At 44.2% G+C, this 67,330-nt stretch overlaps 1 protein-coding gene across 1 annotated transcript; it reads left to right on the plus strand.

The window, feature by feature from the left end:
- The first annotated feature begins 13,388 nt into the window (after positions 1 to 13,388).
- On the plus strand, positions 13,389 to 53,044 carry LOC307118544 (short transient receptor potential channel 4-like). The gene is made up of 10 exons (XM_079804193.1): positions 13,389 to 13,808; positions 18,087 to 18,605; positions 28,542 to 28,932; positions 29,018 to 29,157; positions 30,212 to 30,561; positions 30,657 to 30,852; positions 31,040 to 31,234; positions 37,084 to 37,125; positions 48,698 to 48,787; positions 49,942 to 53,044. The coding sequence occupies exons 1-10, from the start codon at positions 13,431 to 13,433 to the stop codon at positions 50,476 to 50,478; spliced, it is 2,838 nt and encodes a 945-aa protein (XP_079660319.1). The 5' UTR covers positions 13,389 to 13,430; the 3' UTR covers positions 50,479 to 53,044.
- The last annotated feature ends 14,286 nt before the right edge of the window (positions 53,045 to 67,330 follow it).

The following is a 67,330-nucleotide window of genomic DNA, read 5'->3' on the forward strand; positions in this document are numbered from 1 at the left end:
CAGAAAAATAATGCAACAGAATTTGATTCAGCCATATAGCCGTTCATTTCAATTATCATACAGTGACAATGTGGGCATTAGAACAGTAATTAGATCAGTAATTTATTTTATATGGTTCATTTAGTTTAATAAGTAGATTTATTTGGATATTTAGTTGAAAAATGTAGTGTCCCCAACTGAGCAAGCCAAGCCAGATGCGACAGTGGCAAGAAAACCAAAACCCCATCAGGTGACCTAATGGAGAAAAATAAACCTTGGGAGAAACCAGGCTCAGGGTTGCCAGTTGTCTTCTGGCCAATTAACAAACAGTGTATGATTTTTATTCTGGAAACTTTACAGGTCAGAGGTCAAATAGATTGGAATATTCGAAAGATCGGTGGCAGCACGCCGGAGACAGGTTTATTGAGGATGACATTTAATTGAAAAAGTGTTGTATGTGTATGCCATAGTAAAGAGTTGTGTTTTTAGTCTAGATTTAAACTGACAGAGCGTGTCTGCTTCCCGTACAATGTTAGGAAGACTGTTCCAGAGCTTAGGTCCTAAATAGGAAAAGGATCGACCGCCTGCAGTTGATTTCTATGTTATCAACTGGCCAGAGTTTTGAGACCGCAGTAGACGTGATGGAGTATAATGTGTTAAGAGCTCACTCAAGTACTGGGGAGCTAAACCATTTAGTGCTTTGTAAGTAATAAATACATTTTGGACCAGCTGGAGTTTTTTTATTAAGCGAGCAGGGCAACCACCCAGTAGAGCATTACAATAATCTAGCCTTTAGGTCATGAACACATGAACGCACGTTGTTCAGCATTTTGCATTGAGAGCATGTGCCGTAATTTAGATATATTTTTAAGATGGAAGAATGCAGTTTTACAGATGCTAGAAACGTGGCTTTCAAACGAAAGATTGGTATCAAAGAGCAGACCCAGGTTCCTCACTGACGACGAGGACTTGACAGAGCAGCCATCAAGTGTTAGACAGTATTCTAGGTTATTACTTTTGGAGCTTTTTTGTCCAATAATTACAAATTAATTTTTTTCTGAATTGAGTTGCAGGAAATTACTGGTCATCCAATGTTTTATATCAGCTATGCATTCCGTTAATCTTGTGAATTGGTAAGTTTCGTCAGGGCGTGAAGAAATATAGAGCTGAGTACCGTCAGCATAACAATGAAAACTAACGCCATGCTTCCTAATGATATCTCCCAGTGGTAGCTTGTACAGGGTGAAGAGCAACGGTCCTAGCACTGAGCCCTGCGGTACTCCATACTGAACTTCCTCACAAGATACCATTTCTTTCTAAAAAGGAACATAATTGTGAAGACACTGCCTTTTCAAGTATTTTTGACAGAAAGGGTAGATTTGAGATTGGCCTGTAATTGACTAATTCAGTGGTTTTATAACAGCCAACTTAAAAGTTTTCGGTACATATCCTAATGACAAAGATGAATTGATGATATTAAGAAGAGGATCTATGACCTCTGGTAGCATCTCTTTTAATAGGCTAGTCGGTACAGGGTCGATCATACATGTTGTTGATTTTGATGATTTAACGAGTTTAGCCAATTCTTCTCCTATAGCAGTGAATGAGTGTAATTTTTCCTCAGTGACACTATAATGCTCTGTCTGATGTGATACTGTAGTAGACGGCTGCATGGTTAAAATTTTCTTCCTAATATTATCGATCTTACATGTAAAGAAGTTCATAAAGTCATTACTGCTGTGCTGTTTACAAACATCAGAAGTTGAAGCTTTTTTGTTGGTTAATTTAGCTACTGTATCGAATAAATACCAAGGGTTGTGTTTATTTTCTTCCAAGAGAGTCGAGAAATAAGCAGATCTAGCAGTATTTACGGCCTTTCTGTATGCGATCATGCGCTCTTTCCACAAATTAAGAAAGACCTCAAGTTTTGTTTTCTTCCAGCTGCGCTCCATTTTTCTGGCTGCTGTTTTAAGGGCCCGGGTGTGCTCGTTGTACCACGGCATTGGACTATTTTCTTTAATCTTCTTTAAGCGCAGGGGAGCAACTGTGTCTAAAGTACTATAAAAGAGAGAGTCAATAGTTTCTGTTGCAACATCGAGTTCTTCTAAGCTATCTGAGGTGCTGAGGAGATGATACCGATGAGGAAGATTATTTAAAAAGCAATATTTAGTGGCGGCAGGGATTGTCCTGCCATTTTTTAAGCGAGGGGGCGGCTTTGCAACCTTAGCTAAATTAAGTATACATGATAGGTAATGATCTGAGATGTCATTGCTCTGCTGCACAATTTCAACGGTATCAACATTTATTCCATTTGACAATATTAGGTCTAATGTATGATTATGGCGGGGTCCTGACACGTGTTGCCCAACTCCAATAGAGTTTAGAATGTCTTTAAATGCTAATCCCAATGCTTCTTTTTCGTTGTCTAGATGGATATTAAAATCACCAACAATTAGTAATTTATCTACGGCCAGTACTAACTCTGATAGAAAATCAGCAAATTCTTTGATAAAGTCTGTATTGTGCCCTGGCGGCCTGTTCCTCAAACCATTCCTGAACCACTTTTGCTTGGTGGCAGGGTGCATTATCCTGCTGAAGAGGCCACAGCCACCAGGGAATACCGTTTCTATGAAAGGGTGTACATGGTCTGCAACAATGCTTAGGTAGGTGGTACATGTCAAAGTAACATCCACATGGATGGCAGAACCCATTGTTTCCCAGCAGAACATTGCCCAAAGCATCACACTGCCTCCCCCGGCTTGCCTTTTTCCTCATAGTGCATCCTGCTCCCATGTGTTCCCCAGGTAAGAGACAGACCAGGCCACCTTCTTCCATTTCTCTGTGGACTGGTTCTTATGCTCACGTGCCCACTGTTGGTGCTTTCGGCTGTGCACAAAGGTCAGCATGGGTACCCTGACTGGTCTGCGGCTATGCAGCCCCATACACAACAAACTGTTTCAATCAGAACTAGCATTAACTTCTTGAGCAATTTCAGCCACAATAGCTCGTCTGTTTGATCAGAGCACACGGGCCAGCCATCACAATTTGACCCTTGTCAAATTTGCTCAAATCCTTACTCTTGCCCATTTTTCCTGCTTCTAACATATCAACTTTGAGGACAAAATGTTCACTTGCTGCCTAATATATCCCACCCACTAACAGGTGCCGTGATGAAAAGATAATCAGTGTTTTTCACGTCACCTGTAAGTTGTCATAATGTTAAGCCTGATCGGTGTATCTTTATAGGCCAACCCGGAAGTGAGCATCATCATGGTCCCTTTTGTGACGTTATGCCGCTTTGACTGTCGAGAAGAAGTCTGCTGTGGAGCTCACACCAGTTAAACTTATTTCAATATTGTCTTAATACTATACCGTGATAAAAGCTGCAACATGAAAATTTGATACTGTCCCATGCCTATGCTGTTAATATGAAATACATACAAATACTCAGTCACGTTGTTAAAATACCTAAGTTAGAGTTGGGGTAGGTTAAGAGGATAGAATATCTGTAGAATACTGTATTTGTACAGTATAAAAATCATTAATTCTATCCCCATAAAACATGGCAACCTAGTGTGTGTACAGGGATATGTGGTTTATGAGGACACAAATGTGTATAAGGGCATGGGTATTACAACGTAAACATGGTTCATGAGGACAAACAAAAAAACATTCTAAACTGTGTTTAAAAAAAAAAAAGATTAAAAAAATATCAAAAGTTTTGTGTGATGGGTAGGTTTAGGGTGTAATGTAGGGGGATAGAATATACGGTTTGTACAGTATAAAAATCATTATGTCTATGGAGAGTCCCCGTTAACCACATATTCAAGAATGTGTGTGTGTGCTTAATGTATTTTTAAATATTTTAAAGAACTCTTAATACTAATGTAATTAATGTCCAACAAAGGCCGGATTAAAGCACTTAATTAATGGCATTTTCTGATTTTCCGTGACCTAATCTAAAATGAGAAATATTTATGGTTAATAAGTTGATAACAAAGCATTATCTAACTCTTTACATGAGCTAATTAAACGATAACACTTATACTTTGTAAAAACTTTATAAGCAGGGTTGAGGGAAGTTAATTTTAAAAGTACCGCTTTTTATGGAAAGTAATGCATTATGTTACTTTGGGCTGGTCTTACTGGTTTGTATTTTAATAACAAAAAAAAAGTTATATTCTTGGCAAATGTAAAGGCTCTTTCACACCAAACGTGGAAATCAGTACAATAGTGTCACAAGCACGCCAGGCTCCACCCTCTCCCAGACACAACGTGCACCTTCACCAGAATACTGATTACACGCACCTGCACGTCATCATCACAGCAATCACCACCTGCACTTAAGCCCCACGCATTCACTCAGTCACTGTCCGGTCTCGTTTGCACATGCTCACGCTACTGCTTGCTTCCACGGACTTACCTGTATTACCTACCTGTTCTCCCAGTCTCCTGAGTGTCTCTTGGCTCCTTGTCTCCATCGCTCCATCGTCCTGTTCACCCAGTCACCTGAAATCAGACGTACAGTATTACCCATTGACTTTACCATTCCGCTGGACTTACTTTCTCCTGTTACTCACCTCATCTGCTCACATCTTGGTTCTGTTTAATAAACTCTGTTTACCCCTGCCATCAGTTCTCCGTGTCACCTCTGTTGTAACAGAAGACCGGACCAACACTGCACAGCATCAGGATGAGCACCCCGGATCCCTTCAAGGAGCTCGTTGACGCTGTTCGGCGAGTTCTTCCCTCCAGCACACCTGCACCTTCACCAGCGAGCACTTCCGGAAACAACACCACCGCTTCTTCGCCCCCCGAGTGTGCCAGTCCATGGCCAGACCGGCGCCCTTCTCTGTTTCGGCAGAGGAATTCAACGGATTTCTGCTTCAATGTTCGCTGGTCCTGGAGATGCAGCCGCACCTGTACCCACACGATCGCGCCAAGGTGGCGTTCATCACTTCGCAGCTATCTGGTAAAGCTCTCCGTTGGGCGGAATCTCTGTGGTCCAATGACAGTCCTGTGATTCAGACCCTCTCCGGTTTCATCGCACACTTCAAAGAAGTTTTTGGAAAACCCTCCTGTGACTCGTCTATCGGTGAGCAGCTCTATCATTTGAAACAAGGATCACTGTCATTAAATGAGTATGCCCTACAGTTTCGAACCCTCGCTGCTGCCAGTGGTTGGAACGAGCAATCCCTGATAACGACCTACCGACAGGGTCTGGATCCTCGGGTGCGGCTGCGGCTGCATCTCGCTGCATACGAGGATACCATCGGGCTTGAACGATTCATCCAACTCTCCATCCGCTTCGCCACTCGTATGCAGACGTTTATCGAAAAACACCAGGGCCAGCAGTCATTCTCTCCTTTCCTCCGCCGACCAGATGGTGTCAGCCCTCCAGAACCAGCCCACGAGGCTATGCAGCTGGAGAATTCCCGACTGACAGCGGCAGAGGCGGCTGACCCAAAGTCTGTGTCTGTATTGTGGTATTCCCGGGCAGAACATCTCCGAATTCCCCGTCCGTCCTCCACGTCCCATGGTGAGTGCTATCATTCCTTCCCTAAGTAAAATGCAACCACTCACCACTACTGTAGATCTTACTGCTGCCGGTATGTCCCTTCCAGTTACTGCCCTCCTCGACTCTGGATCAGCCGGCAACTTCATCTAGGGCACCCTCTGCCGCCAGCTCAAGCTCCACACGACTGCTACTCCGACCATCTACAAGATCCAATCGATAACAGGAAAGCTCCTCAGTCGGAGACAGGTCAGTCGCTCCGTGGGCCCCATCGGCATTCAAGTGGGAATCCTCCATATGGAACGTCAACATCTGCTGGTTCTGGAGGAATCCACCACTGACATCATCCTAGGGCGCCGATGGTTGGAGCAGCACAACCCCGTCATCTCCTTGAAGAAATGAGAAGTCCTGAAACGGGGCGACAGCTGTTTCCCGGACTGCTTCCCTTCTCCACCGGTACGTCAATCTCCTCGTCCCCAAGATCTCCCAGTCTGCGCCACGTCAATCGAGAGTCCGGTAGAGAGACGTTTGATGAATGTTCCTTCATGCTACGCCCCCTTCAGCAACGTCTTTTGTCCCCAACGGGCTTCCAAGCTGCCTCCCCATCGGCCATGGGACTGTGCCATCGATCTGCTGCAAGGTGAGCAAGTGCCCAGAGGAAAAATCTACCCCCTCTCACTCCCGGAGGAGAAGGCCATGGAGGACTACATCAAGGAGGCGCTGGAGGGGAGGTGGAAGCCATCCGGTCCTGGCCAACCCCCTCCACAGTCAAAGACCTCCAAAGATTCCTCTGCTTCGCCAATTTCTATCGTCGTTTCATCCAACAGTTCCATCTCCAGTCCACTCACAAGTCTCCTTCGAAACAAACCCAAGTCTCTTTCCTGGACCCCATCCGCCACTGAAGCCTTCCAAACCCTCAAGACCGCCTTCACCACCGCTCCCCTCCTTGTCCACCCCGATACAGAGCTGCCCTTCGTCGTGGAGGTGGATGCCTCAACCACCGGAGTGGGAGCGGTCCTTTCTCAGCAGCAGGGGAACCCCAGTCGTCTCCATCCATGTGCCTTCTTCTCCCGCAAGCTCACCCGGTGGAGATTAACTACGACATCGGCAACCGCGAACTCCTCGCCATCAAACTAGCACTGGAGGAGTGGAGGCACTGGCTAGAGGGCGCTAAACACCCCTTTCTAGTACTAACCGACCATAAGAACCTGGGTTACCTCCGAGGGGCCAAACGCCTGAACCCCCGCCAAGCTAGATGGGCATTATTCTTCACACAATTCCATTTCAACATCTCCTATCAACCTGGCGCCAAGAACATCAAGGCGGACGCCCTTTCCTGCATTCCGCCCTTTCCTGGACGCCCTTTTCCTAGCCCCGAAGAAAGACCCGAAGAGACTGAGCCCATTATCCCTACCCAACTGTTCGTCGGTCCCATCACCTGGTCTGAAGAAACCCTCCCCTCTGCCAATGCCTCCACCAGCGTTCCACCAGGTTGCCCCCCAGGCTTGCAGTTTGTCTCCCGTTCATGACCCACTCCTCTCATCCACTCCTCCCACACGTCACTGGGTAATGGCCACCCCGGGTCGATAAAACCCTCTCACTGCTACGTCAATGCTTCTGGTGGCCGCATATGACTTCGGATGTCAGAAGGTATGTGCAGGGATGTAGGGAATGTACCATGTCCAAGAGTCCACGTCATCTGCCTGCTGGAAAACTCCATCCTCTGCCCGTTCCCAACTGCCCCTGGTCACACCTAGGAGTGGATTTCAACACGGATCTCCCTGTCTCGGATAATTGTACCTGTGTCCTCGTAGTGGTTGATCGTTTCTTGAAGTCCTGCCGTCTTCTCCCACTACGAGGATTACCCACTGCCATGGAAACCACAGAGTTATTGTTCAATCACATCTTCCGCTATTTTGGTATCCCTGAAGACATTGTATCGGACAGGGGTCCTCAGTTCATATCCAAGGTATGGAAGGCCTTTTTCTCCCTCCTAGGTGTGACCGTCAGCCTCTCTTCAGGGTACCATCCTCAATCGAACAGGTAGACGGAACGCAAGATTCAGGAGATTGGCCGTTTCCTCCGTACCTTCTGTCACGGCCACCAGGACTCCTGGAACCAGTTCCTTGGATGGGCCGAGTACGCACAGAAATCACTCCGTCAGCCTACCACCGGCCTCGAATGACACTGTTATGCTGATTGAATTACGGCTGATGAGACAGGAATGTTTGGGGTGTGTCCCTATTTTGAATGTCTCCTCCCCTGCTGTACAATCCCTCCCCCTGAAATGTAGATAAATCGCATTATTTTGTACTGTTAAATCAGACTGTTTTTGGACGACCTGCAGCACAGAGAGTTCTCATTAAAAGAATAACTTCTGTTTGACCCCGACGTCTCCTGGTCTACACTTCTGAGTTTTCCTACACTTTAGAAGATAAAAGTTCACAACAGATGGTGCCGTGATCCGAATAGAGTTCCAGCTTCCTCACCTGAAATCCAGATTGAAACTTCAAGCTCAAAGATCTGCCTACGTTCCAGACTGGAATCCAGAGTGAAACTTCCAGCTGAACAAAGATTTCCAGACCGAATGTTTCTCTTAACCAAGGGTTGTGGTGAGTGCTGCTCTATCCAAAAGAACCTTAAAGACCAGTACAAATTTGTTTTCCTCTGCGCTGCCAGGGAAGAGTTATCAGACAGCTGTAGGGTTTGGTTAACTAAGTTATCCTCTAAAAAGTTTGTTTAGACATGAAAGTTATCCTCTGTTTTCAGGCAGAAGAGATTAGCCTCACAAGCTAATAATTGTTCTGTTTTTAAATAGGAGGGAAGATTAGCATTTAGTTAATATTTGTGTTACCCTCTAAAAAAAGTTTGTTTTTAGAGATGAGTCATCCTCTGTTTCAAGCAGGGTTTTTTTCAAGTTGTTTGCCTCTTCATAGAGAAGATTAGCACTAAGTGCTAATAATTGTTTTGCCTCTGTTTTTAGGCAGGGAAGATTAACATTTAGTTAATATTTGTGTTGTCCTCTGTTTTGCCAAAGAAAGTTAACAATAGTTTAGCTGTGTTAACAAGTTTGTTGATCCGAAAAGTCAGTGTTTGTGAGTGTGTGATAACAAAGAAATGATCAGAGAAGTCAGTGTTTATGAGTGTGTGGTAACAAAGAAATTCAAAAATGTTTAGAAAGAATGCTAGACTGACCCCCACAACTGAAAAGGTGGTCTCGCAGCTCCTTTGTGGACAGACAGTGATTTCAAATCACAGTTAGGAGTGCAGATGAATTTAATTGTCACAGAGAAAGTTAGACAAAAACTTACTCAGAAATATGAGATCCATCCAGACAAGAATTGGTCGATTGATGAATGTAAAAAAGTTTTAGGAGCATGTATTCGCAAGAACAATGTGAAAGGCATTATTTGTTGTCACAGAGAATTTGGTTTAGCGCTAGCTAGACAACAGTCTCAGCATATCTCAGAGCTTGAGAAACAGAACAAAGAACTCTGTGCTAGAGTAGCTTCTTTGACTAAGAAATTGAACCGCAACAAAGCTGCAGAAAAAAACTGATGTGAATGAAGCTAGTCAGCCTGATAACGTTTATCCTGACTTGCAAGCTTTCTTTGAAACAGATGTAGCCATTCAATCAGTATCTGATGTGCCTGTTGATTCAGTGAAATTTAGCATCACAGCCCCGAACATTGTTTTACAGCGTGCACCAGTCACAAACCCATCCTCATGTATGATGTCAGCAATGACTGAAGTTTTGTTAGAGGATGAAATGATTCATGATTGTGTTACGCTTACATACGCAGCTACAAGTGAAATATCAGAAACTCCCATTGAGAATGCAGAATTGGAGTTGTTTGTTGATGGTTCAGCTCAAGTAATTGAAGGTAACAGACGAGCAGGTTATGCAGTTACTTCCACCACTGAAGTGGTGGCTTCAGGTCGTCTTCCAGATCATTTTTCAGCTCAAGCAGCAGAACTAGTAGCCTTAACTAGAGCATGCAAGCTAGCGTCAGGATCGGTTGCAAATATCTACACTGATTCCAGGTATGCTTTTGGGGTAATACATGATTTTGGTGTCATTTGGCAAAGTAGACAGTTTCTAACTTCTGCTGGATCCCCCATAAAGCATGCTGGATTAGTAAAAGATCTAATGTTTGCCATGAAACTTCCAAAGAAATTAGCGGTGATCAAAGTGAAAGCACATCTCACAACTAATACTTTGGAAGCTAAAGGTAATAGTCTTGCTGATGTAGCTGCTAAACAAGCTTGTTCCTATGCAACTGTACAAGTGTGTTCAGGTAGTGCAGCACAGAAGACAATTTTGCCTCCTGAATCAATCATTGATGTGTCACACTATAAAGTTGTTTCCCCACCAACAGGGATAGGATAGGACACGGATCAGTGAGGAGCCCTGGAAAGAACTGAATGCAATAAGCATTCGGGGGCTAACTCTGCGGTGAAGACTTCCTTATAAGCCTTTCCCCATCCACTAGTCCATCCTTTCCTCATTGTTCTTTAGGTGTCCCATGAATTAAGAAATAGGGAAAGAAGGAACAACAATAGCAGAATCAGATTGTACAACCCTAATGTTTGCAGTCTTTACAAATACTCTTTTGCTGTTGTTCTCTTTTGTTTTGTGTTTTCTTAACTCTGTGCAGATACCACTTGACGGTTATCCTGAGAACCATATGTACTGACCTACACACCTGCATATGAAAACCCAACCTCCAGGAAACAACTAGACCAACTGCAGAGACTACAACCAACACAGAAGAAAAAAAAATACACAACGCAGAGACACATCTACGGGAACTTCAGTCATCCAGCAATATGATCAAGATTGCCTTAATACTAACCATCATGGACATAGCGCAAAGTGTAGACCCCAGAAACAACATATTCTTAGAGCTGATGAATATGTCAAGAAATGCTGTGTTTGCTGGAAAGAACGTTTGCATGCCACATGCACCTTCAGTAGGAGCCGTAATCCCTTGGGTTGCACACCCTATCTCCAAATGTGACACGTGTATCTTATTCGATCATCATACCAGTTGATTATTCAACAAGGATACATGTCACAATGTAACCATGCCTCCAGTTTCTCAGTGTTGCATTCCTGAACTTCCATCCTGCAACCTAACTTCAGCTACTCCCATCATGACAGATCTACTCCTGCCAATGATGTTCCACTAGTGCATAGAAAATTATGCTCCAGCATCGACTACACTGGGTGAAATTCCTTGTGAACGTTGCAGTTTTGTGATTAAAAGAGGAACAGATGAGTCCCATGTGTACGTCACTACTACAGAAATGAAACAGGAAAAAGTTTTAAACGAGTGTTTCTCCAGGAACCCATCCCTACCGAAATGTTTTGCAATAAATCAGTTGTGTATGATTCCTCCACCAACTGGTACTTTTTGGTTATGTGGAACTGCTGTCTACAGCATCCTACCTAGCCAATTCAACGGCAGGTGCACCCTGGTGTATGTTCTGCCAGCTATCAGAGAAAATACACACTCCACCCCAAGCTCTCCACAGTTACATAATTCAGCTCCTTCTACCAACAAAGATGGCTGCATTCCAGGACTCACTTGTGTTCAAACGTGGTGGTCAAGAACCCTTGGAGCCTTAATCCCATCATATGGTGTTATGCAGGCTCTCGATCAAATCAGAAGCCTGTCGAATTCTGTACAGAAATTGGCTAGCAATACGGCTTTGGCCCTGGGTAACATCACAGCCACTCTAGCTTCACACAAGATAATGATCTTACAGAACCGAGTGGCCTTGGATTACATTCTTGCAACGCAAGGGGGAGCCTGCACCTTTATCGGACCTGAATGCTGCACTGGGTTAATGGATCCAACAGAGAATTTGAACAAAATCCAACAAAACATTCTTGATCTTTCAACAAAATTACACCAGATGACTGAAGACAATTCTTCATGGTTCGGAAACTTGATTGGTAAACCCTGGCTGGGGATTAAAGAGATAGCAATTCTGCTGTTGTTTCTCCTACTGGCATTCTACGTATGCGTCCACAGTATCAAGTGTTTCATTCAACAAATGACTCACACCTCGCACGAGAACATGACTGGTCCAACCATAAAAAGAATATTACCCGTAATGAACTACACGGACCCTAGTGGCATGTGTGTTTCTCTGTCAGTATGTCATTCGTCACTACAGACAATCAAAACAGAGCAAGTGATATGTGCCTGTAACTTTTTCCAAGTTACATGACTAGACGATGGGGCTTATGCTAAAAAACATAAGCTATAGAATGGACTGATGAAGGTTTAAAATTGTAATATGAGAGTTATTAGAACTCCCAAAGGGGGGATTGTTGGATTACAAATTTAAGAAAGTACATTGTATTTAGCATTTAAGGTATCTATATTTGTGTTTTACATTTTGAAGTAAACTTGAGGAAATTCTAAGGAGATTACGTCAGACCGTGTAAGTGTTTGAGACATTAATATTTTGTCTTTATGCACTTCCTGACTATTTACCATGACAAGCTTAGAGCATTACTGCTTGAGTGATTGGATTAGCATCTATGCATTTGAATGACACTGTTATGCTGATTGAATTACGGCTCATAATGAAAATCTGACATGTTTTTTAAGAAATAATTTTCTCATAATGTACAAATTGTTATTACATAATGAACAAAAGATTGTATGACATTTTAAGAAAATTATTACATGATGAACATTTTATTATGATAATGTAATACTTATTATTTATGTGCAGTTATTACATTATGAATTGCTAGACATCTTTATGGACCTTGCTTTGTGCACTGGTGCGCAGTTGGGCTTGGCCCCTTAGTTCCTGTGAAAGCAACTCGATACCTTCGAAAATGTATCATTAATGTTAATCAATAAAATGACTGCTGGGAACCTGTTGACATATCCAAATCGTTTATCAGGCATCTCGTATTCAAATGTTGTCAAGATATTTTCACGTTTTATTCTACAACATGAAATACATCAGTATTAATACCCCCTTGTGATTTCTTTTAAGCTTCACTTGTCTTGAAAAGGTAGTCTAAACGTATCTACTCACTAGTCTGTTTTAACAGCCTCACTGTGTTTATAATCATGCTCTTGCAAACTATTCTAACTATTCTGCAAGCCAGAAGCTTAGAGTTAATGGCATTGATGTCATACGAAAGTGGTGTAGTTCATTTATATTCTAAATCTTGTGACTGTATTAGGCTTCAAAATTCATAAACACAGTGAGGCTGTTAAAACAGACAAGTGAGTAGATACGTTTAGACTGCCTTTTCAAGACAAGTGAAGCTTAAAAAAATCACAAGGGGGTATTTTTACTGATGTATTTCATGTTGTAGAATAAAACGTGAAAATATCTTGAGCTTGTATTAACCACACTCTATTATTATCTACTCTGATCCAAATGAGAGGGCAGTTTTTCAGATATCATTTGTGCGGTGAGAGAAAGCAAAACTGATCCCAACATTTGAATACGAGATGCCTGATAAACGGTTTGGATATGTCAACAGGTTCCCAGCAATCGTTTTATTGATTAACATTAATGATACATTTTGAAGGTATCGAGTTCCTTATAAACATCAGTCTATGGTATTCATTTATGGCATAATTTATAGTATGTGCTTTCTAAACTCCATTAAGAGCTTATATCTGAAGTTTTCACTGTCGCCTTCAACAAAACGCCTAAATCTAATAACCTCCTCATAACCTCAGAGTCAATAGAAAACCACACAAATGAGGGCTGAGTGTCATGCTAATGGGATGTTGGGTGTGGAGATGATGGTTAACAAAGCTTAAAGCCATTTCCTCTGTAATGCATGATTCCTACTCTCATTTACCAGCATCTCTTCATTGTCTATACTGGTTCTATCTGTTTCCATCTCTCTCCATGCCTAGTCGTCTTACATGAAGGCATAGCAGCAATGTCACAGCTCTACCTTTCCAGAACGGATAACTTCTTGAACAGGGACCGAATCCCGCTGCGGATAGTTCGAGCTGAGTCGGAGCTGTCACCGCTGGAGAAGGCCTACCTGTGCGCTGTGGAGAAAGGGGACTATGTCAGCGTCAAACAATCGCTGATAGAAGCCGAGATCTACTTCAAAATCAACATCAACTGCATCGACCCTCTGGGACGGACGGCTCTGTTAATTGCCCTTGAGAATGAGAACCTGGAAATCGTCCAGTTGCTGCTCAGCTTTGGCGTGTATGTGGGAGATGCGCTCTTACACGCCATACGAAAGGAGGTGGTGGGGGCTGTGGAGTTGCTTCTGAACCATAAAAAGCCCAGCAGGGGCATGCAGGTAAGATGGCAATTGCTTACTAATTTATTTCAGAGTTTCCATTCCGAAATGATTTGATGTCTCTCCTACTGTAGCATCTCTTGAGTCCTCCTTACACATGCAGGAATTCCCAGTTGCCTTGGTAATCCTTTCTTTTGTGAAGCGACTGTAAATGTGCAGATTATGTCCAAACTGTTTCAGACATTTCAAATAGTTTTCCAGACCATGTCGCAGTGATACCTGGAACCCGGCGATGCACTAATCCTCTCAGAAAAGGGTTGTTTTTTCCCTGTAGACATGGCTGTTTAATTAAAAGTTTTGAAAGTAGAATTAGTTTTAATAGTATTAGTAGTCCTTTTACATAAAGATGGCTTGCATTATCCTTCTCACTGTATTGCAGCTGATCGCCACACACTGTAGCAAATTGTGGGAAAGCACAGAATTGAATCATGCATTTGTTGTACCCCTGAAAAGGGTAGAATATTAGAATCACAGAAAACTCGCGCTGTTTCTCCACTGCAAGCTTTATGTAGAATCTTTTGTAATAATTGACATTGAACAGTTTTTTCAAATTAACCTCATACTGACATCTTTCTTAAAATACATTCAACAATTTGTACCGTACACATATTTAATTAAACGAGTACACTTCTTTATAATAGGCTATTTGAAAACCATAACACAATACAAAGTATACACGAAATACAATAAAGCATTTTTAAGGCATTTTACAATTAGCTGAGGATCAACTCTTTTAAATCTTTCTCTTTTTAGTCATAGATGCATATTAACTATATGGGGACCCACTTTATTTTAGGTGGCCTTAATTACTATGTACTAACATTTTAATTAATAATTTGATACAATGTACTTATTGTGTACATATATGTTTTTACATTGTACTTACATTTAAAAAAATACCTGCATGTAATTATGTCTGTAATTAATTTCTGTGCTTACATTTGTAGTTACACTGTTGACACTTTCCTTACACCCAACCCTACCCTTAAACTTACCCATACCACCACACCTGTCCCTAACCCTACCCGTATCCCACCTCAATATCAGCAAAAGGTTTTTTGCAATACAGTTTGAACACAGTACATTGTTCTTATTTTTTGATGTAAGTACATAGTACTTAGGGCCACCTAATATAAAGTGGGGTCCTATATGGCAAATCAGTCCTAAGCACGTAAATGTACTATTTCAGCTAGTTATTTTATCTGAAAATACATCTGACCTTCTCAATTCACTTTTCATTCCCCATATTTTCACTTTTGTTCAGCAAGTCAACAGATTACACATTAAATACACAAATATATCCAAAATAATACGAAATATCGAACATACTCAAGCCTCGCACCATTATATAGGCCTAACTCCATTTCCAATTTGCTCACCAACGAGTCCTGAGCTTGCGCATTTCTGAACTAACTAACGTTAATCGTTTCAACATTTCAAACAAACAATCAATATAATACTGCATACTCTTAAGCATATATTATAACATCATTTAAAAGTATTTTATAGTTCATACCAGAAAAGGGGAGAATATAAACCACTAGCGGCAGCAAATCTAATTTGCAGCCAGGGTCATCTAGCAACTCTCCGTTCGCTTGCGAGCTGGATAAACCAAACTCTGGTCAGGCCAATCACATTGTGTATAGAGTCGGTGGGTGGGCTTAACATAATGACGGCAGAGTTGCGGCAGTTCCGCGTGCTTCTTGTAAACAAAGAAGATGGCAAACAGCGGTCTTTCGAATCGGCTTTGGCCGCGACTCTGGAAGACTTGGAGTTAAGCTTTTCTTTGAGAAAAGAACAAAGAACGCCACTGAAGTCATTTTTAAGAAAGGAAGATGTGTTCGGAGTTTTGTCGACCGGATACGGTGAAAGTTTAATCTATCAACTAGCTCCGCTTCACCTTCTTCATTGCTCTGGTTGGTTGTAGCGCTATCCTTTTGCGTGCAGAGGGAATTTGAAAGACAACCGTTTATTCCGCCCCTCGGATTGAGCCCTGCCAATGGTGAGTTCCCAGACCCAACATCTTGATGTGGGTCTGGCTTGTCAGGCTAGGAGAATATTAGAATCACAGATAACTTGCACTGTTTCTCCACTGCAAGCTTTATGTAGAATGGAAAAATCCCGCAAGCTCTCCCCCTAGTGTTCGCGCAGACCAGAGCAATCAATCGTCTAACTTATCATTTTATTACAGTGTACACAGAATTATGCATTTTTAAAATACACATGTTCATTTTTAATCTGTCACACATTGAGCAACTCAAAGGCTTTGTTCAGACAGGCAGCAAAAAAGATGTTTCTTTTGGTGTATCCCACTCAAATGCATTTTTTCATGTAGTCTAAACAGCAAAACAAAAACAAATTAAATTTTAATTAATCTGATCCAGATCACATTTGTAGGAGGTTTGCAACCCAATTAAAATTGGATTTTTTTAAAACTTGTTTAAAAAGCTTGGATTTCAAATGTATGCATCATGATACAACATGTATGTAGTGTCATACACGATGCACAATAGTGTCCAAATTCACTCATTTCCCCTCAATTTTACCCTGTGTATTTAACTGTGGCTAACTATGTTATACGGAAATCATCTCATGAGTATGAGTTAACAGTAATATAATAATACCGCTAAAAAAATGTATTTATTAATTATTACAGATACAGCTACACTGCCATTCAAAAGTTTGGGGTCAGTACGATTTTTAATTTTTTAAAGAAATGAATACTTTTATTCAGCAAGGACGCATTTTGAAATTGATCAAAAGTGACAGTAAAGACATTTATTCAACTTTCCCTTGAGCTTTTGATATATAAAAGGTCATGATAATATAAGAAAATCCTGTAAGTTTCAGAGCTGAAAACTTCCTTGTTAGTCAAAGAAAAGCTTTTATAGACACCAGGCCCAGCAAACGACAGGTTTTTCAAAGTGGGGATCTATGACGTCAAAGGGAGGCAAGCACCGCCTCAGCAGAAGAAGATCAATGCCTACTTCATCCCCTGTTTAGCCCCACCCACCGATTTGCGCATGTAACATAGGCCTAGTGTTAAACCTTCGAGCTACAAAGCAATAAACATGCTGTTGAGGTTTACAAAATATTGTGCAGTGACTGGGTTCAACAGTAATGCAACATGTAAGTAACTGTGTTCATTCTAATGCCTGATCTGAAATGTGATGATTCATGTAGTCAGTAAGTGTCAGTAAATCAGACCAGTGACTAAATATCAACTTGCGTTGTTTTTCTTAGTGGGATGAAAATAATCTGTTATTTAACGGTGATTAAATTCTATAAAGAAAGCGATCAAAGAAAGCTCCCTTTAAAATCATTTGAGCAGCACGCGCTGGAGCAGTCAATCAAACAGCGAGAGTTTATCAGTGACTCAACGAATCTCTTAACTATATCACGTTTTCACTGTTAAGTGAAGATGAAAGCATTCGATTAGTTAACCATGGGAGCTGTAATTGTAAAAACCAGCTAAAAGAGGGAGTAATACTATTTCAAATGCAAAGACGTTAGCCAATCACAGCAGTGGGTGTTTACACTGAACTCTCACAGCGGACACGCCCCTTAAAACTGAGTGTTCGGTGAAGAAGGCTAAAATGCCTTTTATTTATAAATTATGACATTGTTTGATGTAAAAAGCATTCTAACATTATAAGTGCACCCCAGGAGAAAAAAAAAAACGCAGTTCATGACCCCTTTAAGTAACTACATGTACTCACTATAGGGTTAGGATTAGGGTTAGTTGCATGTAATTATGCATAATTTATCATTATTACTATAATAACTGCATGTAACATATGTAATTAAATTAAATTTTATTTTACAGTGTCCTTGTTACATATGTTACATGAGTTACACTTTATTTTAAGGTGTCATTGTTACAGTGTAATTATACTTAAGTACTGAGTAATATTAATTAACTACGTGTACTTACTGTTAGGTAGGGTAGGATTAGGGTTTGGTTGAGGGTTAGTTGCATGTAATTATGCATAATTTACTGTTATTACTATGGTAAGTATATGTAACATGTAACAAGGACACTGTAGAATAAAGTGTTACCGTTACGTGTAGTAATAACAGCAAATTATGCATAATTACATGCAGCTAACACTCAACCAAACCCTAATTCTACCCTAACCATATACATAGTTAATAAATATTACTCAGTACTTAAAAATATAATTACATTGTAACAATGACACCTTAAAATAAAGTGTTACCAAAAATGTCTTTTTGCATTGGACAGTGCTGGATAGCCCTGATTTCTCTCTTTTCTAGGTGCCTCCTATCCTGTTGGATAAACAGTTCTCCGATTTTACCCCTGACATAACGCCCATTATTTTGGCTGCGCACACCAACAACTATGAGATCATCAAGATGCTGGTTCAGAAGGGGGTGTCCGTGCCCCAGCCCCACCAGGTGCGTTGCAACTGCATGGAATGCGTGTCCGGCTCAGACGTGGACAGCCTGAGACATTCCCGATCCCGTCTCAACATCTACCGGGCCCTGGCCAGTCCCTCGCTAGTCGCCATCTCCTGTGAGGACCCCTTCCTAACGGCCTTTCAGCTCAGCTGGGAGCTCCAGGAGCTCAGCAAGGTGGAGAATGAATTCAAGTCAGAGTACGAAGAGCTTTCCCAGCAGTGCAAGCAGTTCGCCAAAGATCTGCTCGATCAAACGCGCAGCTCCAGAGAGCTCGAGCTGATTCTGAACTACAAGGATGATATAAAACTCCTGGAGGATGAAGGGAATAATGATCTAGCCAGGCTGAAACTGGCTATCAAGTACCATCAGAAAGAGGTGAGATATTTGCTCTAAAAATGTCAGCAATGGTCCTGTGACAACAAGAAAGCAATCCTCAAATGCTGCTAGATCACTAGCAGAAGCGCAAAATAATCACTCCAGATTGGAACAGCACTCAAGCGTATTACAAAGGTTCACAGGTGTTCAGCTGTTTCTTTCAGTAGTCAGGGATTATATTTAGATGGCTGCCCTGTTGATTTAGCAATGTGGTGTATTTTACACATTGTGGATCATTTCAGGTGGTGTTGTGCGTATTTGCGTCTCTTTTAAGCTGAGCAGAATATTTTCACCTCTAGATGGTAGGTTGTGTTTTTATTTCCTCTAGAGCAGGGCTGGGAAACTCTGGCCCTCAAAATCCACTTCACTGTAGAATGAAGCTGCAAACCTGATCAAACAAACTTGCTTGTAGCTTTCTAGTAATCCTGAAGACCTTGATTGGCTTGTACAGGTGTGTTTGATTAGGACTGGAGCTAAACTCTGATGGAAAGTGCATCTCGAGGGCCAGAGTTGCCCACACCAGAGGGATTTCACAGAGTGGCTGCAACATTTTGTGGATCTATGTTGCCCCCCTCTGTCCAGATTAAACATTACAAACTCTTTCTGTTTAACCCCTAGAAGTCTGAGTTGTTTGGGCCCTTTAGAAGTTTTGACATGCTCTTACATTTGTGCTTTTTTCAGTTGCTTATAAACACATTAATGGCAAAACTGTATTCAGCACAAACTGGGCTACCATAAGTTGTGAACAACATGTATGTCACGTGTTTAGTCCATTTTGCTTGTGTTTTGATTTGTCACATGTTCCTTTGTTCTTTTTCCTGCCATTTCTGTTTCCATGATTACCCTCATTAGTTAATTTGTCCCAGCTGTGTCTTTGTGTCTTTGTCTAGTCATCGTTATGTATACCTGTTATGTTATGTTGGAGTGTTTCCCTGCATTGCCTGTTTTGGTTTCTAAGAAGCATTATTAAAGTTTGCATTCAGAGCTTTGGAGTCTTCAGTCTGTTCCTGTGTACCCCAACCCGTGACAGTAAGTACATGCTTGTATTTTTGAGAGAAAAATGTTTAAGCATGTTTTTTGAAAAAAAAATGGTTTTAAAATTAAGGTCTCAAAACACACAATAGATATGTGTCCACAAGACGTTTGACTAATGGGTGTTGTTGGCTAAAGTTTTTGCTTTAACCCCTTAACTGTCACCGTTCCGCAGGCAGGAAGCCTGGCGCTCTTTTTTTTGATCGCCTTTTTTCGTATCATATATTTTAGTAATTATCATAAATTAGGTATAATTTGAAAGCTTACAAACTCAAAATTTATCCTGTGAAAACCATTTTGAAATCAGATGTTGCGTTACCATGGAAACGGTACTCTAAATTCTTCTAGCGGGCTCCTTCCCTAGTGGGTGGCGTCATGTTTCGTATTACAAAATGTATTTGAACTACTTTATAATCAAAATCTTTTCTAATCTTGACAAAACACATATCTCAAGTCTCAAGGTTCCATATTTGGTGATTGTTTTGTGATGGAAGTGATATTTGGACAGAAATTTACAGGAAACTGCATCAAAAAAACAATCAATGGAATGTGGATGACACCCGGTGGCTATTTTTGGTATTGCGCCTAAACAAAATCTCATGGGGACTTCAATTTTTGTGATATCAACTTCAAATTTGGAACACAACTTGGTTAGACATATGGCTTTGATGTGAGAATCATTGAGCCAACTTATTCACATAAAACAATATATTCATTTACAATTTGTAAGTCACTTTTTCTTTACAAAGGCAGTATGCGAGGAGGCGTGAAAGATAATGAATAATGCTGGGTATCACATTTAGAGGACAAAATAACGCTTAATAGCCCGCATAATGACCTGCATAATGAATGAGCTTCAGGTATGTGACTGAGAGAGCAAAAGGACAAAGGAAATATATTTTGTAGTTTATTTAGAATGTAGTCAACAAAGGCCTATTATATTTTAAATGATCAAAAGATTTGACACTGCAAAAAATGCTCTTCTTATTTAGTTGAACATTTTACTTATCTAGTAAATGCATCTTGATTTAAGAATGTTATTAAGATATTTAGACTAGAAACAAGACAAAAATTACTAAGAGCATTTTTTTGCAGTGTACTATTTTTTATGTTTTTGAAAGTAGTCTCATGCTAAAAAATGTAACAATAAATAATTAAAATTAAGATACAATTTATACAAAACGAAATTCACTTTAAAGATAGCAATTCACTTTATACAAAACAAAAAAAATTCACCTTCTACAAAACAAAACTCCAGAATCATTTCTGACAAACTTTGATAGAGTTTGGCTATAAATATTTAAACATCAATATGAAGCAAAATACATTTGACTGGAACTATATTTATAGCATCCGAGCAGACATTTGCAAATAAAAGCTTTATTGATGTGACACATAGCTCTTTTACAATAAACACGTTATAATCTGTCCAAAACAGGCCAAATAAATCTTGTCTAAACAGTCTTGTGTCTATGACATTTTATGTTGCTGCAGGATTCATATTTAAACTGTCTTTTTGCGTTTAATATTCACAGATGCTAACAGAATAAACTTAGCCTACCTTGCAATCAGCGGCTGAATCCGTTGCTCTAAGAAATGAACAGCTTTTCATGATCGGTGAATTATTCCAGGATTATTCCTCAACGCGTCTCAAAACGATGTAGCTGAAGTGTAGCGCTTCACTTGATGTGTTTGTTTGAGTTGTTGTGTGGGCGTTGATGCATGATCGCTTCAGTATTTAAATTGCACGCTCCATGGGTGTGGTCGCATTAGCGGATAATGAAGAGGCTCGCGAACGACTGACACCTCTCTCTTTTCAAACAGATTACATAACCACAGAATATTTGTTTTCGATTTGGTTTACATTATTTAAAACCTGACATTTCAGCGTTTCTTTAGACATATGTCTCATGTTTGTGAGACAAGTGTTCACTATGCTAGAGTTCCTTTTCTGAAGACTATCTGAATGAAGGTCTTTGACAGAGAGGCTGCAGATTGTGCATGATGTTTGTTTTCTTTATTTAGCAAAAAGCACAATATTTTGTTTTTATTGTGACTGTACACAAAACAAAAATAGAAACTTAACAGACTATAATGATGTATAATACTTGCCTGAATGATAAAAAAGTTATTTGAGTCTCTTTGGCACTGATAAGAAAAAAAGCAAGTCGATGGCGCCGGTGCGACCGCCGACTCGAGGGGGTTAAAAGGTTTCTATGTGTTGATATACACTCACCTAAAGGATTATTAGGAACACCTGTTCAATTTCTCATTAATGCAATTATCTAATCAACCAATCACATGGCAGTTGCTTCAATGCATTTAGGGGTGTGGTCCTGGTCAAGACTATCTCCTGAACTCCAAACTGAATGTCAGAATGGAAAAGAAAGGTGATTTAAGCAATTTTGAGCGTGGCATGGTTGTTGGTGCCAGACGGGCCGGTCTGAGTATTTCACAATCTGCTCAGTTACTGGGATTTTCACGCACAACCATTTCTAGGGTTTACAAAGAATGGTGTGAAAAGGGAAAACCAGTATGGGGCAGTCCTGTGGGCGAAAATGCCTTGTTGATGCTAGAGGTCAGAGGAGAATGAGCCGACTGATTCAAGCTGATAGAAGAGCAACTTTGACTGAAATAACCACTCGTTACAACCGAGGTATGCAGCAAAGCATTTGTGAAGCCACAACACGCACAACCTTGAGGCGGATGGGCTACAACAGCAGAAGACCCCACCGGGTACCACTCATCTCCACTACAAATAGGAAAAAGAGGCTACAATTTGCACGAGCTTGCCAAAATTGGACAGTTGAAGACTGGAAAAATGTTGCCTGGTCTGATGAGTCTTGATTTCTGTTGAGACTTTCAGATGGTAGAGTCAGAATTTGGCGTAAACAGAATGAGAACATGGATCCATCATGCCTTGTTACCACTGTGCAGGCTGGTTGTGGTGGTGTAATGGTGTGGGGGATGTTTCCTTGGCACACTTTAGGCCCCTTAGTGCCAATTGGGCATCGTTTAAATGCCACGGCCTACCTGAGCATTGTTTCTGACCATGTCCATCCCTTTATGACCACCATGTACCCATCCTCTGATGGCCACTTCCAGCAGGATAATACACTATGTCACAAAGCTCGAATCATTTCAAATTGGTTTCTTGAACATGACAATGAGTTCACTGTACTAAAATGACCAGATCTCAACCCAATAGAGCATCTTTGGGATGTGGTGGAACGGGAGTTTCATGCCCTGGATGTGCATCCCACAAATCTCCATCAACTGCAAGATGCTATCCTATCTATCAATATGGGCCAACATTTCTAAAGAATGCTTTCAGCACCTTGTTGAATCAATGCCACGTAGAATTAAGGCAGTTCTGAAGGCGAAAGGGGGTCAAACACAGTATTAGTATGGTGTTCCTAATAATCCTTTAGGTGAGTGTATATGTCTTCTTGCAAGATTTTACTTTTTCATGCATACTGTTTGTACAGTACTGTATGTATGTGATTACTTAAACATGACTGAAAATGGAGAAGTGATGCTTACAAGCAGTGGAAAATTGTGCCCTTTATTCACATGTAGTATTGTCACAATTCACCAGTGTGAGTGCCCATGATTACCACCAGAGGGCACTCCCTCCCGGACTGTCACTCCATCAAGGACTACATTTCCCTTAACTCTCTGCCCGGACTCATCCCCGATTATATCCACCTGCGTCTCATTTCCCTGTTTAGCTCACCATAATATAAGCCTGGTTATCTCAATCATTCATTGCAAAGTCTTGTTTAGTGTAACAACTGCAATTCTGAGCGTGCTCCCTGGTTTCTTGTTTGTCTGTTCTTGGATTACTCTTTTGCCCTGCCTTGTTGTGTTTGTTTGTTTGGACTGCCTGCCTGTGTTTTGACCTTGCCTGAACTTTTGACTACGGTTGTGGATTACCCTTTCAATAAAGCTGCATTTGGATCTTCTACCTGTGTCTCTCGGAGCAGTATGTTACAAGTACTGTAATTTTACAGAAGCACAGCAGAATATTACTTTTCTTTTGCTGTATCATTGACATTCCTTGATGAAGTGAATGGCTTTGACTGTAGCTTGGGTGTATCGGCAGTCCTAGATCCCCTTGCTGATTGCCTCAGTAATGGATTTGAGGACCTGGTCATACCTCCATCGATACCGGCCCTTGTACATCGTCCTCTCCCTCATGCAGACATTTTTCTTACTTTCTTTGTGTTGCTCTATATTGTTCTTTTTTCACACAAGATAAGCCCAAAGAGGCCCTCTTTTACTGTATACCATATGGTCATGTGACTGAAAGAATATCAACACCTGAACAATTCACCTTCAGGGTGGACGGGGTAAGACCAGCGGAGAAGCGATCTTGGAGGAACTCTAGCACTGAAGCCACTGGGCAGTTAACTGGATCCGACTCACGCTCTCTACATCAAGTGGAAAATACATTCCACTTGAGGCTGTACAGTCTCCTGGTAGAAGGAGCCCTGGAGCTGAGTAAGGTCTCGACCACTTCTGCTGACAGGCCCGCCTCTAGGTACCGAGCCCCCTCAGGGGCCAGACCAAGAGGCTCCATAACTCTGGCCGGGGGTGAAATATTGTGCCCCCTACCTGAGAGAGCAGATCCCTCCTCAGAGGAACCTGCCACGGAGAGCCGTCTAGCAGAGCTATGATGTCCGAGAACCATACTCGAGTGGGCCACCGGGGTGCTACTAAGAGCAGACTGATGCCCTCCTGGCGGACCGCTCCAGAACTCCTGGGAGCAGAGCGATCGGGGGAATGCGTATAGACGCAGCCTCGGCCACGTCTGCATCATGGCGTCCAGCCCTAACGGAGCTGGATGCTTGAGAGAGAACCACAGTGGACAGTGGGATGTCTCTCGAGACGCGAACAGGTCCACTTCCACTGGGCCAAATCTCTCGCACATGGCCTCCACCACCTCTGGGTGGAGTCGCCACTCCCCGGGCCTCAGCCCCTGCCTCGACAGGATGTCTGCTCCCTGATTTTGGTCCCCGGGAATGTACATCGCCCTGAGGGACGATAACTTCCCCTGGGACCACAGGAGGATTTGATGCGCCTGTCTGCATAGAGGGTGCGACCTCAAACCCCCCTGGTGATTGAGATATACGCGACAACCGAAGTGTTGTCTGAGCGTATCAGGACATGGTGGCCGCGGAGGTCCGGGTAAAAGCTCCTCAGAGCTTTGTAGACCGCCAGCATCTCCAGGCAGTTGATGTGCCATGAAGAAATGCCGGGTCTCCCACAGACCTCTCGCAAAACGGCCTTCCATGACCGCGCCCCAACCAGTGAGGGAAGCATCTGTTGAAGCGGCTCTCCGGCAACATGATGCTCCCAGCACTGGTCCTTGGGACAGGAACCAAGGTTTCCGCCATATGACGAGGGAACGAAGGCATTTGCGCGTTACCCTGATCATATGAAACGGATTTCCCCTCGGGGAAAACCCCCTGGCCCTCAGCCACCACTGTAGGGGTCTCATGTGCAGCAGGTCAAAAGGTATCACCTTGGACGCTGCTGCCCTGAGCCCCAGCAGTCTCTGAAACTGCTTCACAGTGAGGCTGCGGCCCGGCTTCACTCAGGAGACCATCGATGAGGGAACGTAGTCCGCTGGGAGGGCGTCAACACGCTCTTCTTCGTGTTGAGTCTCAGCCCCAAGCATCTGATGTGGGCCAGAACGACATCTCGATGCCGAACCGCCACCGCGAGGGGAGAGTGCCAGGCCGAAGGGAAGAACCCGATATTGGTACGCTTCGCCCCCGAAAGCGAACCTCAGGAACTTCCTGTGACATGGAAGGATGGAAATATGGAAGTATGCGTCCTTTAGATCTATCGTGACGAACCAGTCCTCGGACTGGATCTGACTTACGATGGCTGGTATTATGAACATCTTGAACCTGAATCTCCTCAGAGACCGATTCAAGAGCCTGAGATCTATAATCGGACGCAACCCACCATCCTTCTTTGGAACTATGAAGTACCGGCTGTAGAACCCGGAGTCCCTGTCCGCCAAAGGAACCCGCTCTATGGCTTCCTTGGCTGACAGGGCTTGTACTTCTTGTTCCATAACCCGAACCTGCTCTGGGCCGACCACAGTCCGGACCACCCCGTTGAAACTCGGGGGAGGAGAACCGAACTGCAGCCTGTAACCCAGCTCTACAGTCTGCAGGACCCATGTAGATACACTCGGAAGGCATGACCATGCGCCAAGATAATCTACTAAGGGAACCAGCCTCCCGAGGCTGGCCTCGGGTGTCAACCGAAACTCGTTCCCGACCCCCCTGAAGCGGCTAACCGGCAGGGAGCGGTCGAGAACGATTTTCGGTGGGCGCACACGTTCGCTGCCCAGTCGCAAGTCCCTTTGGAGGCGACGAAGGCAGCGTGTGTGCACGGGAAATCAGTGAGGCCCGAAGCATCTTTGACAGCGGGAACACAGCACTGATTTCCCGAGAGCTCCTGGGGGAAAACGACCTCGGTCGCTCCTACCCGGGAGAGGGGGCTGGCCAGCAGGGGCCTCATCTAAGGGAGCAGCTCGACAGGGCCGCAACACTAGGGCGGACACTGCACCTAGCAACCGCCTGAAACTGATGTGTCCCGCAGGCCACCAGGCGGCGAGAACGACATCAACTTCAGGAGGGCTCCCTCTTAGATGAATATCCAGACAGGTCAAACACGCTTGGGTGACAGATCGATTAAAGTATCTAACTTATCAAAGTCAGATAACATGACACTCAATTCCTCAGAATTAAATGCCATCCTAATCACCCAACCCGTGCAACCTAGTCTGAATAATATGCTGAATAAAAAATACATCTAACTCCTCACGTTAGATAATACTTTAATTTAATTCCTCAGAATTAAATGCAGCCATAATATGGTCCGAATGATAGGCTGAATATCTAACTCCTCAAAGTCAGATCATATATTATTTAATTCCTCAGAATTAAATACAGCCCTAATCATCAGACGATACTGTTTTATTGTATTTATATGGGTCGTAACCACACGTTGCCTCAGCAACGTGGCTTGAGCCGTTATAATACAATTGGCTTTCATCCCTCGGGAAAAAAGTCAAACAGGCGCGAGGCTGAAACACCCGAAAAGCGCACGGCAGTATGCGTCGAGATATTTCTCAATGAAAACAGCCAGCACCCTCAGGTGCTGACCGCATGCCTCGCACCCAACAGTATCACACTTTCACCATATCACGTTGTATCACTTTACTAGCAGACTCGAACCTACGCGCTGCCTTTTTTTTTTTTTTTTTTTTTTTTTTTGGCAACGCGAGATTGAATCTTGCACTAGGAAATGGCGAGCCTCGATACGGAGCACGTCTAATTCCTCAGAATCAGACAGCTCACGCATCAGGTCCTCCACCCCGGGGGAAGAAGCCGCAGCGCGGGCTTCCACACGGGGAAGGAGAACAATGGAACTGTCAAACAGGGAAGGAGAAGATGCCTCAGCATCCTCTCAAGTTCCCCTGACAGCCCATCTGCGAGTCCCATGATTGATCAACCGTGCTGTCTTTTTTTTTTTTTTCGACAGACACGGGACCAGCCACGGGGTTCGCGAGCCCTGCTTGTGAACAACGTTGATAGACAAACAACATCAAATAAGACTGACAAAACACAGAGCGCTTCGCTGAAAAGCAAAAAAGCTAGTGTGTGTTTGCATCAGCTTCCTTTTGTATCTTCCGGGTATGCCGTCATCTACTACATCACGACGCAACACCAATCAGATTGGCTTGATTTCATTCATGCTTCAGATGCGTAACGCTGTGGGCGTTCCCCAGAGTGTCGTCACTCGACGACGCAGTGCGAGTTCCCTCGAAGGGGAACAGCTGTTTACCTTGACTTTAGCCTATAAGGTTAGGTTTAGAACATGGTGTTATCTGTTCTGACAAACAGTGTTAAAGACTTGGTAAATTTGGCAGTATAATCCATTGTTTTGGTCTTGGTTGAGCTTGTGTGTAAAAAGTTCAAGCATTTTAAATTTGAGTTAACTGTATGCATGTTGTGTAAAAGAAACAATACATGTTTATAGCCTACACAGACAGAAGTTGTGCTAACTGCGTTCAGAGTTTAGGTATTTTAGGTACTTTTCTTGAAGAGTAAAGTATTTGAAAAAAATGTCATAGCGATTGTAAAAAACTGTAAGTACCATTTGACATCACAAAAAGAAAATCACATATATCTATGTTTAATTCACACAAGAGTCAGTGTTTGGATTGCTGCGTTGCATGTGTAGCCCAGATGGTTTCAGAAAAGGTGCAGAAAAGATATAGGGATTTAAACCAGATATGATGAGAACCAGAGAGAGCAGCCTGAGAGAAAAGAACAGTGTGTTACTGTAAGCCGTTTTGTGACTTTTATGTTTGCTCTTTTTTTAAATGGCACTTGTTTCTCATTAGAACATGGCTCCGTTATTTTTGTTTTCCCACAGAGAGCATTTATTTTGCAACTTCAAAAAATGACAGTCTCCATGCATGATAGAAGGCAGAAAATGATTTTGCTTCACAGCACATTCCAGAAAATGCAAGCAAATCATTAAATTAAAGTTCAGACAGAATCTCAGCAACTCTATACATTACTGTATGAAGAGTTCAGATGCAAAAGCCTCTAAAAGCCACTTCGGTCAACAATGAGATAACGATACTGAGTGAATGCTCTCCGCATATATTATATGTTCATAAAATACTTTTACTTCAAACCCACTAAATCACAGCCTCAGCCCATTCAGAAGTACCAGTTCTTAGGCAGAAACCTATAGAAGCCTGACAAAAATGCTTATTTTAAAGAAAAACGTCAGACGGACTTAGAGGCTTTTGCATCTTTAATTAATTCAATTAGTTAATTTAATCTCTTTTCATTATTCTGTGGTTAGTTTGTAGCACAGCCAAACTGTCAGCAGCTGCTCGCATCCCGCTGGTACGATGACATCCCAGGCTGGAGACGCCGCCACTGGGCCAGCAAGTCTGTCACCTGTATGTTCATCGGATTCCTCTTCCCCTTCTTTTCGCTATTCTACTTGATCGCCCCCAAGAGCCACTACGGCCTCTTCATCCGAAAACCCTTCATCAAGTTTATATGCCACACTGCTTCTTATCTGACCTTCCTCTTTCTCCTGCTGTTGGCCTCCCAACGTGTGGACCACGACGACGACCACTACCACAACCAAAACAACAGTTATAATACCACCACCACCGATATGCTAGTCTCACACTCAAAGCCTACTGCTACCTCTGTGGAATGGATGATCCTACCCTGGATTTTAGGTAATGTGTGAAAATCTGTTTTATTTGACCAGTTGGATTTTGATCAGATGTAGATACATTTTCTTTAATATATTTTGCTTTACAGGCTTAGTATGGGCCGAGATCAAACAAATGTGGGACGGTGGCTTCCAGGATTACATTCACGACTGGTGGAACCTCATGGACTTTGTCATGAATTCTCTGTATCTGGCCACTATCTCATTGAAGATTGTCACTTACTTTAAGGTAACAAATTGAAATTAAGTTAAAATGTCCTATTTTATTCCTATATAAAATAACGGAGTGTCTATTAACACAAAGTGCAAATAGCGTGCCTTGTTGGCAAGTGCTATTCGCACTAGCTTCGCCTAACAATGCCTGGTTGGCCCAAACAAGATTTAAAAAAGACGCACATGTGTCAGCGTCTGCAGTGGTGCAGTCAGTAGAGCGTCTCCCTTTTCCCATCATATATCACATCAGAAAGGCATTTACTTTCATTAAAAATTAAGAAAATGTTCTAAAAGTGGAAATAAAGTGCCTAACGAAATGTTTAATAATAATAAAAGTATTTATTGGGTAGGGTTAGGGGTAGGGAGGGCTTTTATTTTCCCATTAAGGCGGCATCAATTTAATATTTTTAATAAATATAATAATTTACACTGTAATTATTGCATCCTCTTAATGTACAACAATACTGAGGTGCAAATAGTATGTATCTGTCAAAATAAACTATAAATAGCATCTAATTAGGCTACTATTTGCACATATTACAAAGAACTGCTACTTTTACATGGTGTAAATAGAATATATATCACTATTTTCACTTAGTATGCTTTCACTTAGTAAATAGCATCTACAGCTATTTGCAATTACTATTTGTAAATATCATCTATCGCTAAGAAAATGTTATTTAGTGTAAATAGAATCTAGTTGCTTTTTACACTTCGTATAAAATAGCATCTATCGCTAAGAAAATATGCTACTTTTACTTAGTGCAAATGGCCCCTGCCATAAAATAAACCCTATAAAGTATATTTGTCAAATAAGTAACAAATGTAAAAAAAATAGACAAAATAAAAATCATGGTCCACATACTGTAACTAAATTAAACATTGTTTGTTTTTGATGAGCATTTAAAGCATTTCTCCTTTCATTGGATTGCTTGTTGCTGGAAAACATATTGGGTTGCTCCTGGTTAGGACAAGATGTTTTTCTTTTCTTATTCGGAAGCAAGAACAGAATATGACCAGAGGTTGAATACGATGCCATACTGTAATTCACAACATTTATCTTTCGGCAGGACTCTGGCAACCAGTCCAGGGAAAATTGGGAGATGTGGCACCCTACCTTGGTGGGCGAGGCCTTGTTCGCCATTGCTAACATATTTAGCTCCCTACGACTGATTTCTCTCTTCACAGCCAACTCCCACCTGGGCCCTCTTCAGATCTCCCTTGGCCGAATGCTTCTGGACATCCTCAAATTTCTCTTCATTTACTGCCTGGTCCTGCTTGCCTTTGCAAATGGACTCAATCAACTGTATTTCTATTATGATGTCCCAAAAGACCAACTCGAATGCAAGGGTATTTGCTGCAAAGATCAGAACACATGCAAGGGTATTCGCTGCCCAGATCAGAACAATGCGTTCACCACGTGAGGAACTGTAATTTTCTCAGATGATTTAACCTTCATTTTGCTTGCTTTGCTATAAATAGTGATATTATGTTTTTTGATTCTTTTTTTTACAGTATGTTTGAGACACTGCAGTCATTGTTCTGGTCCATATTTGGTCTGGTTCAACTACATGTGACAAATGTTAAATACGATCACGAGTTCACAGAGTTTGTTGGAGCCACAATGTTTGGGACCTACAACATAATCTCTCTGGTGGTGCTTCTTAATATGCTTATTGCTATGATGAATAATTCCTACCAACATATTGCTGTAAGTGTTAAAAATTATTCGTTGTTTTTACTGCTTTTGGGTACTTTAACATCCCTTTTTTGCTTTCATTCATTTTATGACCCTTCGGTGAAAAATATGAACTTTTAAAAGTATAAATATTCTACTATATATTTCAGTTTACTGTTTGATTGGCATGTTCAGCTCTTCTCTTGGGTTGGTTCCACAGGATCATGCTGATATTGAGTGGAAGTTTGCCAGAACTAAACTTTGGATGAGCTACTTCGAAGAGGGCGGCACACTGCCTCCGCCCTTCAACATCGTTCCAAGTCCAAAATCAGCGTGGTACCTCATCAGATGGATCAAGAGCAACTGCTTCAAAGTTAAACACCAAAAAAGAACTGAGACGCTTGGATCGCTTGGGGTATGAGTTATTTACACTCTTTTCCTATTGATAATGAATATGAAACATGGGATAGTCCATATGTCCCTGATGTTGTTTAAATGTTTTTCACACAAGAGAGTCTTATTAGAATGTAAAAACTGCTCTGCAGGCCAAAAGTAGGTGGTGATTTCAATTGTCAAGATATCCACCTTAGTTTTCACAAAAGAGCAGGTACCGCCATTTTTGAACTATACTGTGTTAGATTACCGGTTAGCCGCTAATAGTATGTTGTATTGTGAATCAGTAGTTTTGCAACAACTGTGTAGTTTTGACTGGCTAGCTAACTTTTAATATGGCTTACTGAAAGACTAGCGTCCTTTGCGCATGCGGGGGGTATCATAATAGCTGTTTCATGTGTTAAAAATACATGCAAGATATTTGTTTTGAACATAATCTATATACAGTGGCCAGTGATGCCAGTAACGCGTTACTTAGTAACGCGTTACTCTAATCTGACTACTTTTTTCCAGTAACGAGTAATCTAACGCGTTACCATTTCCAAACCAGTAATCAGATTAAAGTAACTTATCCAAGTCACTGTGCGTTACTATTTTTGTCATTTTCCTTGCTAAAAATATATATTTTTGCTTTCTTGTTGAGTCTCAGCAGGGGTTTTCCTGCATAGAGGAGAATTACGAGGCGGCCGCTCCGTCAGTCGAAAAAACTCAAGACAGGCAGTCACTTGCTCAGATTAGGCATGTCGTGATAATTAAATAATCATCAGAAATATATATTGTCACAATATCCTTCAGCAATCATTATTCGCATAGTATTATTTGCTAGCAGCCTACAAAGTCATCTAAAGCCATTCCATAGCTGAATATCTTTTCTCCGCTGCTCTGTCATTCTCCGTTCAGCAAAACTGTGTTCGGTTACAGTCAGAAGCACGGTAAAGCTCACTCCATATGATATATTCCCGTTATAATACTTGATATGTTGATAAAATAATTTATCTTGCTGGAGTTTATCTAGCGGTTTCTGAAAGATGTTGTGCTCGAGCTACCCAGGTGACAACACAAGGACTATTAATTAGCATCACACTTACCGGAATTTAAAACTGTGAAGAAACAAATAATCAGTGAATGTTTGGACCGATATAGGCTACATAGTAGACTAGGATTTGTGGGCTCAACACTCATCTTCTCTTTATGGCGTGAACTTTTCAATGTGCACTCGCGCTGCACTGCGCCCTCTGATTCCATGTTGCTTTAAGCGCATCATTCTGCACCCGGGATGCGCATAAGCACTTTGTTGCCGCTCTGTTTTGAAGCGTTTCATATATTTTCATAGTTATGTGCACTTAAAGATTATTAAAATATATATTGTTCTCACGTATCGATCATATAATTGTTGTCCCTTTACAGAGCTGCACATCAGGTTTACAATAAACTATACATCTTGTAATTGATATTATTTTTTATTTCGTATGCATCTGTTGTAATTACTTTGATTATTTTGACTCCTATTGTCACGTAAAAAACAAGGAAAAACTGGAATGAGGGCTCAATAGCAGAAAAGATGGAATTTATTAACAAAATTAACATAATACAAAACATTGAAAAATCAAACATGGAATAACAAAAACCAACTTGGACCAGAACAAGCAGGAACACGGGGAAACAGGAGACGAAAGACAACGATCTGACAACAGACTGCAAACACGAGGGGACTTATAAAGGGCAAATAATCAGGAGGGAACAGGTGGGGTAAATTAACCAATAATTAGATAACAATAGGGGTGGGATAAGGACAAGAGCACATGGCCCAAAATAACAAAACACCACATGTGCTACACGAGACAGGACAGACATGTGACACCTATTTAAAGGACTTTGAATTACCATTGTGTATGACATGTGCTATATAAATAAACTTGCCTTGCCTTTCCACTTCGTTAATGGCAGACTCACGGAAGATCATTAATATTTGGACACTTCTTTATGAAAGAAATGCTCATTCACTGCAATTTTCTTGAATATGTGGATCAAAACCATAGACTGTAAAAAATATGGACGTAGTGTCTGTGACGTCACCCATAGGATTCTGAAGAGCAGTTTTGAAGCGTAAAGTAGGGTCGAGCTGGCCTTTGTCATCTTGGCAGCGCGTCACCGCGCATCACTCCCAGATAAAAGAAAATGGGCAAAGAGGCGGGACGTGGGCGGAGCTGAGGTGACATGATGACTAACAGACAGCAGACAAACGACAATCCATCTGTCACTCAAAGTGGCCACGCCCTTAATTATGCAGACCTTTAAGGCTAATATAATTTAAACATATGTTTAACATTGAGTTATACAAAATTCAGCCCCCTCACAGTTGCCATGAAGGGCAAAATTAGCCATATAGACCAAACCACTTTTTGTACCAGGCTGTAAACATGTTTTTTTCTGCTGTAAAGTTGGGCATTTTAACATGGGGCTCAATGAGATTCTGCTCCCTTCTGGAGCCTGTCCCTATCAGCCAGTCAATTAATTAAGTCACTTCCGTATTGGCTTCAAGAGAAACTGGGGGAGGTTGCCGCTTGATCAAAACATGCAAACTCAGAGCGAGGGTTTATTTATTTTGAAATCGCAACGAACAGTTTGCATGTTTAGAAACATATTGATGTGTTCTCCTGTGTTAGCATAGGTTTATAAATGATTTATGTTACAAATCTGGTGAAATTACACACATTGCGCTGACAGATGAACATTATAAGCAACCCAAAATCACAGCATATGCTGAGATGGCGTTTGTTTACCGAGCTGCTGAAGACCTGTCTCTGAGGAGATATATCCAGCTGCAGCCCCGCAGCACACCAGTTTCAGAACACCATCCACAGAACCGGAAGTGAGCGGCGCTACCCATACACGTTGTTTTCATATGGATTTTAAAGTTACTTTTCATGCAAGAGAAACATGCATTTAAGCCAGTAAGAAGTGAACAGAAGCACGAAGGAGAATATGTTGAGTTGTGTGTGATATTTCTGTCATGATACATGTGGTGGTGAACGAATTTTGAATCTGTTCGCGTCTTTGACGTTTAAATCATTAAAGCTTTTTTTGCATTTGTCAAAAGATATTATTTGTCTTAATATTAAATAATTATTAATTAATAAAACATATTAATTTTGTTTTCAGGGATGAAAAGACTTTCATCTTTTCAAGTATTTCTGCAGAATAGCCATGATATGGGCTTAAGAGTCACAAGTTTTTGTGTTTTAAGTTTTTTTGCATGTTTTTATTTTTTATTATGTGCCGTTTAAATTAGTTTTAAACCTATTCTTTTCGAAATATTTTATATATGTCCTATTTGTTTTCTTTCAGAGAAACACATGTTTCACTTTAAGGCCTTGTATTAAATGGTTATTTTTATTTGACATTTGAAAAATAGAAATGTCATATTCTCTGTCTATTATTTTCAATCGAAATAATACGATTGAATATAGAGTCAAATGGGAAACACTTTATAACATGTTACAAATGTATTAGGCCTAATATATTTTTAAAATAAAAATAAAAATTTGTAGTATTGTTAAAGTAACAATAAACTACAGTGTTTGTGTCCATTAACATTAAATCTCATAGGCTATTTTCTGTCAGTATTATTTGGAACAACATGAATGTGAACAAAATAATACTAATATATATATAGTCAAATGAGAAACACTTTACAACATGTTATACATTTATTAATATTTTTAAATAAAAACTTTGTATAGTTTTAGCCTGTTTCCATGAAGTATAAACTACTGTCTTTGTATTCATTGATTTAAGCATAATCAATAGGCTATGTTTTAAAATGTTGATCATTGTACATCATGACATGCATATTATATGAACAGAAAAGTGACTTTATTTTAAAGTATTGTTGTTAAATATTGTAGACATCGATCCGATCAAAATCCATGTGAAAACACCTTATATTTAACAAAAGAAAATTACATATATGGATAGTGCAACTATGACTGTTTAAGCCCCGCCCCTCACTTCCGGTTCTGTGGATGGTGTTCTGTAACTGGTGTTCTGAAACTGGTGTGCTGCGGGGCTGCAGCTGGATACTATTGTCTCCGAGCGGCAACACAAAATAAATGAAAATGTCCTCATGTCAGGGCACTTCTTCATTTCATCCTCTCACTGTGTTATACACCACGAGTGTGGTAAATATTTACCTTCACGGACCGGTGTTTGATAGTGTTTTGTGCGTGCTCCCACTACATCACTCCTTACCTACTGGCTAACGAAAGTCTAACACATTAGAAGGAAGTACGTCATTGTATTTACTTCCGCGTTGCAAAATACAGTGGGGCAAAAAAGTATTTAGTCAGCCACCAATTGTGCAAGTTCTCCAACTTAAAAAGACGAGAGAGGCCTGTAATTTTCATCATAGGTACACTTCAACTATGAGAGACAGAATAAGAAAAAAATCCAGAAAAGCACATTGTCTGATTTTTAAAGAATTTATTTGCAAATGATGGTGGAAAATAGGTATTTGGTCAATAACAAAAGTTAATCTTAATACTTTGTTATATACCCTTTGTTGGCAATGACAGAGGTCAAACATTTTCTGTAAGTCTCCACAAGGTTTTTACACACTGTTGCTGGTAGTTTGGCCCATTCCTCCATACAGATCTCCTCTAGAGCAGTGATGTTTTGGGGCTGTCTTCTTACAAAGCCACTCCTTCTTTGCCCCGGCGGTGTGTTTGGGATCATTGTCATGCTGAAAGACCCAGCCACGTTTCATCTTCAATGCCCTTGCTGATGGAAAGAGGTTTTTACTCAAAATCTCATGATATATGGCCCCATTCATTCTTTCCTTTCCACGGATCAGTCGTCCTGGTCCCTTTGCAGATAAACAGCCCCAAAGCATGATGTTTCCACCCCCATGCTTCACAGTAGATATGGTGTTCTTTGGATGCAACTCAGCATTCTTTCTCCTCCAAACACGACAAGTTGAGTTTTTTACAAAAAGTTCTGTTTTGGTTTCATCTGACCATATGACATTCTCCCAATCCTCTTCTGGATCATCCAAATGCTCTCTAGCAAACTTCAGACGGGCCCAGACATGTACTGGCTTAAGGAGAGGGACCCAAACTCGAGGGAGTTTATCAGTGGTCTTGTATGTCCTCCATTTTCTAATAATTGCCCCCACAGTTCATTTCTTCACACCAAGCTGCTTACCTATTGCAGATTCAGTCTTCCCCAGCCTGGTGCAGGTCTACAATTTTGTGTCTGGTGTCCTTTGACAGCTCTTTGGTCTTGGCCATAGTGGAGTTTGGAGTCTGACTGTTTGAGGTTGTGGACAGGTGTCTTTTCTATTGATAACGAGTTCAAACAGGTCCCATTAATACAGGTAGCGAGTGGAGGACAGAGGAGCCTCTTAAAGAAGAAGTTACAGGTCTGTGAGAGCCAGAAATCTTGCTTTTTTGTAGGCGACCAAATACTTATTTTCCACCATAATTTGCAAATAAATTCTTTAAAAATCAGACAATGTGATTTTCTGGATTTTTTCTTTTCTCCTTCTGTCTCTCATAGTTGTACCTATGATGAAAATTATAGCCTCTCTCATCTTTTTAAGTGGGAGAACTTGCACAATTGGTGGATGACTAAATTCTTAGCCCCACTGTAAGATGGATAGAAAGGACCAAAAATCACCATTAAACTAGTCAGAACTTGCACATTATATTTCAAGTCTTCTTAAGTCACTCAGTTGTGATGTATGAAATAAACTAAATGATTCTGTGAACAAAATGATTGGAGCTACTTATAATAATAGATATAGACTAATATAGCAACGTACTGTAGGTGTCATGAAAAATCAATACAATTGATTTATTCTCTTTTTCTCAGATTCGAGCTGCTGAAAATGTCCGCACAAACCGCCAGTACCAGGTAATGGTGTCTCTTTCAAAGCAACCGATCATTAAATCTGTCCACAAAGTGCACCAGATGAAAGGTTACAGCCTGTCACCATTTCTTTTTATTTCATACGGTGTCAATCAACTCATGTCTTTCTGAATTTAGAGATTAACCTCCCTTTCAAATACACTTGGACTCCTCTGAAGGAATTAAAAAGAGATGGCTTCTTTAAGACGAATACAATTGGAGTTTGTAGTAATGTTAGTTTGTGTGGGAAGAAGGAGGTGGAAACTGGAGAACGTTCAACATACTTTAATCAAATAATACAAACAAAATGAAAGGCTGCGTCCCAATTCGCATACTATCCGTACTAAATAGTATTCGAAAAAAGAATTAGTATGTCCCAAATCTTAGTATGTTGAAAAAAGTATTCCAAAGATTCCCGGATGGTTTACTATTTCCGGTCAGAATCCGAAGTGCAGATCGATGCGCACTCTAACAACTGATATTGCCCACAACCCATTGCGAGATGGCCGAGGATTCGATTAGAACTACAAACGCGGATAAAAAGTGTTAAAAAACGTCTCAGGTTACAAATGTAACCATTGTTCCCTGAGAACAGGGAACGAGACGCTGCGTCAGCTTCGACGCTACGGGGAACGCCTCCAGCGTGACTGGTGCCTGAAATCACATTGAATCACGTCAATCCTATTGACCGGCGACAGCCTATGATGTCATCAAGGTGCGACCAGGAAGTATATAAGGGCGCCTTGCCAACATGACAGTATCTATCGTCTGAAGGGACTGTTTCGGCAGGCAGGCCCTGCGGCATGGCACAGCGACGCAGCGTCTCGTTCCCTGTTCTCAGGGAACAATGGTTACATTTGTAACCTGAGACGTTCCCTTTCGAAAGGGAACTCGCGCTGCGTCAGCTTCGACGCTACGGGGAACGATATACCCACGCCGCCATGCCGACGGGAGTGCATGCCCAATGGCAGTGACAACTGTCAAGACAAGCAAATCTTGCTGAAATGCCTGAACCACTCCCCTTCTGGTCACGTTAGGCTGTCAGTGACAGCGCTCCCTACGGTCATAGCCCAAGCTATCGCCTGAGAAGGAAACCTTCACACACATGAGGTCCTTCCCAGGCCTTGCTCGAAGGCCTGGAACCAACCCATTCGACTTAGAAGGGGTTCCTTTAAGGGAGCGTGGCAAGGGAACTACGAGGGAACCCTATGCCAGTCACTATTCGGGAGATTATCACCGAATGCCACCAGGGAGACCTGACCAGGTGACCCAGTCTAGTATGGGACACGTAATACGGTCAACCCTGTCTGTACAGTACAGAGCCTCTGGTACTCGCCTCCGAAGAGACATCCCGCTAGGGTGCTGCAAGAAAGGGCAGCGTCACCGACTAGCCGGACCTCAGAGACGGGTTATCCCGGAGAGCAGCGCTCAGCGAAGTGCTTTCAAACCCTTGCTAGCGAGGGGAGTCAAGCCGCTCGATCCTCGGATCTACCAAGCACTTACTTTAAAACGTGCTTAGGAGGCCAAAGGCCTTATAGACTGAATATATCGGGAGGGGCCCCTCGGGACCTACCACCAATAGATCAGCCCCAGGAGGCTGTAAGCTCACAACAGACCCTCGCTTGAGAGGAGCTCATAAGCCTGCCCGGTAGGCAACCATGCCGTAGGCATACTATGAAGGTCCCGTCCTGTCGGGACCACATAGCCGCAGTGACACCTCGTCGTGCTAGGGTAAGAACACCGCCTTCAGGTCTCGCAAACGGCCAGAGACCGGCGCCTGATAGCGGGTAGCCACTAGCTGTCAGCAAAAAGCCAGTTGTGTGTTCCCGCCTAGGGAACTCGTCCCCCAGGGAGGCCGAGAGAGGCCTCCACCTGGTAACCTGATAGACCGCTCGCGCATCCAAAGCAGCGCTCGTCCTCAGGAAGGCCAAAACGGGCCTAATACCTGATCGCAGTCGTGCTAGCCCTCGAGGTAGCTGGGAAGACCAGGGACTCGCTTAATCAGGGAGGCCAAGCGGGCCTACCAACTGCAAGACATCGGGCACTCACAGCCAAGCTGAATGTGCTACTCATAGCACTTCAAGCTCATCACAGCGGCTGGGGACCGGGAGCTCGCTTTCAGGGAGGTACCATGCCTACCACCTGATAGCAGAAAGTGCCACTTATAGCCCTTTACGCACACCACAGCGGCCGGGGAGCCGGCCTCTGCCAGTGACTGGACTTATCCAGGAACCACGAGACCAGAGCGTGCCCTCAGAGGAGGCCACGTGGGCCTACTACTCCAAAGCGAATCCCCTCAGGGAAGCCCGTGCAGCTTTGCCTGATAGCAACCCATGCTACGATCCGTTACCGAAACTGGGGACCGGGGAACGATTCCAGGGAGGCGCAATGCCTCCACCTGGTAGCAGAGCATGCAGTCCGTCGTGCTTCGCTAACCGTCTCACTCTCGCGCCTGAGAAACGGGGGCTCGTTTTCAGGGAGGCAACAGTGCCTACCACCTGATAGCAGAGCACGCCACGCCTAGCGTTTTGTTTCGCTAGTCGTCTCAGCGCCTGAGAATCGGGAGCTCTCTTTCAGGGAGGCAACCGTGCCTACCAACTGAAAGCAAAACGTGCTACTCGTAGCACTTCACGCTCATTGCCACAGTGACTGGGAACCGGGAGCTTGCTCTCAGGGAGGCCATAATGCCTACCAACCCGATAGCGGAGCATGCTACTCGTAGCACTTCACGCTCATTGCCATAGTCGACCGGAAGCCGGGAGCTCGCCCTCAGGGAGGCAACCGTGCCTACCAACTGATAGCAGGACATGCTACTCGTAGCATTCCATGCTCATTGCCACGGCGACCGGGAACCGAGAGCTCGTCGTCAGGGAGGCCACAGAGCCTACCAACCAACGGCAGAATGTGCTTATCCATAGCGCTCCATGCTCATTACCACAGCGACCGGGAACCGTGAGCTCATCGTCAGGGAGGCCACCATGCCTACCACCTGATAGCAGAAGGTGCTACTCATAGCACTTCATGCTCACCGCCACAGTGGCTGGGAACCGGGAGTTTGCCTCCAGGGAGGTCACTCAGGGAGGCCGGATGAGGCCTACTACCTACTAACACTCGTGCTAGCCATCCAGTGACTGGGGCCCAGGAACGCCATCCGCAGAGGAGGTCAAGTGGGCCTGCTTACCCCACAGCAGGCCCATAGGGAGGCCCAGTAGCGCCTACCACCTATTTAGCAGCTCGTACCAGCCGTCGAGGGACTTAATGCCTATGGTGCCCCCTCGGGGGAGACCAGGCGGTGCCTGCTGACCACAGCAGGCTCTCAGGGAGGCCAGACAGGGCCTAACTCCTGAGCGAAGGTAACCCAGACTGGGAGCCTACCCCTCAGGGAGGCCTGGCAGGACCTACCCCCCCGAATAGGGGGTCTGCAGATTCCAAGGATCCTGCCGAGACTTTAAGAAGGCTGGCTGCTGCTACCTGGGCTGACGGCAGCTGTCTGCTGCTGACGAAGGCCTGGAAATCCAGTTAACACCAGGGGACTCATCCCCAGGGCCAATGACGGGTCACTGCTGACGTCGACACCAGTGGAGAAGAGCCTCCGAGGCCCACTCGTGGGCCATAGTGTCGGGACTTTCCTGCAAGGAGGCCGGTTAACGCCTACTACCTGTCCTGAAGTCCAACTGCCCAGACCGTCCAAGCTGGCCACTCAGAGCCAGCTGGCTCCTATGCCCGCACCTGGGGCTGGCTCCATCCCAGAGGCAGCTAGGGACAACCTGCTTCGCCGTGTCCTAGGGCCCCCAGGACGGCGCAGTCTCTTGGGCAGTGCCTACAAACATGGACCTAATCACATTGCCAACAGCAGTGTACTCAGCAGAAGTGCTCAGCAAAGACCCTCTAAAGCGAGGGGAGTACAACTTACGTCACCAGCATCGGGGCGGCTGTCTTTCTTTCCATGCAGCGGCCAACCTTGATTGCGAGGGCGTCAGCCATTGGCAATGCTCGGGCCTCAGGGGAGCATCCGACCAGAACCGTACAGACAGAAGGATTATCCGATGTTCTGCTCTACCCGGGCCCTAAAGGAGGTGAAGCAGAGACATAAAGCAAGGGAACAGTATCACAGAAATGTGAAATCCACCGGCCGTACCATCCTCCAGGAAGAGGCCGGGGGCCGCCAGCAGATGGCGGCCACCAAGCTCCGAAAGGCGGAAACAGCAGATAAAGTCTAGTCGCAAACCGGCGAAAGACGCTTAATTCCACCCCACGACCACTGGCAAAGTCGCTGTCTCCTGCAACATCCTCGTCTGCATTACACGTGACCCCAGAACGCAGAGAAGGGGGCGGGCCTTGGCCGGACGACTCTGTAATAGAGGAGGCTGAAACAAGGATGCATAAACAAGACCATGTTCTTAATTAAAAAGACAGGCCAGGGGCGAACATCTTTATTAAAAAGGGGACGCGCCCATCCTTGACAAAGCCTAGGCCAAGTGGTGCGACATAGGTCCGCACTAGATCTACTCAGGGCCCGGGAAAGAAATATTATCACCTCTAATATTACACAATGAGGCCCAAAAAAAAACCCTTTCCCAAAGCCCCGCAGAGCTGGGCGCAGATCTCACTACAGCTCGTGCATTAGCGCGTACCCGGTCTTCAGCTACTTTTCACTTTACGCTAGGAAAAACACAGCTCGCCCCTTACACTACAAGCCCTCAGGCGAGAGCGCGATTCAGTTACCCAAACAATGGGGAAAAAATATAGCACGGAGAGGCAGCAAACTCTCTAGCAGAAAGTGAAGTATTCACACACAACCATCATAATGTTGCAAATAAGATCGTTCTTAGCTTACTCACGGGGAGCTGCAGGCCCTGCGAAGATCCAGCGGCGATCCAAATTTCCCCAGAAAACCTCTCAGGCGAGCGAAGGTATAGGAGTTCTGAAAAACATAGTTTTGAAAATGTTTCACCCTCAGAGAGGGGGACTCACCGATCGCTCCCAGTGGTGCTTCCAGCCAGCCATAAGGCTAGTATCCGCCCGCCATCCTGAGGGGGGCGCTTTCACCAAACAAGCCAGGCGAGCCGGCAGAATCTTACATTTTCTGCTCATCATAGGCCACCGGCCTGATGTAAAAGCGCCCGGGGGAAAAACCAGAGGAAGGGAAAAAAGGCAGCGTTCATCTCCGCGCTCCTCGGGGGGTGGAGTCTGCTGCCTGCGCTGGTTCCGGTTACCAGCCCCGGCTTCCTTCCTCTTCCTGTCGCGGGTGTCCCGCCTCCCCTGCGCCCCAGTCCTCCGCGGCAGGGCGCTCGAGAGGCGACGTTGGCTCGCTATTCCCGTCTCCAGCCCTCAGACTGGGACGGGCCGGGGACACCGGACTGCCTGGGCGCGGTCCCGGACCTCAGCGGAATGCATCTGAATGCTGCCGAGCGCGCCTTCGCCTCTCCGAACCTCCCCACCACCGCCTCTACGGAGGTGCCGAAAAGTTCAGATGGCGAAACCGGGGCATCAGGGAGAAAGGATTTTTTCCTTCTCCCCGATGACCAAACGGTTTAATTTCCACAGATGTCTCTCCGTGGCCACCCTCGCCGCCATCGGCGCTATCTGAACGGTGGCCCGGAGAGCGAAAACCGCGGTCCGGCGCGACTCGACTACCGCCTCAGGGGGTCCCTCCCCCCTGATCGAGGTCCCTCAGCAGGTCTGCCTGCAACACAGCCTGCAACACAGCTGTGGTGTGCAAAGCCGCTGCAGCGCGACCCACTGACATGTACGCCCTGCCATTCAGCGTTTAGACCGGCAGGGTGGGAGCCACAGTGTCGCCGGCCGCCCAAAGGCGAGATTAACATAACATCTCGTCCACGGGCGGCATCGACACATACCCAGCCAGGCAGTCCCTAGACATCAGCGACATCTAGCTCGCCGATGTCGACAGATGCGGGGCTGAGTAAGGTTTCTTCCATTCCCTCGAGATCTGCTGATGGAGATCTGGAAGGAATGGAAGACTCCCAGGAGTTGGGAGGTCATGGGCGGAGAGAAACCGATCGTCCGAACTGTTTGGACGCTCAGCCTTTCTCCTCACGCACCGCAAAGGCAGCTGCAGTCTACCCGCAGCGCGTTCCATGACTTCCAGCAACTCCCGTACATGGGACAGGATGGTAAGAAAAGCTTCAGCATTTTTAACTGACTCACCCATCCTCTGCTCGAGTGGAAGAGCAGCAGACGAGGAGGAGGAACATAAATCCAGCTCCTTCCTCCGAGGTCCGCCTCTCGCGATCTGGATCGTCCTCAAGAGCCATAACTGTCTCCAAGCGACGAGCCCGATCCATCTGGGAAGCGCTTTTGGTATTTGGACGCCGCTCAGCCTCAGCTCGAGCGTGGCCGTTCCCAGATGCTGAAACCTCTCCTCTCGAGAAGAGGTCCCACCGAGAGCGGAGCGTTTCCAGAGGACAACGCTCACAAATACTTTCACAAGTACTTTCACAAGAGGTTCGCAAACCTCTCATGTATGCTCTTCTCCCAGACAGTAAACGCAAAGTGTGTGTGTATCCAAAGCGCAAGATACACATTCAAAACACACCTGCAGAAGTGGCGTTCTCAGCACACTTCATTGTTATCCTTCTTGTAGACGTTTCACGTGAAGACAGGCAAAACAGTCCCTGAAGACGAAAAGATACTGTCATGTTGGCAAGGCGCCCTTATATACTTCCTGGTCGCACCTTGATGACATCATAGGCTGTCGCCGGTCAATAGGATTGACGTGATTCAATGTGATTTCAGGCACCAGTCACGCTGGAGGCGTTCCCCGTAGCGTCGAAGCTGACGCAGCGCGAGTTCCCTTTCGAAAGGGAACTACAAACATGACGGTTACGCGAGTCTGACGGTTAAGTGGAGAGGATTAGATAAAGTGGTTTGAGTGAGCAATTATCAGTATTTAACCTGATGAAAAGATATTTATTCAATATTATCCACATTATAATTCTCCTTCAGCAGCATTGAGAACTTTTGTAATGATACGTTTGGCCATTAACTTTGCAAACACATGAGAGGAGTCTCTGCATTAAAGACCCACGAAAGGCAGATCATCGAGCGACTACATTTCTCTCCAATACGGTAGGAAATTAAATTGAAAGTGGGGGATTTGAACTGTGACGATGATTGACAGGGCAGTTTAAACGGTGACGGGACGCACGTAACAGAGTCCGTTAAAGATGACGAAGTAGTACGTCCCAAAGCTTGCATACTCTTCTGTTACACACTCAAAAGTATGTACTTTTTCTTCAAAAAAAAGAGTACATACTTTTAGGACGTAGTATAAGTATCTTACTGATCCAAGATGGCGGCGCGAGTAGTTCGCGAGGCTCTGGGTCTCTCCAGATTCTGCAATTTTGCGGTATTTTTCCTGCTCATCTCGGGTCTGTTCGTTCAGAATAGTTGTGCCTTAACATCGTACACCCGTGGTGAGATTTTGGATATTGGTTTGCGAATTTCCGACAGTTTTATGGACAATCTTCGACTCCTTCCTGAGATCGCTAGAACACCCGAGGCTATGCACTCTGCCCGGCCGGGCGGAAGTGCTCGCAGGCGGCGCCGAGATCGTAAACAAAGGCGGGGAATACGCGGTGGTCTGAGAGCTAAGCTAAGGCTAAAGCTAAAGCTTACCCCACATCGGCTCTCTTTACCCAGTATTTTCCTTGCCAATGTACGGTCGCTAGTGAACAAAATGGAGGAGATTCGACTCAGCATCACACACAGTAAGAAACTTTTGAACTGTAACGTCCTAATCTTCACGGAAACCTGGCTAAACGGCGGAATACCGGACACCGCTATTGAGCTAGCGGGATGCCACACACTCCGGGCGGATAGAACATTAGATGGCTCCGGTAAGACCAGAGGTGGTGGATTGTGCATTTACATTAACAAAGCCTGGTGCACAAACTCTGCTATTGTTGGGAGTCATTGTTCAGCTAACCTCGAGTTTCTCATGGTTAAATGTAGACCGTTTTATCTGCCGCGAGAGTTCACTTCCACCATTATAACTGCAGCCTATATTCCCCCGGATGCTGATGCCAAGCTTGCTATGAAAGAACTTCATGCAGCCATCAGTAAACAACAGACTGATCACCCGGAAGCTGCTTTTATTGTTGCAGGTGACTTTAATCATTCAAACTTAAAGTCAGTGCTACCCAAGTTTCACCAGCATGTTTCCTGCCACACCAGAGGAAACAAAACCTTAGACCATGTTTACACAAACATGGCTGGTGCTTACGTTGCGACACCCCTCCCCCACCTGGGACAGTCAGACCACATCTCTTTGTTCCTCATCCCCAAATATTCACCCCTCATCAACCGTGTGAAGCCATCAGTAAAGACCATCAAGGTGTGGCCTGCGGGGGTTGATTCCACACTCCAGGAAAGGTTTCTACACACAGACTGGAGTGTGTTTGCTTCTCAAGCCACCAGTGGCGCTCACACGGACATTGACTCCTACACCTCCTCTGTATTGGATCATATCAATACCACCATTGACAGTGTTACAACCCAGAAACAGATCACCACATACCCAAATCAGAAGCCATGGATGAACAGGGAAGTGCGACTCCTGCTGAAGTCACGCAATACTGCCTTCAGATCAGGAGATGCACAAGCCTACAGCGCATCCAGAGCTAACCTGAAGAGGGGCATCAAAAAGGCCAAGCACTGCTACAAGCTAAAGATAGAGGGTCACTTTTCCAACTCTGACCCTCGACGCATGTGGCAGGGCATCCAGGCCATCAGTGATTACAAACCCCCCCACTCCACCCCCGCAGCCACTGATGTCAACTTCCTGAACGAGCTAAATCACTTTTATGCTCGCTTTGAAAGAGACAACAGAGAAACTGCCACCAAGCTCAAACCCTCAGCTGACCCACCAATCACACTCTCCTCCACAGATGTCTGCAAGTCACTGAGCCGGATCAGCGCGCACAAGGCTGCTGGACCAGACAACATCCCTGGTCGTGTTCTCAGGGCATGTGCGGAGCAGCTCGCTGAGGTTTTTACAGACATTTTCAACCTGTCTCTTGCCCAAGCAGCTGTACCTTCATGCTTCAAACGCACGTCCATTGTGCCAGTGCCAAAACACTCTAACCCGAGGTGCCCTAACGACTACCGCCCTGTAGCACTCACACCCATCGTCATGAAGTGCTTTGAGCGGCTGGTCCTGGAACACCTAAAAGACTCTCTACCATCCACATTGGACTCACACCAGTTTGCCTACCGCAGCAATAGGAGCACAGAGGATGCCGTTTCCATGGCACTGCACTCTGTGCTCACTCACCTGGACAATAAGAACACTTATGCACGCATGCTGTTTGTTGACTTCAGCTCAGCATTCAACACTGTCATCCCAACCAAGTTAATAGCCAAACTTGGAGACCTGGGCATCAATACCTCAATGTGCAACTGGATTTTGGACTTCCTAACTGACAGACCCCAGAATGTTCGTTCAGGATCCACCTGCTCCACATCCATCACACTCAACACTGGTGTACCACAGGGCTGTGTGCTAAGTCCGTTTCTCTACTCCCTCTTCACCTCCGACTGCAAGCCTGTGTATGGATCTAATTCTATCGTCAAGTTTGCGGACGACACAACGGTGATTGGGCTCATCAGCAACAACGATGAGACTGCCTACAGGGAGGAGATCCAGCACCTGGCCACATGGTGCACCGAAAATAACCTGCTCCTCAACACCACCAAAACGAAGGAGCTCATCGTGGACTTCAGGAAGGAGCCAAGAGGCACACACGACACCATCCACATCAATGGAATGGCTGTTGAACGTGTCTCCAGTTTCAAGTTCCTGGGGATCCACATCTCAGCGGACATGTCGTGGACGACCAACACCTCCAGCCTGGTCAAGAAGGCTCACCAGCGCCTCTTCTTCCTGAGGACACTGAGGAAGAATCAGCTCTCCTCGGCCATCCTGGTGAACTTCTATCGCTGCGCAATAGAAAGCATCCTGACCAACTGTGTTGCAGTGTGGTATGGGAGCTGCTCTGTTGCGGAGCGCAAGGCACTGCAGCGGGTGGTGAAAACTGCCCAGCGCATCACAGGGACTCCACTGCCTGCCATCGAGCACATCCAGAGGAAACGCTGTCTGCATCGAGCTCGCAGCATCCTCAAGGACTCCTCTCACCCAGCCCACAGACTGTTTTCTCTCCTGCCCTCCGGCAGGCGTTTCAGGATCCACCGGACCAGGACCAGCAGACTTAAGAACAGTTTTTTCCCCAGAGCTGTCTCTTTATTGAACTCAAACCCCCGCTGATCCACTCCCCTCATATACTGATAACTCTCCTACCTCACATCCACCTTCACTTTGTTATTTGCACTACCGACTCTTTATTACAGTAACAACTGTTTACTTATTCATCTTGCACTACCACACCGTAACTGGATTATGCTCATTTGCACTGCCGACTGTTATTTACAGTACCTACTGTTTACATTTGTATTTTGCACCGTACTTCTAACTGTAATATGCAATCACTTCCACTGCACTTTACACTTTTTTTCGGATAGCTTCTGTCCATAATTTATTGCACTACCTTAATCCACTGCCATATTCCTAATTTTAGCCTAACATATCATTGTATACCTCTATCTGTAAAATTCTGTTTATAGTAATAGCCATCTGTATATTATATTATATTCATAGTACATATCCACCTGTAAATTCTGTTTATAGTATTAACCATCTGTATATTATTCACTGTACATATTCACCTGTAAATTCTGTTTATAGTAATAACCATCTCTCTATTTATAGACATATTTATATATACTCAGTACATATCCATGTCCTGCACTTATGCAAACGTTGTATATCCTGCACTTGCTGCTATTGCACTTCTGGTTAGACCTAAACTGCATTTCGTTGCCTTGTACTTGTACTTGTGTAATGACAATAAAGTTGAATCTAATCTAATCTAATCTAAAGTAGGCGAATTGGGACGCAGCCAAAGTAAAAGCGGCAGCCACTCACGGACGACTGCCGAGTACACACATAAAGAAACGTAAACAAAACACAACTTAAAATCCAGGCCTGGTCCTCTCTCGTCCTTCACTCGTGTCGCTCGTCCTTATATGTCTCCGTGCTCCCTCATGAGAGGACTCGAGACGGGTGTGCCTCGCAGGTGACGCTCATTGTCAATCACGCACACCGATCTCGCTCGCTTCTCCCATGTCTCTCGCTCGTCCACCTCGCCATAGAGTTACATAAAGAAATGTCCTGGCTAATCCAAGCATTATAATGGCAGCCCAAAGTTTGAAGCCCCAAAAAAAGGCATCCATCCATTATAAAAGTGCTCCACACGGCTCCGGGGGTTAATAAAGGCCTTCCGAAGTGAATCGATGGGCTTGTGTAAGAAAGATATATCCATATTTAATACAACTCCAATTGTATTTGTCTTAAAGAAGAATGTCATATACACCTACAGTAGCTTGAGGGTGAGTAAATTATGGGATAATTTAAATTTTTGGGTGAACTATCCCTTTAAGGGCTGCTTGTTTGGCCTAATCTTTTCCAGGTTCATAACTGAAATAATCTCATTTTTAGGAGGTACTCAGAAACCTGGTCAAGCGGTATGTGGCAGCAATGATCAGGGATGCCAAAAAAGAAGAGGGACTAACAGAGGAGAACTTTAAGGTAAATTGTGTATTGTTTTTTTTTATGTGGTAATAAGTAAAGAACAATGATCAGTCAACCAACCAATATTACAACAACAACAACAACAAAAACCTTGAACAGGTAGTTTTATTTGAGTAGTACATACTATTATATTTAATATTTTGAATAAAATTGTCTTCTTTTTCATTTAAGTTTTACTAATTTTGTTATGTGCTTTTGTCATTTTTATTATTATTTTTTATATTACTTTTTTTACTTTTAGTGTTTTACTTAAAACTTCTTTATTTCAATTGTTTAATAAAACAAATTTCATCTAATATATTTTCTTTTTATCAGTTTATTATTTCAGCTTTATTTCAATTAACAATTTTTATTTTTAATTGTAATGGGGTTTGTTCGTATGGGAAGAAGGAGGCGGGAACCGCCGAACATTTAAAAGACTTTAATCAAATAAATAAACAAAATGAAAGTAAAAGTGGCAGCCCCTCACGGACGACTGCCGCGCACACACACATACCAAAACAACGTAAAGTCCAGGCCTGGTCCTCTTGTCCTTCACCAGCATCGCTTGTCCTATATGCCTCCGTGCTCCCTCATGAGAGGACTCGAGACCGGTGTGCCTTGCAGGTGACGCTAATTCTCAATCACGCGCACCGATCTCGCTCGCTCCTCCCACGTCTCTCGCTCGTCAACCTCGCCACATAAATATTTTCGTTTTTCAATAACAACACTGCTTACTACACAGCTATTTATCAAATAGATTAAAAAATGTGTAAATAAAAAGTAAATACATAAGTAAATGGGTAAATAAGTATATGCATATTTATTCATACATCCAAAAGGGAAACTTATCTATGAATTTATTATTAATAAATAAATATGCATTAATACACATTAATTTTTTTATATATGAGATAAAAATGTGTGCTTTATTATGAGACGGATGACATTTTCTAAAATTATACTACAAAAGTATTTGACCACAGAATGCCACAACTGACCAATCAGAACAAAGAATTCAAAACAATGTAACCTTTAAAAAACAGGTAAGATTAATTCAGTCATATATTAAATAATATATCATTTATTTTTGCATTTAAATAGATCCTATACCTTTTTTGTTATGTAACCTTTTTTGTACTGTGTGAGCAATGTGTGAATATCATTAATAGGAACTTAAACAGGACATCTCAAGCTTCCGGTACGAGGTGATGGGAACGAGGAAGGGCACTCAGATCGGCGCATCGACCTCAAAAGGGAGCACAGTAGCCTCAAACATAGTGTATCCTGATAACCCTTTGAAGTGCAATTCTGACTCAGCTGGAAGTCAACTGAAGGGCAAAATGAGACTCCAGAGTGTCACCACCTCTATAATCCAGGAGGGCGCGCCCAAAGCCAGTGCCTGGAAGCCCGGCAGCTTTAGCAGCCTAGCGGGTGGTTCGGTCCCAAACAAGACTGTTAGCCATCAGATGAACTGCAAAGGGACAAACAACCCAGGAGAGATTTACTCCGTGTCAGAGGAAGCTGGTGAATCTGAGATCGAAGAACAGGACAGTGGCGAACAGGGAGGAAACCTCAATTGCAAGGCACCAAAGAAACAAAACAAAGCAAATGAGACTGAGGAAGAGGATGAAGAATTGTCATACATGCGTTGTATATGTGACGAAGAAATGAATGAGGCAAACAGAAATGAAGGAAGCAAATTATAACGCCATTCAAACTCAGCACGTGGCAAATGCTGGAAATCAATGAGAAAGATGCTGTTCTTCTGAAACTTTGCTCTATCCCAGAAGCAGCTGTGGTGATAACAACAACAACAACTTTTATTTATAAAGCACATTTAAACACAATATTGATTGATCCAAAATGCTGTACAGAGTACAAAGCAGATCCACACACAAATAATGACAGGTTTCCAAACGCTATAGAATAAAAATACGATTTAAGAGTAGACTTAAAAATGTCCAATGAAGGAGCAGACATTACATGATAGGGGAGACCATGATTCCAAAGCTTGGGCCCAGCCACAGAAAAGGCCCGATCATCCTTTGATTTAAAGCGACACCGAGGCACAGTTAAGAGCAAGTGAGTAGAAGATCTAAGTGCCCTAGCAGGACAGTATGGCACAAGAAGATCGCTTGTATACCTTGGGCTTGGTGCATGGCCAGACAACGCCTTATATACAAACATAAGGATTTTATAATCAACTCTAAATTTAAAGGGGTCATGAACTGGCTTTTTTACATTTTTTTATACTGTTGTCTGAGGTCAACTTATGATGTTTGCGTGGTTTTTACATTCAAAAACATCATAATGAATAAGTAATAGGCTATTTTCTACCCTGGATTTGAGGCTCTCTCAAGAAACACTGGGTTTTGATGGGCGTGCCGCACTGAAGACATGGAAGTAAACGCCCATAGCTAGGATTGGATAACAGTTTTGCATATTTAATGAGCTTCAGCTCCCCTGTGAGTAGGCTACACAAGGAATTGTTTTGAAAGCCTGTCAGAAACGGCAACCGAAATGATTCGTCCCACAGGGCTCGCAAAATATCTTTATCAAACAAACACAATGATTTATCTCTCATCCACCCGCGATTAATTGGAATGTTATTTTTGTATTACTTGGCCCGTCCGATCGGTGGATAAAAGCGCGAACCGTACATCACACACACACACGGCAAGTACGTTGCCGACTACATGATCAAAACTTCCGCGGTTGTATTTTTCCTTCAACGCACATCAAGAAAGGAATGTTATTTCACTATTTAAGATATATATAAGTTTTGGTAGCCCGTCTGGAAAACACATAGCCCCGGGACGTTGGGTTTTGCGAGCCCTAGCCCATACATGTCCGAGTCTGATCCCGATTCGCAATGAACCAACAACTCCACAAATAAAGGATTCTTCAGCCTTTGACAGCATGCTAATGTTCAGTTAGACACGTACACATAATCAATAGATATCAAACGATCTGTAACAATGTAATACTATGACATATAAAAACAATTTTACTTGCATAAGTGTGGTTAATCTCATCCTGTCTGCAAATCCAGTCTCTTGTTTACAAACGAATCCTTGGTAAAATGAAAATGCATGCAATGTCTTCCTCACGTGAGCTGGATATTCATTAAAAATAAAGTTAATCCATGCATTCATAATATTGGAATCCGAATGAAGCTTATGCGGTATGTTTAGAAATTCTATCCGGTTTAGCTCCATGTAGGCCTGTGTTATGTTAGTGGCACGAGTCGGTGGGCGGGGCTACAGAATCAGGCGTCGTTCTTCTTCTGTTGAGGCGGTGCTTCACTACACTCTGACGTCATAGCCTGGCACATTCTGAGAGCTCTCGTTTGCTGAGCCTGGTGTCTATAAAAGCTTTTCTTTGACTAACAAGGAAGTTTTCAGCTCTGAAACTTACAAGATATTATTATATTACCATGACCTTTTATTTATCAAAAGCTCAAGGGAAAGTTGATTTCTCAATTCATCACCCCTTTAATGGGAAGCCAGTGAAGAGATGCTAAAATAGGGGAGATGTGGTCCCTCTTTTTAGACCCAGTCAGCAGTCTAGCAGCCGCATTTTGAACAACTTGCAATCGTGATAATGAAGACTGAGGGAGACCGGAATAAAGAGAGTTGCAATAATCTAATCGTGATGTTACAAGAGCATGAATCACAACTTCTAAATCCTTGCTTGAAAGGAGATGCTTCAATTCTGTATGATACGAATATCAAGTATCATTCTGGGGTCTCAGGGATGATTGTCTCTATTAGGAGAATACGGGGTCCAACGTTGTCATTCACAGTGATTTACACTCTGTCAAGTGTGTAAATGCTTCTGTAGTTTATCGCTGCTCTGCTCTCTTTTCTGCTGAACCATATATGAAGGAGCAATTACGGAACCTTTGCTATTCTAGAACTTTCATTCTGCCTTACTCCGTTAGATTTAGCATATCTGTGGTTCTACCGTACGAGATGTCATTACCCTCATGCAACCTAATATCTTTAATAAAGTTAACTATGCAAATATTTACCAACACTTATCCAAAGTAAACACTGCATATCATAAATGTACTTTAAAGTCATGTTACAGTAATCATGTATGTTTCATCCTACTCTCATTTGTATTCATGAAAAGGAGAACACGGTATTATTACAGTTTGCACAGCATCAGTATATTCCATCTATCTTCATTGTTTGCTTAACAGGTTACTGCATCATATTACAGATCATGAATTAATGCACAAATAATAAATAAATACATATATGCTGTATTATGACTTTTGAATTATTGTGATCTTGGTTCCCATACAAGTTTATTTCAGAAATAAGAGAGATTGATTACATAATTTGATCAAGACTAACAATAACTACTAAGTGTAAAGGTAAGTGTTTTTGAAACTGGGAAATTAGTGTGATGTATGTAGTATTGTTTGCAAAGGGTTTCATTTGTATAATCGAATAAAATGTTGTCCGCACAATCATGTAGCCATACTGTTCATAATAGCCTATACATCGGACATTGTCATAAGTTTATAAGGCTGTAAAGTAACAGAGCCTCTTTATTGAATAAACGTTCAAACATGAAGTAGACTGGGGAATTAGTTCTTGGATATTGGGTGTCGAAATACACATGGTTAAACCCAGTGTCCGAAAAATATTCACTATTCTGGGAGCGCCCTAGTTTACAGACTTTACTTTCCATCTTGCCACTACAACTGCCTCTTTCAACTCGCGCCACCGATAAATTATATTGATTCGTGTTCGTGTCCAATCACTCTTTCTTTTCTTCACTTCCTCTGACAAAACCCTCTTTGGTTTCTTTGCTGGCGCTGCCATTGCGTTGGTTTTGAGACTTGCATATTAGATAATTTTGTCTAGTTATCTGTTGGCTAACTCCACCCAGGCTACGAGTAAAATATGTGACGTATGTTATAAAACAGGTCGCACTCTTCCGCTGGAAGGGGATTGGCGGGGCTGTGTGTACCGACCCGGACACGAAAGGTACAGAGTGTTGTTGTAGCTGCTAGGGACTGCTCAGGTATCAGCGGCAGTAGAATTCGTCCGGTTAAGAGTTGTTCTACCACTAAAATAATTATTTTAAGGTCGAAAAACTACATAATGTTGCTTTAAGCTGTCAGTTGCGTCGCTTCACTGCTATTCGCAAATCCTCTCTCATGGGATTGTAAAGTGTCCATTAGATGCGCATTTTACAATCTTGTTGGAAGTAATTACGGTAGTCATCTTTTCACCCACTGTTTTATGAATATAATTCAGACATACTCTTTTCACATAGGTCTACCTTTTTTCCACATGGAGAAATGTAGTTCGGATGTAGCCATTGAGTTCCCATTCAGTCGGTCACTCTCGACGCCACGTCGGAGTACCGACGAATAGGAATCTTGCTCGCGAGAGCCAATCTACTTCGAGTGTAACTAAACGAGCCAATGCACATTGGCATGCAATGATTGCACCAGGTGCTCATGCCACGCCGCGCGGGTATAAATGAGACACAGGTGATTGCATCAAATCAACCTTTTGCTTCGGAGCCGGGTGGTAGATGGTAACGCCAGATATCACTCACTACTTCGCAGTCCTGACTGAAGACGGAAGCCGCCTTTCGGAAGCGATCTCTTCAGTCGGTGTTGGTGTGACGGCACAGCAGCGGTTGCATGGTTTTCGGATCATCTCTCTGTGTTGTTTGTTTAGAGCAAGCACAAAGGCTGTTCTCACAGCTGGTTCGGTGCGCTAGGTGGAGAGCGCTGAAAAGCCGTTCTTACGGCTGGTAAGAGAGCGCCTTCGTGTGAGAGAGCGCGCACGTCAGGCTGCACCCACCCCCTGACTGTGTCGCCGCGACCCCGCCCCCTGCGTGCTTCAGCACCAAGGAGAGCGTCCTTCTGAAAGAGCAAACACAGATAGAGCTTGCGTCTTTTTCAAGATGACATTCTATCTGTGTGTTTCTGGATCCGGTGGTTACCTGTCACCAAGGGATGGTCACCAGCGCTGTATCTCGTGTTTGGGCGTTCAGCACGCTGAGGCAGCGTTGGTGGATGACTCATGTTCTCACTGCGGGAACATGACCATCTCGGAGTTGCGGTCTAGACTCCATCTCGCAAGGGGTGGAGTCCCCGTGCCTCTGCCTCGATCTAACCCTCCACAGAGGGTTACTTCAGGCAGTAGCACGGGTGATTTGAGGGTTACGGTGAGCGCGCTTCCCCCAGGGAACCAACCCCCAGGGAACCCTCAACCCTCACGCACTCCGCAGCCAGTAGAGCTGCCGTCGGAACGTGGTGGGCCGTCCTCGAGATGTGCACCATCCGTATCCTTCGGGGCTCCCCCTGATGATCAGATGTCCATCGCTGCATCGGAGGGAGGGTCAGACTTCTCTGGAGATGACGTGTCGGCGCAGGGGGCTCCTTCGGGAAGTTCCGCTGTGCCCGATACGGATCCGGAGATGATGGCCATGTTTTCCCGGGCCGCCGAGAAGATCGGGCTCGTGTGGAACCCTCCACCGTGTCCCGAACCTTCGAGGTTGGATGATTGGTTTCTCGGGGTGGCCCGTGCTGGTTCTCAGCGCCCCACCCCGGTTCCTTTCTTCCCGGAGGTGCACGAGGAGCTCACTAGGTCGTGGACGGCACCTTTTACTGCCCGAAACCGGCCCAGTGGATCCTCCTCCCTCACCACCCTCGATGGCGGACCTGCAAAGGGTTACACGCAGGTTCCTCCCGTGGAACGGGCCGTTGCTATGCAACTGTGCCCTAACTCCACATCCAGGGGGAACCCGTGTCTCCCCTCCCGAGCCTGTAGGTACTCGTCCGATCTGATCGGAAAGGCCTACCAGGCTTGTGGAGAGGCAGGCTCCGCCTTACACGCTATGGCGTTGTTGCAGGTTCATCAGGCCCAGGCACGGAAGAACCTGCACGAGGGTGGTCACGATCCCGCAGTTCTCCAAGAACTGAGAACCGCAACGGACCTCGCGCTTCGTGCGACGAAGGTTACGGCGCGGGCCGTGGGTCGTGCGATGTCCACTATGGTGGTCCAGAAACGCCATCTCTGGCTGTGTCTGGCAGACATGAGGGAGACCGACAAGATCAGGTTCCTTAACTCCCCCGTCTCCCAGACCGGCCTCTTCGGCGACGCGGTCCAGAACTTCGCCCAGCAGTTCTCGGCCGCACAGAAGCAGACTGAGGCCATCAGTCACATCCTGCCACGGCGGTCAGCTGCTGTCTCCACCCCGCCGCCGGCAGCACCTCAGTCTGCTCGTCGCCGAGGGCGGCCGCCTGCGTCTGCCTCCGCTCCCGCGTCGCAGCAGCAGCCTCCACCCAAGCGACATCGTGGAGCCGGGCGCAAGCAGGCCGCCCAGCCCGTCCAGGCTCCTGCCAAGAGAGGTGGCAAAGGCAGGGGCAAGGGCAAGCGGCCCTGAGACGGGCGACCCGGAGATGGGGAGGACTGCTCTTCTGGAGACGGTGACCGCACCGCTCCATCCCCCGGAGGAGGGCCGGGAGGAGAATTTTGTGTTCCGTTTTGTTTCAGTTCCGCCGCTGGGCTCACCCAAATTTTCAATAAAAGAGCAGTTTCCTCCATCTCTGGGTCCTCAGGGGGCTCGGAGAGTTGTGGCCGGTCAAACGCCGGACCACACTCATCCTCCCCCTTCGCCAGCGGGCAGCAGTGGACGACCTCCTCACGTTCCTCCTGCCCACCTGTGGAATCAGTTAAGTGTTGCACAGCACACTCTCACCTCGCTGCGGGCCGCCTCCACGAGACAGCCGCCCCAGCCCGGTACCTGCATTCCACCTCGCTGCCTCACCGTGGGTACGCCGGTGGTCCCTATGGTCCCGCTTGCACGGTCTCTGCGAGCCTGGCTAGAGCTCCCCAGTCCGTCTCGCTGGCTCATTCGGACCATCAGGCTCGGCTATGCGATTCAGTTCGCCCGGCGCCCCCCCAGGTTTAAGGGCGTCCGCTTCACCTCGGTGAATGCTGCAGATGCCCATGTCCTGCGTGCGGAAATCGCTGTCCTACTGGCGAAGGACGCGATAGAGCCGGTCCCTCCAGCCGATATGAAGACCGGCTTCTACAGCCCGTACTTCATTGTACCCAAGAAAACCGGTGGGTTACGGCCAATCTTGGACCTGCGAGTCCTGAATCGGAGCCTCCGTTCAGGATGCTCACGCAGAAACGCATTTTCGAATGCATCCGTCCCCAGGATTGGTTTGCAGCGATCGACCTGAAGGATGCGTACTTTCATGTCTCGATTCTTCCTCGACACAGGCCGTTTCTGCGCTTTGCGTTCGAGGGTCGAGCATATCAGTACAGAGTCCTGCCCTTCGGGCTGTCCCTGTCCCCCCGTGTCTTCACGAAAGTCATGGAGGGGGCCCTTGTGCCCATGAGAGAACAGGGCGTTCGCATCCTCAAACTATCTCGACGACTGGCTCATTCGAGCACAGTCCAAGGATCAGTTGTGCGAACACAGGGACCTGGTGCTCAGACACCTCAGCCAGTTGGGTCTTCGGGTCAACTGGGAAAAGAGCAAACTCACCCCCGTGCAGAGGATCTCTTTTCTCGGTATGGAGTTGGATTCGGTCGAACAGACAGCGCGCCTCACGGAGGAGCGTGTCCAGTCGATGCTGAGCTGCCTGAACACGTTTCAAGGCAGGATGGCGGTTCCACTGAAACAGTTTCAGAGGCTCCTGGGGCATATGGCGGCCGCTGCGGCAGTAACACCGCTCGGCCTGCTTCATGTGAGACCGCTTCAGCATTGGCTACACGGCCGAGTCCCGAGATGGGCGTGGCAACGCGGCACTCACCGGGTGAGCATCACACCGGCCTGCCGCCAGTCCTTCAGTCCATGGTCAGACCCCTCGTTCCTTCGGGCCGGAGTGCCCCTGGAACAGGTGTCCAGGCACGCTGTGGTTTTCACGGATGCCTCTGCCATGGGCTGGGGAGCCACGTACAACGGGCATGCAGTGTCAGGGGTTTGGACGGGCCCGCACCTGCATTGGCATATCAATTGCCTCGAGTTGCTAGCAGTGCATCTTGCTCTGAGCCGCCTCAAAGCGCGGTTACGGGGCAAAGATGTACTGGTCCGCACGGACAACACTGCGACCGTTGCGTATATCAACCGACAAGGTGGTCTGCGCTCCCGTCGCATGTCGCAACTCGCCCGCCATCTCCTCCTCTGGAGTCAGAAGTGTCTGAGGTCGCTTCGGGCCATTCATGTTCCTGGTGTGCACAACCGTGTGGCCGACGAGCTTTCACGAGCTGCGCTCCCAGGCGAGTGGCGACTCCACCCCCAGGTGGTTCAGCTGGTTTGGAGCCTCCCCAGAAACGTCCCACTGCCAGTGGTTCTATTCGCTGACCGAGGGTACACTCGGCACGGATGCCCTGGCGCACAGCTGGCCCCAGGGGCTGCGCAAATATGCGTTTCCCCCAGTGAGCCTACTTGCACAGACTCTGTGCAAGGTCAGGGAGGACGAGGAGCAGGTCCTGCTGGTGGCGCCGTACTGGCCCAACCGGACCTGGTTTCCAGAACTTATGCTCCTCTCGACAGCCCCTCCTTGGCCGATTCCTCTGAGGAAGGACCTTCTGACTCAGAGACGGGGCACCCTTTGGCACCCGCGTCCAGACCTGTGGAAGCTTCATGTCTGGCCCCTGGACGGGACGCGGACGTTCTAGGTGACTTACCCCAAGAGGTAGTTAACACCATCACTTCGGCACGAGCACCGTCTACAAGACAGGCTTACGCCTTGAAGTGGAACCTGTTCGTCGAGTGGTGTTCTTCTCGCCGAGAAGACCCCCGAAGATGTTCGATCGCGTCTGTGCTTTCCTTCCTGCAACAGGGGTTGGAGCGTAGGCTGTCGCCCTCCACCCTCAAGGTTTATGTTGCTGCAATATCAGCCTATCACGACCATGTAGAAGGTAAGACGGTTGGGAAGCACGACCTGGTCGTCAGGTTCCTTAGGGGGGCGAGACGGTTAAATCCTCCTCGCCCCCCCTCCATACCCTCTTGGGATCTTGCTCTGGTGCTCCAAGCACTTCAGAATGCCCCATTTGAGCCTTTGCAGTCAGCAGAGCTAAAGATTCTGTCAATGAAGACTTTGCTGTTGGCTGCATTGGCCTCCATCAAGAGGGTAGGGGACCTGCAGGCATTTTCGGTCGACGAATCGTGCCTAGAGTTCGGGCCGGGTGATACCCACGTGGTGTTGAGACCCCGGCCTGGCTATGTGCCCAAGGTTCCTACCACTCCCTTCAGGGACCAGGTGGTGAACCTGCAAGCGCTGCCCCCGGAGGAGGCAGACCCAGCCCTAGCTTTGCTCTGTCCCGTCCGCGCTCTGCGGGTTTACGTGGATAGAACTCAAAGCTTCAGAACCTCAGATCAGCTCTTTGTCTGTCACGGAGGCCAGCAGAAGGGAAAGGCTGTCTCCAAGCAGAGGATGGCCCACTGGATAGTGGATGCCATCACCTTGGCTTACCAAGCACAAGGTGTGCCCTGTCCGCTCAGGGTGCGAGCACACTCTACTAGAAGTGTTGCATCCTCCTGGGCACTGGCACGTGGCGCCTCGCTGTCAGACATCTGTAGAGCTGCGGGCTGGGCGACACCCAACACGTTCGCTAGATTCTATAGCCTACGTGTAGAGCCGGTCTCCTCCTGTGTTCTCACCTCAAACGGGTAGAAGCACTGAGAGGCCCCGGCTCTTGTCGGCTTGCTGCGCTACGGCGCTTATATTCTCCAGAAGCAAACTCTGTGAGTCCTCCACCGCCCTCGGTGCCGGACGTGGCGGAACGTCTGGCATCAGGCCCCTTGCCGCTGAATCCTTGAGAACCGGTATTGGGCGTGGGCCATATGAGTGACCCTGCGGGGATCCCATATTTTCTTCCACGGTCGCTCCTACGGGAAGCCCGTGTCTTTCCCTTGGGAGAGCCTTCCCTGCAGTGGGACTGAGCCCCCTTCTCCTTGCGGGCTACGGCTCAGCATTGTACTCCACATAACTCCTTCGGGGTACGATGTGGGCTCCGCAGCGTTCCCTTCTCTAGGGCACGCTTTCCCAGTGTTATCCAATAATCACTGAGCGGGTCATGCGGAACAGCAGTGATGGACTTCCAGGTGTGAGCCCCGTCTCATCAGGTAAGAGAGCTCAGGTGGCTCACACAGGGCACTGGATGGGGGAAGAAGCCATTGCGCTTTGGTAGGGATTCCTATTCGTCGGTACTCCGACGTGGCGTCGAGAGTGACCGACTGAATGGGAACGTCTCGGTTACGTATGTAACCCTCGTTCCCTGAAGGAGGGAACGGAGACGCCACGTCCCGTCGCCATGTCCTCTGTACCCTGCTGGGGTGCCTGTCTACCTACCCGGCTCCTCAGCAAAAGGCTGATTTGATGCAATCACCTGTGTCTCATTTATACCCGCGCGGCGTGGCATGAGCACCTGGTGCAATCATTGCATGCCAATGTGCATTGGCTCGTTTAGTTACACTCGAAGTAGATTGGCTCCTATTCCTATTCGTCGGTACTCCGACGTGGCGTCTCCGTTCCCTCCTTCAGGGAACGAGGGTTACATACGTAACCGAGACGTTATTCATGAACTAAACAACCTTCTGTGAGTCACTGAATTATTCACTCAATTCATTCAAAAACACAGAATCAACCAGGAACCATATCTGTTGCTCAGAGACGCGTAACATCTGGTACTGCTTTGACGTCCTTTGGAACTATTTTCGTTGGCGGAGCAAAAACAAATGTTATTTAGATATATCCAATCAGGGCCTGAGTACACTGTACATGTAGAGGAGACTGGGGCTAGTTGTCACAAGGAGAACGAAGGGTTATATTTTGGTAACTAAAAGTATCATTACACAAATATGAATTTTCTCTAAGTTAGTGGCAAACAACCTACTGTAATTATTAGTTATTGCCATTGAATAGGACATGGTGGGTGATGGGGAAAAAGTATGAGATGAGAAGAAAAATCATATTTCAATGCCTTTTCAAGATCTCGCAATACCTTTGCATTCTCTCGCAAAAGTTTTACGCTCTTCAAGTGAACGTAAAACTGATGATTAGGGAAAGATGGGAAGTTTTGCGAGTGTATGCAAAAGCATTTAAAGGTGTCATGAACTGGCTTTTACATTTTTTTATACTGTTGTCTGAGGTCAACTTAAGACGTTTGCGTGGTTTTACATTCAAAAACATCATAATGAATAAGTAATAGGCTATTTTATACCCTGGTTTTGAGCCTCTCTCCTGGAACGCTCGGTTTTTATGGGCGTGCCTCACTGAAGACTTGGAAGTTAACGCCCACTGCTACGACTGGATAAGCTTTGCATATTTAATGAGCTTCGGGGTGAGTACACGTGAGGATTTGTTTTTAAAGCATGTGGAAAAACAGCAACCAGAAAGATTTGCCCACTGGGCTCGAAAAATGTCCGTTACCGCAAACCGTGCATCTCTAACACACACACACGCACAAGCCTCATTGCAGAGTCAGACAAATCAAAACTTCCGCAATTGTATTTTTCCTTCTAATATTAAGTCAAGAGAGTGAACAACACACTTGGTAGCCCATCTGGAAAACACATAGCCCCGGGACTTTGGGCTTTGCGAGCCCTGGCCCGTAGGCTATAGGGATGCGCGGTATACCGGTACTGGGAAAATACCGGTATATATTTTATTTCAAACGGTACGATATCATAAAATGATATCACCTCATTTCGGTATATGCTGCTGTTCCGAAGTTCACCGCTAGGTGGCAGCGCGCTACCCAAACTGACGTGAAACCGGCAAATGTGGCAACAGAACAAGATGAACACAGCAGTTGAATCACACTCAACACGCACAAAACTCATTAATAAAGAGAGGAGTAGATGTGAAATTTGGAATTACTTTGCTTATAAAACCGCTGAAGAACCATCAAACCTTGCCAAGCATCGGTCACTTAATTCCAGACTTGTAAGACATTAAGAGATCGACAGGTGAGTGCATAATTCTAACGATCTAATTTAGACATTTTTCTTTTAACACTGATTAACGCACATACATAAGATCGTATAGTTTAAATTAATATCCAGCGTTCGTTTCAACCAGTGACGTTTAGACATCATAATATTTGCACGCATACTATTGCACTATTTACATCCGTGAAAGACATACCCAACTGTGTTTATGTAACTACGCACTAAAGATTGACATTTTTGACATAATTTTGTGTGTATTTGACTGAGGAAAAACAACTTAATTTGGAATGCGCGAGCTCTTTAGGCTTGTGTGTGTGTGTGTGTGTGTGTGTGTGTGTGTGTGTGTGTGTGTGTGTGTGTTTGTTGTTGGCATGAGCGCAAAGAAAACTCTCTCAACGAGCTCTCATCCCATATGTATTACGAAATGCTATAAAATCGCTTGCATGTTCAAATTGGCGAGGTTTAAAAAGACGTGGGCAGTAATTTCCGTCAGCTGTCCCGCAACGGAAGCGAAAGTGTTGAATCTGAGCGTGCAGGTTGCTTTTATAGTGCAGGTGCAATGTCTTTTGAAGCCAGAAGCAATTTGCTCATTTTGAGAGAATGGAGACGCGCTGAAATTACTTACAAGAAAGTTTCCAAATGACTGATTGATGTGATAATCTTTGTTGATTAATTTAATAATAAACATTTGCGGTAATTTCCCGCTTTATAAACCCAAAACTTGCGAGAGTGAGTAAAATTATGCACAATACCCGCATCAAAATTCAGACCCTGTATGGTATCGATTTAATATCGGTACTTCGGTATTAGATTTTGGTACCGTACCGAAGACAAAATTGTGGTATCGAGCCATCCCTAGTAGGCTACATGTCCGAGTCTGATCAGTGATCACGAATCGTAGCACAATGAACCAACAACACCTGAAATAAAGGATTCTCCATCACAGTGCGGCATGTTATTTTCAGCTAGACACGTACATAATCAATAGATATCAATCGATCTGTAACAATCCAATACTGTCACATATAAAAAAAAAATTTACTCACACAAGTGTGTTGCTTCATTTATTCATGTAATCTCATCCTGTCTGCAAATCCAGTCTCTTGTTTACAAACGAATCCGTGGTTAAATGAAGGAACAAACTCGCAATGTCTTACCCATGTGAGCTGGATATTCATTAAAAATAAAGTTCATCCATGCATTCATAATATTGGAATCCGAATAAAGCTTAAGCGGCATGTTTATTGCTTGGATGTTCGATCCGGTTTAGCTCCACGTAGGCCGAAGTTATTTATGTCAGGCATGAGTCGGTGGGTGGGGCTACAGTTTCTGTTGAGGAGGTGTTTCACCACACTCAGACATCACATCTCTCGTTTGCTGGGCCTGGTGTCAATAAAAGCTTTTCTTTGACTAACAAGGAAGTTTTCAGCTCTGAAACTTACAGGCTATTCTTATATTACCATGCCCTTTTATATATCAAAAGCTCAGGGGAAAGTTGATTTCTCAATTCATGACCCTGTTAAATATTATTTTATCCTCCCATCTCATATTTTTCCTCCATCACATCACCATGTCCCTTAGAGGTAGAAAAGTTTCACTGATGAGAAAAGTTTCACTCTCAACTTTTTCTGACCCAAATTTGGCAATCCAAAGAATCTCGTTTAAATTAAATGTCAATAACCCTATGTGCTGTAACTCATCAAAGACATAATATGTATTATGATATGATATAATATATAGACTAAATGTGACTGTAAACAATATAAAACAGAATCTCAACTACTCTGTATACAGCAAAACCACTGTTCAGCCAGCTAGTCATTTGCAAAACTATCTGGTAAAAGTATCTTTCTTAGTGCATTTCTCGGAAATGTTGGAAAATCGCAAGTTAGCACAAAACTGTTAAGTGACCTTGACTTTTCATGGAATTTTGTCAATGTGCAGCAAAATACAGGTAGACAGGTCTTAGGGATACACCTGTTTGTTACTTCTTTTAAACACAAAACCAGGAAACTATACCCTTACGAAAATTAACCATGGTTTTTTAATAGTAAAAGTGTAGTAACCATGTTTTTTTGGCTAATTGATTACCATTTATATAACCACAGTTTTACCACAAATACCATGGTTAAACTATGGTTAGAGTAGAGACACCATGGTTAATTTGTGGTTACCATGGTTGAACTATAATAACCATGTTTTTTATTTGTAGTAAAACCATGGTTCATTTTTGTAAGGGTAGTGTGGTGGTAAGTATTTCTCCATCTAAATGTACTGAAATGGTGGAGGACAGGCGCCCAGACTGCTCATGATGTTTCTCACTGTGACGCTGGATCTGGAGATGTGGAGTGTGATGTCTGTACTGGCAAATACAAATCCACAAAAACCATGACAAATCACCAGGAGCAAAGAGAATGAATCAGGTATGAATTAGCAGAAGCATATTTAATAATGCAAGTCTGCGAAAGCTTGTCCTAAGAATCATTTTTGGTTCCCCAACCTTTCAGTGAACATTTCTTAAAAGAACCAACTGAGTGTGAAAGACATTTTAAGGTTTTATAAAATCTTTTTCCACTACCGTACCTTTTGTGATATTAAAGGTTCTTCATGAAATTATAGATGCCAATAAAGATCATTTATTTTTAAGAGTGTAGTTCCTAATAATCGAATGCAAACCTTCTGGCTAAGCATTTGCACACTTGAGTAGGCTATATTACAAATGTATGGCTAACAGTTTACAGTTTAAGGTCTTTTTTGTTAACACTAGTAGTTAATGAATTAACTATAGCACAAACTAATACACTATATAAGCTGCCCGGCTGAGAAAAAAAAATGTCTGGGCAAATAGGCAAATGTCTAGTATGTTATATATTTGGCAACAGTTCTTTAAAACCCTTATTGGTGGAGTGTGTAGCTTTTGATTTCTTAAACAACCATGTAGGAAGACACATCATGACCATATTCCCGGATCTTGACCAAAAAAATTATGCACCTCTTGATGGAAATAAATGTTCTGATGTTATTTCTATCACAAGGTGCATCAATGTTTGGTCAAGATGTTTGGTCAAGATGAGTCAAGTCTCCTCCAGCACATCCCAAACACTTTCAATGAATTTAACGTCCAAAGACGTTTTTAAAACGCTTAACACGAAAAACACTATAGGGTGAGCTGCACCAATAAGGATTCAATTAAGCAAAATTTAACACTAATCTAGGATTTGTTGATATGGGCTTTATTTTAAATCGAGTTGTTGCACCACTTCATTTTAAACAGATTAATTACGCAGTAAAACTGTTAGAATTATGGAGCTGATCAAACAGGCGGAGGGTGAGCTGACGACAGGCTAAAGAATCCTTATTCGTGCAACCCACCCTTAAAGCTACACTGTGTGATATTTTCCCCCATCTAGCGGTTTAAAAGGTATATGACCATCCAGTGAATATTACTTTCTGTTCCTCTCAATTCCGATTTTGTTTTAACTCCTACGGTGGCCGATTTAGTCCAAGATTAACATGGCTTCCAGTTCGACCTCGTACACATTTGACACGGTGCCATAGAGTGTTAAAACGCGAAAGGCGAAGCTTGAATTTACGGGTATGTCCCTCTTTGGCTAATGTACTTTCAAGATGGAGGGGCAACATGGCGACCCGCATTCGAACCCCTTACCCGTATGTATTTTCAATGGCATATTATAAACTTACGAGAATACTTTATTACTTGAAAGAAGTAAATATACATTAATGAGCACATATATTTTTGAAAGAACTAAGTGTTTTTAGCTAAGAATAAACTAAAAAAGTTACACAGTGTGGCTTTAAAGTAACATAATGTACTAAAACAGTGACATTAAAAGATCAAATTCAGTTTACACCTTTTTGATGATGCATACTAAATAGAGATGAGTAGATGAGCCAAGAATATGAACGCAACACATTTTCTTTATAATGGGTTTCGATGGGAAAAATACGCTTAACGAGAAACCTTGTGTTGCATTAATATTCATATTGTTCATCTGCTTTCCTGTACAAAGTATGCAACATCAATAAGGTGTATATTGAATTTGGTATTTTAATATCACTGTCTTACTGGATTAATACTGACTACAAACCTGGTAAAAATGAATGGCGGGCAATGGAGGAAAGTCTTGTTTTGCCCTCCAGTTGGGCGTTCCTATAAGCGTGTGATGTCAGGAGAAAATTACGAATTGCTCTCCTCATTTGTAAGTCGCTTTGGATAAATTGTCTGCTAAATGATTAAATGTAAAAGTGAATGGACTCGAGCTGAATAACCACACTAATTGTCTTATGTAGAGGTGCTTATAGCTAAAATGAACTTGCTTCGTAATTGATGAACTTTACAGTTATTGAACAGAACTGAATCAACTTACTTGAGCTGAATCATTTGAACTTGTCTCATACTGTATGTGATGTTTGCATCATTCTTTCCTGTTTATTAATGTGAAGCTGCTTTGAAACAATTTGTATTGTATAAAGCCCTATTTATAAATAAAGGTCACTTGTGTGATTGACTGCTAGTAGGCTATGTTCCAAATGGGTTATAATTATCTATTTCAGTTATGATGCTAATTACAGCCTATCTACACCCAGGGCTGGACTGGTGCAAAGTTTGAGAAAGTTTAATATATCTCAAAAGAGGAATAATTTACATTACATTAAGTTCTGGCCATTGTTGCTTTTGTGAGTCTTTCTATAGGCTAACTTAATAGCTAGCCTTTCCTCTATCTAGTTCAATAACATCAATAACATAAACAAATATGTGGTACAAAATTACAAAATAGGTGCAAATAGTTACGATAATAATATCAGAGCAAATAACCAAGAATACTCACAGCGAAAATCTTTTTTCGTTTTCGAAGTGACTGGTCCTTATGAGTCATACACTGAACCGATTCTTTTAGAAAAGATGATTCAGTAAAAATAATTTTGTGCTGTGTACTTGGAGAGCGTTGCTTTTTGCAAATCCTGCTTTGTGGTGTCGTTTGGAACTGGAAATGGTAACAAGCCATATACATTTCTAAAAATGTAAGTTAAGCAACATTAAACTTCTTGTTTATTAAACTGTTGTGTAAACGCCTGTGGGTGTGTGGCTACGGCCGAATCACAACCGTGTTTATAGGAACGACACCACTCAGTCGTGTGACATTACATGAGCTCGTGACAGCGGCTAGGTATTTTAATTCAAGTTACAAATTTGATACAATAATTGAATGGCCTAATTAAGTGACTACCCTTATCATGTTTATCATTATTAAAATATGTTCTTGGCAACTGCCAAGTTATACGTTTCCTCTCCTTATCATTACAGGACGCTGATCTGCAGCAAAAGGTAAATTGATGTTGACATGTGTACTGCTATGACTCCACCACTAGAGGTAGATGCACACACAGGGTTAAAACATGCCATACATTAATGACCTTAGCTCTTAAACATGTGTTTTCTGATACTAGTTCAAATCCCATCCCATTATTATTCCCATCCTCGGTTCACTTTTCCCCCCACTCACCTTTCCATGCCAGACATCATGAGATAAATGAAGATTAGATTCTTGGGAGCTTTTAAAAAGTTCCCATCTGGCTTTAACTTGTCCA

Source organism: Gobio gobio, assembly GCF_949357685.1.
Source record: "Gobio gobio genome assembly, chromosome: 22".
Classification (NCBI taxonomy): Eukaryota; Metazoa; Chordata; class Actinopteri; order Cypriniformes; family Gobionidae; genus Gobio; species Gobio gobio.

What these genes read in the sequence shown, in the direction of transcription:
- LOC307118544 (XM_079804193.1), top strand. Translation starts at nt 13,431, where the DNA reads ATGTCACAGCTCTACCTTTCCAGAACGGATAACTTCTTGAACAGGGAC. An exon ending in GATCCTACCCTGGATTTTAG is followed by an intron (nt 28,933 to 29,017) that starts GTAATGTGTGAA and finishes TTTGCTTTACAG; the next exon opens with GCTTAGTATGGGCCGAGATC. An exon ending in AGATTGTCACTTACTTTAAG is followed by an intron (nt 29,158 to 30,211) that starts GTAACAAATTGA and finishes ATCTTTCGGCAG; the next exon opens with GACTCTGGCAACCAGTCCAG.